Source organism: Phragmites australis, chromosome 12 (genome assembly GCF_958298935.1).
Source record: "Phragmites australis chromosome 12, lpPhrAust1.1, whole genome shotgun sequence".
Lineage (NCBI taxonomy): Eukaryota > Viridiplantae > Streptophyta > Magnoliopsida > Poales > Poaceae > Phragmites > Phragmites australis.
Genome location: NC_084932.1, coordinates 2,042,118 through 2,112,680, shown reverse-complemented (window position 1 = coordinate 2,112,680; position 70,563 = coordinate 2,042,118). Strand labels below are relative to the sequence as shown.

At 41.8% G+C, this 70,563-nt stretch overlaps 3 protein-coding genes, 1 non-coding gene and 2 pseudogenes across 7 annotated transcripts; 3 read left to right on the top strand and 3 right to left on the bottom strand.

The window, feature by feature from the left end:
• Positions 1-12,412: 12,412 nt before the first annotated feature.
• On the bottom strand, positions 12,413-12,551 carry LOC133887583 (small nucleolar RNA Z247). The gene has a single exon (XR_009903619.1). It is a non-coding gene; the product is annotated as a small nucleolar RNA Z247 (small nucleolar RNA).
• A 6,634-nt stretch (positions 12,552-19,185) lies between these two features.
• Positions 19,186-21,138, bottom strand: LOC133887263 (sialyltransferase-like protein 2; annotated as a pseudogene).
• A 1,482-nt stretch (positions 21,139-22,620) lies between these two features.
• Positions 22,621-26,140, bottom strand: LOC133886887 (probable purple acid phosphatase 20). Of its 2 annotated transcripts, XM_062326792.1 has the most exons (3): positions 25,821-26,140; positions 23,928-24,219; positions 22,621-23,843 (listed from the first exon to the last, which is right to left on the bottom strand). In XM_062326792.1, exons 1-3 carry the CDS (start codon positions 25,992-25,994, stop codon positions 22,978-22,980), a joined length of 1,332 nt encoding a protein of 443 aa, XP_062182776.1. In that variant the 5' UTR covers positions 25,995-26,140; the 3' UTR covers positions 22,621-22,977. The 2 variants fall into 2 exon arrangements, with proteins under 2 accessions (XP_062182776.1, XP_062182775.1); XM_062326791.1 differs by having other exon boundaries at positions 22,621-24,219.
• A 3,035-nt stretch (positions 26,141-29,175) lies between these two features.
• LOC133887115 (uncharacterized) lies at positions 29,176-32,341 on the top strand. 3 transcript variants are annotated; one of them, XM_062327036.1, is made up of 4 exons: positions 29,176-30,070; positions 30,145-30,257; positions 30,787-30,905; positions 32,161-32,341. In XM_062327036.1, the coding sequence occupies exons 1-4, from the start codon at positions 29,854-29,856 to the stop codon at positions 32,168-32,170; spliced, it is 459 nt and encodes a 152-aa protein (XP_062183020.1). In that variant the 5' UTR covers positions 29,176-29,853; the 3' UTR covers positions 32,171-32,341. The 3 variants fall into 3 exon arrangements, with proteins under 3 accessions (XP_062183020.1, XP_062183019.1, XP_062183021.1); XM_062327035.1 differs by having other exon boundaries at positions 30,783-30,905; positions 32,133-32,341; XM_062327037.1 differs by lacking the exon at positions 32,161-32,341 and adding an exon at positions 32,117-32,157.
• On the top strand, positions 32,190-34,148 carry LOC133887261 (uncharacterized; annotated as a pseudogene).
• Positions 34,149-47,895: 13,747 nt separating this feature from the next.
• LOC133887450 (cytochrome P450 94C1-like) lies at positions 47,896-49,607 on the top strand. The gene has a single exon (XM_062327406.1). It carries the CDS (start codon positions 47,994-47,996, stop codon positions 49,518-49,520), a length of 1,527 nt encoding a protein of 508 aa, XP_062183390.1. The 5' UTR covers positions 47,896-47,993; the 3' UTR covers positions 49,521-49,607.
• The last annotated feature ends 20,956 nt before the right edge of the window (positions 49,608-70,563 follow it).

The following is a 70,563-nucleotide window of genomic DNA, read 5'->3' as shown; positions in this document are numbered from 1 at the left end:
CGTTGAAACTCCACAAAAGATATACTCTCAGTCACCAAGTCTCTTCCGATCATACCTCTTGAGCTACCAATTCACCAAGATAAGGTCTAAAGCATGATAACCCATCAAAAAAATATCTCACCACTAGCCTCTCTTCCGACCACTTGACGTCGTAATTACTTCAAAACTTGAGCAACCAAGACAAGGGTCTTCACGTCCCCGTACACGTGTTTTGTCATCGTTCCACACCAAGTCGAAGGGTCAATAAGCTTAAGCAACCAAGGCTCAAGATGTTGGTGAGTCACCAAGACTCTAAGGTGCCGATGTAATATTCGGTACAATCTAGGATCACCCGTTTATCACTTCTTCAAACTGCAGCACTTAGGTACAACTCATTCTAGGCCTATAAGCACTAAACAATCTCTAATCTTATACTTAATCTCATTGGATGATCACTTTAAGCACTTTGGTAGCTTGGATGTCTTCTCAAGTATATATGAACTTTCTCTAAACTCTAGCAGCATGTCACACCTTTAAATGACTGAGTGGAGGGGTATTTATAGCCTCAAACCCACCAACTAGCTATTTTCCAACAGCTGAGAAAAGTTGTTAACACCAGATGATCCAATGAGAATAGTAGTACTGACACCAGATCACCTGGTGAGTACAAACTCAAAAACTAGTTGTTGAAACTCCACTCAAAACCTATATGGACACCGAACATTCCAATGTGTCTTAAAATCCATCACCGAACCTTCTGGTGAGTTATCTTGAGTCATCCGAGCCGTCTCACTGTATAAAATACTCCGGTGCATTCATTCGGTGTTCATTCCATTCACACAGGACCATCCAGTGAATTAAACTTCTCTTCTTTTCCCTAGAAATGCTCTGGTGCAACTATCTCTGTGATCACCAGATTATCCGGTGAGTTGATCTTCATTTTTTAGCACTTCCAGTCACCTCTACAAGAAATGCTCCGGTGCCATACTCCGGTGTGCACAAACCAAGCACCGGACCTTCCGGTGGGTTGATCTTCAGTCTTTTGCACTCGCATTCTTCTCTGGAAGAAATGCTCCAGTGTTACCCTGTTCAGATCACTGGACTATTCGGTGAGGTCCTCAGCCTTCTCCCCTTTATCAAGAATACTCCAGTTAGTTCAACACACAGAGCACCAGACTATCCGGTGAGGTTATCAGCCTCTGTGCATAATGCTCCGATGAGTGTAAACTCCTCTGCACCGAAACTTCCGATGAGGTCAATTCTCCTAGGACTTCTCCAATTCAATCAAACTTTGTCCCGACCGTGGTGGCTTCTTGATTTATTGCATCCATGAGACCTACTAATATATATTCTTGACAAACATGTTAGTCACAATGATTATGTTATCATTAATCATCAAAATCGTAATCATGATCTAATAGGGTCATTTTTGCTATAATCTCCTCATTTTTGTTGATGTATGACAACACAACCAAATCAAGTGGCAAATAATAAATAATACTAATCATAAAGAGCACAAAATCTTACCACATTGTTTGGATGCATTTTCTTACCATTTAGTCCCCTTTATTGTGGTTCCCCATTTCTCTATTGCCACTATCTTCTTTGATCGATCTATGCAAGAAGTTCTCCCCCTTTGTCAACCTGTGTCTCATGTTGCTTTTTATATATTCATCTTCTCCTCCTTTATCAACTTTGATATTCCTAAATATCTTATAATTTTGCTTCTTACTTTGGTCATCAAACTTCTACTATTTTGTCAACAATCTCAAAAAAAACTACAAACATATGTTAAATTCGAGAAAAAACGTTATAGCATATGGGAGAGAGTTTCATAAATAATAATCCAATTAAATGATACCAATTAAAAAGATAGACCAATTGTAAGGATATAAGACATTGATATCAATTGAAAAAGACAAACATGGGTCATAATTCCTGAAATTCACATGATATAATCTAAACTCTCCTTTTATATGTTCATACATATAATGAAATTCACTTGTGAATACCACTTGTAAGAATGTAGCAATATATACACATCTAGATAATAAGTAGAGGTAAGAAGTTTAAGTCATATCATGCATTGAGATAATTTAAATATCATATGCATTAGTGAGAGAATAAATATGATTAAATACATCAATATTTAAAGATGATAAAAGGATACTATTCTCCAATGCATCTAATTGACTCTACTTACTGGTGATGTGAGGTCTCATCCATTCCTCGGTGTCTCTCCAAACATTTAGACCTTTAACTTGTAAATAATAAGATATTGGAATTTTCTAACGGGGAAAATTTATAACATTGTGAGGAATGGTGACGTCCTAAGAAAAGGGTGAATTAGAACACTTAGAAACCTAAAATAAATTGGCTCTAAAAACTTCACAAGATACATCTATATCAATTTCCATCTAAATGTGATATAGGTTTATCTAGTGTGTCTACTCTACTGCTGAAGATGATTGCAACCTACTCTATTAAGGTAAATTACAAGTATATAAATGCGAAACGTAAATAAGGTAGAGAGATAAACTTGGCAAAAAAAAATTTGTCCCGTGATATCGATGACATGAATTGTCCTCTAGTCCATGTTAGAGCTCTACAAAGGATATGCTCCTGGTCACCAAGTCTCTTCCGGTCACGGCTCTTGAGCTACCCAGTCATCAAGATAAGGTCTCAAAAACGATGAGCCCTCAAGCCACCAAGGCAAAGTCTCACCACTAACATCTCTTCCGGTCACTAACCGTCGTGATCACTTCAGAGCTTAAGCCACCAAGAAAAGAGTCTTCGTGTCCCTGTACACATGTCTTGTCGTCGCTCCACACCAAGTCAGAGGGTCAACAAGCTTGGGCCTGGGTCAACAAGCTTGAGCCACCAATGCCCAAGATACTGACGAGTCACCAAGACTCTAAGGTGCCGACATACCACTCGGTACAAATTAGGATCACTTCTTGATCTCTTCTTCAAATTACAGCACTTAGCTACAACTCACTCTAGGCCTATAAGTAGTAAACACTCTCTAATCTTATGCTTAATTGCCTTGGATGATCACTTTATACACTTTGGTGGCTTGGATATTTTCTCAAGTGTATATGAGATTCTTCTATACTCCAGCAGCATACCATACATTCGAATGACCGAGTAAAGAGGTATTTATAGTCTCAAATCCGCCAACTAACCATTTTTTCAATTGCTCAGAAAAGCTATTAACACTGGATGATCCAATAAAAATAATAGTACTAACACCGGATCATTCGGTGAGTACAAACTCAGAAACTAGCCGTAGGACTCCACTCAAAGCCTCTGTGGACACTTAACATTCTGATGTGCCTTCAAATCCATCACCAGACATTTCGGTGAGTTATCTTGAATCATCCAAGTATTTGTAACATCTCTGTGTAAAATATTCCGGTGCATTCATTTGGTGTTCATTATATTCACACCGGACCATCTGGTGAGTTAAACATTCTCTTCTTTTCCCTCGAAATGCTCTGATGCAACTATCTGATGAGTTGATCTTTATTCTTCAGCACTTGCAATTGCCTCTGCAAGAAATAGAATAAAATGTCCTTAGTGGTAGATAAGAGTGTACTAAAAGAGAGGGGTATTTTGGTAATAATCTAGAAAATTTAGGGGTCAAGTTTCCTAACCTTATGAATAGAGGGGTAGGGCTATGAGAGAGTTAAAACTAGTCACTTAAGCCACTTGTGCCACCCATTTGACAGCCTAGTGCTAGGGTTTTAGATGAGAGGAATGATGAGTGCTTAGTTTATGTAATAGGTGTGAGTTTTGAGAGAGAAAATCTTTGTAATTTATCTAAAATAGGACTGACCTCTTTGAGTAATGACGTTTATGTTTTTACATATGCTTGAATTGCTCTCCTTCTAGTTTTCCTCTATTGGTTTTTTTATTTTTATTTTTGCAAGTTTTCAATCTCAGATGCAATTTTTGTTTTCGTGCTTGAGCTGAATTTTTGTGCCTATCTCGGTCCTACAATTGGCTCTCATCAAGGAGAAGATTGAGAAACCAAATTGAAATGTACCTTGGTTTATACGTGATGAGTGATTGACAAAGTTATCGATTTGGTTTGTCAAGTTTTGGATTGCTTGAGCTTGGTTTGAGCATTTTGATTAAATAATATTTATAGAAATAAAAACAGAGCTAAAAACATATTAAAACATTTATCTAAATTATTTTATATTTTTAGATTTTTATCTAAACATAAAACCTATTTTTCGAAATAATATATTTTCATGAATTATTTTTCTAAAGAAAAATCGAATTACTACGCAACGCTGATGTCGGCACGCTGACTGGACACGCTGACTAGGACTGCCACGTGGTGAAACCGCCACCACGTCATCAAAACCATCCAGAAAAACCACTTCGGGGGTAAAATGGACGGTATTGATAGTTTGGGGGAGTAAAATAGACGATTTAAAAGTTCAGGGGTTATCCGGATAAACGTGATAATTTGAAGGAGTAAAATGGACTTATTCCTTATATAAACTAGACTTTTTAATCACCAGAGTAATGTCCACCAAAAAACCCACATAAGCTAAAACTAATTCAAACCTACTCTCATGAGGAAATCTCCTAACCCTAAGCCAAGCTATTTGTAGAGACATAATCCCTCCCTTCTTGCCCCCCCCCCCCCAAATTGTTTTGGCCAACCATAACCACCGGGGCTACGGATCTCTGGTGTGGTAGAGAAAAGGCGACAACTTGGGAGAACGATATCGTATCCCCTGTCACCGATCAACATCAACTTGAGATCTTAAGGTTTGGGGAAGAAGAAGCTTTGAGTGGTAAAAGATGGTGAAGCCACCGTCGTAAGGTGAGACTAGGAGTGAGAGGTGCAATAGGAATAGGGTAAAGGATCGGGAAAGGTTGAGGTGAAATAGGTAGAGAGGCATCCAAACCACCATGGTGAAAACCCAAAATTATCCTCTTGCGAAAACCCATTCTCACCCTCGAGAACCTCTAAGGCACTGGTCCCTCTCCAAGCCATGGTGCGATTCGATCTCGCCCCATCGCGTAAGCCAACCCGACAACGCACGACCAAAGATGCCCTGGGAGACTTGTACATTCACCCAGACAATGCCACACGTTGAGGCCACAAGAACCAATGCGAGAGAAAGGAGGGACCAAGCCTCTTGAGGGATGAGGATCTAACAAGCAGATTCCTCACGTCGCGCCGCCGCAGTAGGGACAAGCGTCGGCTCAACAGTTTTCAGCACATGAGGTGCTGAATATGGTACTATGCACCGTATTTGGCACCTCATATACCAAAAATAGACTGCATTCAGCATGTGGGCTGTATTTGGCACCTGCGACGGCGGCAGCCAGTAAGAAGGAACTTAGCAAGCCAATTAGTACGTATGTGTTTATGTTTTTATTTAATTCTTGATTTTATTTGGGAGTACACAAGCAGTTATAAATTCTAAATATTTTTATGAGCAAACTAGAGTTCACTAGCAACCTATTTTAATTGGTTTGATAAAAAAAACCTAAGCCAATATTTAATTAAAATTCTCTAAATAAGCATATTTTTATCAATTCTAGGAATTTTTAATACCTCAAATAAATTCCCAAAAATTTAGAAAAATTCACTAATATTCTTCTCATGTGATGTACTAATTTATAAAAGTATTTTTAACCCTATGTTATTTGGTGAAAAATAAGTCCCTTTATAATACTCTATTTATATGTATTTGTATCATTTCATGTGATATTCTCTTTTTAATTTATTTTGAATAAAAATAAATTATTCACTTATGCACTTTTCGAACCAAACTCACCTTTATGCACTTTTCCAGCCTTATGTATTTTTGTTTGAAGAGTTTGAAACTATGCTAGCTTAAAATCTGTAAATATAATGTATGCTTGTCTCTTGATCACCATGAATTATTGCTGTTTTGTAGGCAAATTCTTGAATTTTATGCTTAAATTGAACCATGCATGCATGATAAGTTGACAACTACTACTAAGATGGTAAAGCCAGACACTTAAGAAGTATAGAACCCAGGAATTGCGAATATATATTTACATTCATCTTTTCAAAGCAGGTAGTGATACGATAGGTTTTAATATTTATAAATTAAATATGGAAAAATGATATATCCAAAATTTAAATAACCAGATAACAAGCATACAAATGTGGATGCCATCTCTCGGAGTAGGAAGAGAGAACCAAGAAAGAAATGAAACACAGAGAACAGCAAGAAAAGGATTAATATTAATCTGAGAGTTTCAAGAACTATATTATCATCGGCAGGCAACGACAAAGAAACATAACCAATTAATTAAACAGCATAATAATTGAGCTTCTTGTCATGCATCTATTAAGCCTCTCATTATATATTATGTACTTGTTTTGTGTATGCAATGACGATGTTGAGTTGGTTATGATGATTTTTTGGTGAACCTACCCTTTGATTGTAGGTTTTGTGTATGTTTGAATTTATTTTTATTCAAATTGAATTAAAAGGAGAATATCACATAAAATGATAAAAAAAAATGATATAAATAAAGCATTACAAAGGAACTTACCTTTTCACCAAATAACCTAAGGTTGAAAGTATTTTTATAAATTAGTACATCACATGAAAAGAATATTAGTGATTTTTTCTAGATTTTTGGGAATTTATTTGTGGCATTAAAAATTACTAGAATTGATAAAAATAGGCTTATTTAGAGAATTTTAATTAAATATTCGCTCAGCCTTTTAGATTAAACCAATTAAAACAGGTTGCTAGTGAACTCTAGTTTGCTCATAAAAATATTGTCTATTTTTAAATTTTTGTTGAAGATCTGTCAAAACTTTGTACTCTGTGTGCACTAGATAAATATATATGAGTTTTCAGGGAAAAAACTTAGCATGAACCAGGCCTTGCCGGAAAATGGCTGCCGAGGTTTCTAGCAGTAGCACGCATCTCAAAGTAGATCTGAATATAAATGGGACTGTTTTGTGCCAAAAAAATCTGTTTAGGGCACGCACCAATCTGTTGAAGATTTATCTATGTGATCAGGGATGAGAAATTCCATGAAATACTACTCGAAAGAGTAGTGATTCCGGAAATATCATTTTAACCGTTGCAATTCATGAATACTATCCCATCCATTAGCATGTCTACCAAATATTATTTTCTCTCATTTTCTTGGTTTTTTCTACTTTTTCTTCTTTTCTCTATTTTTCACTACTGAATGGACGGTTATATCCCTGTCTACCCAGTCCTAGAAGATGTGTTTATTCTGCTATGGGTATAATGTTTAGGTTGTATGTAATGTGATGCCCTTTGAAGACATCTTAAGTAATTTTGGGATGCTATGTTGCATCCGTTGTGATATAATTTAAAGACTGCTCTTTTGTTTACTTATGTGATGCCATGTATTATGCAAACATCTTAATTTATGTTAGCTACAAAATTATGTAATGTAATGCTTTGAATTACTTGTCAATGATCATATATGTGTTTAATTATGTGGTGTGGTTTTATGTAACATGAATATATGGCTATGTTATGCACGAAATGGCTCATGTTGAAGGCGGTAGCATGTCTGGCTCAAGCAGGGGCAAAACCATCCATTCAGGTAATAAAAAAATAAAGAAAAGAAGAAAAAGAGAAGGAAAACCTGAAAAATGAAAAATGGCATTTAGTAGACATTCTAATTGTTAGGATGGTATTTTATAAATTGCAACGGATAAGATTTTATTCTCTGAAGTACCACTCTTTTAAATGATATTTTTTGAAATTTTCTAATGATTAGGTAACTCCTATTGATGCTAGTTGACTATTTGGATTTTGTTTACACGACACAGGCTTAAAGATGGCAACAGGTAAAATACCTGCGGATAGAAGCTACCTAAACCCATACCCGCGAGCTTATACCCGCGCCCGCACCCATACCCGTTACCCGCCACGGGTAAGAAATGCTACCCGCTCCCGCTACCCGCGGGCATCTTATACCCGGGCGCGTCCATATACCCACCCAAAGCACGGGTTTGCAGGTAATTAGGATAAATTTATATACATAAGCTCCTATATTATATAACTAGTGGTGATTTAGACCCATATGTAACGTGATTGGAGCGGCTTTACGGTTTCACGGGCACGGGTATGCCTTTTTCTTATCCGCAACCTTTTGCCTATCAGATTTAAGATCAAACCCACACCCATACCCGCGGGCAAACATTGAAACACAAACCCGCACACGTTATGTTTCTTACTCGTGGGCACGCGGGTAATCTCTATCCGTTGCCATCTTTACATAAGCTTGTGAAATGACAAGTAAATGTAATCATTGTTGTGTTTGCATACTTATAGAGCGGCTTCATGGTTATCTTTAGCTACTATATCTTATTTCTCTCAGCACAGTATTTTTAATTTTTTATACATCATGATACTAACTATCTCTTATTTTCTTTTATTTTAAAGGTAACTTTTTAAAAAAATTCACAACATCAGTTTCATCTCTTCCCGTCTACTTCTCTTCTCCTCTCTTTGTGCTACAGTAATAAAACTAGGTGCTATCTTGCCCTAAAGATTGCTCCAATGGTTCGCTAGCTGTAACTATCGGAGCGATCGATGGACTGGGTTAATAATATGGGGATACGATCCGGGAGATGGGATGGGAATCAGTGGCGGAGCCACGTTATAGAGTATGCGTGCACATGCACCCCTTTCTATCTAAAAGTATTAGTAAAATTAGCTTTGATGAACAGTAAATTACTGTAACTTCGATAAACAGTAAAAACCTTGCACCCCTCTCCAACGCTAGCTTCGCCCCTGACGGGGATGGATCGGACTCGGGCTCACTCAAGCGCTGCTGCGGATGACGTCGCCTCCTGCAGCTGCAGATAGAGCTCTCGCGCATGCATGGTCAACCGCGGGCGCCCCGAGTCATGGGTTAATCGATTGCGCTTCATTATTTCGATCTATATCTTGTTCTTCTCCCCTGAATGAATTTCGGTTTATATTAGCTACGGTTGCAGTGAATTTCTGTCGATCTATGGAATTTGCTAGTGTTTTACTGTGTAATTAACATTTCTGGATCCTCATGTAAAATGGTGAACAGTAATCTACGAGGCGCGTCACAGTAACTTATAGTCGGATACCATTCACACAGCGCCCGTGCTCATAGAAACACTGTTGCGGTTTTCGTCTATCTATTTGAGATGAGATCAAACAGCTCACTAAGTTTTGAAGTCCATTAAACACTGTTAATTTCGCAAAGGAGGCACTTGAATAATGAACGAGAAGTATGAACTAGGATATCGTCATGTTAATTAGACATCCATCAGACCATCACAAAACATTGCAGGAACAGCGGCACCAAAACATCGACTATAGCATGCACCACAAAACACTGCTAACTTAGCCCAAAATCATCGATCACTTCCTACCTAGCTTCCTGCTACCAGCACAAGTTATCTTCCTGCATGCATGGTACGAGATACAGAAGACAAGTACGGCCGGCCTCCACGTCATCTTCACTTGGGCTGCTTGCCGGCCGCCCTGAGGTTGGTCGCGGTGGCCGAGTTGGCACCGCCGCCGGAAGGGGCGCCCTGCTGCTGGGACGCCGAGGCCTGCTGCTGCTGCTGCTGCTTGCGCTTGAGCTGGGCGAGGAGGGCCTTGTTCTCCTGGTCCAGCAGCTGCGCCTTCCTCCGCAGCCGTTCGTTCTCCCGAATGATGCACAGGTTCTCCAGGTACAGGTTCGAGTTCACCCGCTCCATCCCGTCCCTCTCGCCTGCAGGCCTTCGCTTCGCAGACGAGCCGCGATCGAGCTGCCTGCATGCATCGGAAAACCATTGGCTCTTGGTTAGCACTCAGATCAGAGAAAAAGAGAACACATATGACAAAATCACTCGGTTTATTTTGCTACCTAGCTAGCTTCAATAATCAATAGGAAAAATGAGTGCAGGAACGGTTCTGAAAATGCAACAGAGGCATGCATGAGAAACAGTTTTTGACAAAAGAAACAAGAGCTCACGAATGCCTTTCGACCTCAAAGTTTGAGGCGTGATCCAAAGATGAGCATAAGTTCAACTCGAAACAAGAAATGAAGGCTAGCCTTAAGGCAACAAGAGAACAAGATAAGAGAATACTAGTATCTGCAATGCTCTGCATTTCTATCACCTCTCTCTGAAGCGGTTGGCCTTCAAAGGCAGCTGCAGATGGTGTACGAGTGGAAGAAAGCTAGGCTTGAGGAGCTCTGTTTTGCTGTGTTGCGCTGGAGCATGCTTGGGCGCCTATTTATAGCCGTGAAGCTCTAGGAGCAACGGGTGTGTGTTCATGTAGGAGTAGTACTAATCTGCTGCTGCGCGTCATCATCCTCTGCAGCAGCAGCAGCAGCAGACACGAGGTGGTAGCTAGATGTCAAGGAAAGGTTATAATGGTGATGAATTGATGACGCAGTTCCAATCGGGTCCAAAGATCCGCGATCATTCTCCTTCCTCCTCGGTCTTCGTCTTTCCTTGCGCCTCTTCAATTCTGCCCATCCTCTCTCTCTGTCTGTCTCTCTCTCCCAACAATGGCGTAAGATGCACAATATTGGACATTTTAGTAAACTTAATCGTTTATATCCTCGTCCGCAGATTCTACACCTTCATTAGCAAATTATACCACTTCTTTACAAGTTGACCTCACGATGATCAATTTACAGCTAACAAGTCGCAGCTGGACTACTCTACAAGCAGACGAAAACAACTGATGGAGATGCAGGTACAATCTTGCATTTCACAGTCAAATAGCGAGCGCCGTCAAACGACGAAAAGAGAGAGCTTCCACAGGCCACAGCACGGAGGCAAAAGTCAAGGGTACTCGATCATGCCTACTAGCAAGTAGACTGCAGCATGCGTCCAGTGCTGTAAGTCTTGCTGTCAACTCAAATGTTCTCGCTGATCTTTAACAGATCTCGGTTACAGTCCCGAGACGTGAAGGAGAATGATGACCAACATTCTGAAAATGTTTGCCGTAAGGATCCTGCCGATACCTTCGTATTTATATAGAATCATGACATTACATGATAGTTGTATTTAAATAGGGTTAAATCAGATTACAAATAATCCAAAGAGATATTGTCGGACAGCTATAGTACCCGGTTCAAATACAATTCCTACTGATCAGCTGAATATAAATCTTACAGATACACTAAATCAAAACCAATTGTATACCAAACTAATCTATCACAAACCAAACTAACCTATCGGTTTAACACCCTCCCTCAATTTGGACGTAGTGCAGCGAGATTCAGATTGCTTCTACTCCAAACGAAAGGTTGAGTTGGTAGCGGTTTTGTTAATGAATCAGCTAGCTGATCTTTTGATGATATGAACCTAATCTCCAGAGCTTCGCGTGTAACTTGCCCAGGACAAAATGATAGTCCATCTCAATATATTTTGTTATTGTATAAAACACAAGATTAGCTGTTAAGTAGATAGAGCCTAAATTATCGAACCAACGACATGGAAGTCTAGATAGTGATATACCAAGCTCTTCTAGCAATGCTTGTACCCATATTACTTATGCAGTTGTATTTGCCACAGACTTATACTCTGCTTCAGTGCTCGATCGAGAGACAGTTGGATGTTTCTGTGAACTACAGGCGACAAGATTGCATCCAAGAAACACTGCATAACCACTAGTAATTCTTCTGTCATCAGAGCACCCAGCATAATCTGCATCAGAAAATGCACTAACTAAGCAGGAAGATGATCGTCTAATTGCTAGACCAAGTTTTGCAGTATCTTTGAGGTATTGCAAAATCCTTTTTTATAGCAATCCAGTGAACATCAGTTGTATGAAATATCAGGACGAGACAAGGTCAAGTATTGCAGTGCCCTACCATGCTTCTATATTTTGTTGCATCCTCTTCTTTTAAAGCAGTACCAACACCTTTAGATAGTTTCTCCGAAACACCAATTGGAGTGCTAGCAGGTTTCGTCAAAGTCATATTGGTCTTTCTTAACAGATCCTGAATATATTTGTGTTGTGATAGGATAACACCATCATCCACTTGATTTACCTCAATGCCAAGAAAATAATTAAGAGAGCCAAGATCTTTGACACGAAAGTCTTTTTCTAACTGATGCAGAAGCATGTCTGTTGCTTGAGATGAAGAGCTGATAATAATTATATCATCAACATATATTAATATATACATGGTAATACCTCCTTTGTTGAAGAAAAAAAAGGATACATCAACTTTGGATGGAGTGAACCCAATATCTTGTGATTTGGAGCTGATTCGAGCAAACCATGCTATAGGTGCCTATTTCAATCCATAAAGTGATTTATCAAGTATGCACCGTGCCCACGACCACGGCCCCGTCCACCAGAGCTACGACCTTGATGGGCGCGACTAGTGAAGTTGGCCGAGCTATTGAAGTTGACTTGCGCTTCTGAATTGTTGTGTTCCAAGCGAAGTTCGTAGCTCATGAGCTGAGCATAAACTTCATCAAGAGTGATGTCACTGGTGTTGGCAGTGATAGTTGTCACAAGAGAGTAGTAGTCGGGTCTAAGTCCTGCAAGAATATATGAGATGATCTCGTCATCACGTAACGGCATATTGATGGTAGATAGGGTGTCTGCCAAGTTCTTCATCTTTCTGAAGTAGTCGGCTGCAGAGAGCTCCTTCTTCTTCAGATTAGCAAGCTGCATGCGTATTTGAACAATACGCGCTTGTGATCGAGAGGCAAACATCGTCTCAAGTATTTCTTAGGCATGTCGTGCGTTCGTCACATTCACGATGTGCGACAGATTATCCTACGTCAATGAAGTGAAGATGCCACTAAGCACGATCTGATCGTGATTGAACCAAGACTTGTAGTTTGGATTCGCGACCTGACTTGCACCTTCATCTGTAGTTTGGCTGATCGTCCTTGGTGGTGACACGGCCGAGCCATCAATGTGATCGATGAGAATCATAGCTCCTCAAATATGCGAGGAATTGGGCACGCCACAGCATGAAATTGTCGTGCCCAAGTTTAATGGTGACAGTATGATTCATGGCAACAGGTGTGAGAGAATCAGATGAGAGAGAGAGGCAGATGTGTTTGGGGAGTCGTGGTAGATAAAGGGTCGACATTGTCTGGCTCTGGTACCATGTCGTAAGGATCCCTGCTGATCCCTTCATGTTTATACAGAATTAACATATTATATAGTAGTTGTATTTGAATCGGGTTAAACTAGATTACAGATGATCCTAACCGATTTGTCGGACAGCTATAGTACCCGATTCAAATACAATTCCTATTAATCGGTTGAATACAAATCTTACCGATACACCTAAATCAAAACCAATCACATACCAAACTAATCTATCACAAACCAAGCTAACATCTCTGTTTAACACATTCAAGTGCATGTCGTGTTCAGTTCGATCTCCATGGACTGCCTCCAATTACTACGAGGAAGAGAGAGGGCATCTACCACCACCTCCTTGAATCCTCCGAGATGGAACCGCATATATCACTTCGATCACAACAAAGATTGGATGTGAACAATACATCGTGTTCTTATCTTACTCTTTTTAAAAATTGTGAAATACCACAATTTCTATTGTGAATCAGTCTGAAAGCTTGATTTTTCTAAATTATATTCCGAGTGAAAATTTGGCATTCCTAGGCCAAAAAATTTCAAAATCTCCTGATGCTACCAACTTATTTACAGTACTACGTAAGAAATCCCTGTTCTTTCTTGGCTCTCAATCTCATGAATCTTGGCCTCATTTTGAAAAGGAAAAAAAAAACACTCGCAGCAGACACCTGCAGCATAAATGAAAAATATTGGGTCCAAGATTTGGATTCTTTGCCTGATTTGACATGTTGACCTCAGAAGCTGAGCTGCATCTGAATCTGCTGCAGCGGAGCAGCCATGATGACCGAGCGAACTGCAGTTGCTGTCAGGCAGCTTATCCTTCCAGCTTATCCAAATGCATTCGTTTGGTAAAAAGGGTCGCAATAATGTTTGGTAAAAAGAGGCTTTAATAAATTGTAATATTAAAAAATAACGTCCGCAATATTAAAATGGTTGTTTACAATATTAAAAAGTATGCATCAAAATAGCACATAGATCCGGATAAAAACTTATTTATTTGAGTTATTTTCTATATTTTCGTATCTCCAATTTTTATATATTCAAATATAATGTTTCATACGTACGTTGCACCTGGCGTCAGTCGGTTAGTCCAACGACTCATTGATTCGGACCAGAAAAAAATTATCCATTTTAGTTAATTTCTATATTTTCGCATCTTCAATATTTTAAATGCTCAAATTTAACATTTCAGACATTATAAAAAAATATTGATATAGTTATTTTCGTATGTTGCATCCAGCATCGGTAAGTTTAGCGTCCCCGATTAATCCAAATCTGAAAAAAATATCCATTTAAGTTATTTTCTATATTTTCGTATCTTCAATATTTTAAATATAGATGTTACGAAAATATGTTACTATAATTTTTTTTTATTACATCTAGCATTTTGTCGGTCAATCCTACGTCCGATTTTTTGTTTAGGCTCCAGACGTTTGGAGCAGAGCATTATCGATAATGTTTTGGTTTGGCCGAATAGCTAAATCCGTTCCTCAACTTTCACTCAGGCTTACTTTCGTCCCTAAAATATCGTACCAGTCACTCTAGTCCTTCAACCTTTTCTTTTAAGCCAAACTAGTCGGTCCATCTTCAACAACTACTTAAAATTTTATACCTTATAATACTATTACAATATTCATTATCACTATTACAGTACTTCCTTTTCTAACCATCTTCAATAAATACTTATAAATCAATCCCTATCTTCTCTCCTATATTAAATTAATTTTTCTTTAACCGTTTTGTTCACTCCGCACCTCTTGGTTCACTCCGCCAGTACGCCAGTACTCCACCGCGCCCCTACCTCCTTCCGTCGTGCGCCGCCCCCTCCCTCCCTCCCTCTGCCAGTACACCACCGCGCCCCCTCCCTCCCTCCCTCTACCAGTATGCTGACAGAAGAGGCGAGGAGGAGCGCGTCGGGGGCCAAAGTTCGGACCCACCGCGCCCCCTCCCTCCGGCGACAGCAGATCCAGGCGGGCCCAGCTTCTGCAGTCGCCACCCGAGCCGTCCGGCGACAGCAGATCCAGGCGCGCTCGACGGCGTCAGCTGGGCTAGGAGCAGCATGTGCGGCGCCGAGGGGAAGTACGGCAGCGAAGGCGGCAGCTGCTGCTGGCGGGGACACCGATCGCTCCTCGTCGTACTCCAAGCCATCCGAGTCGGAGTCGTCCCCGTCAATGACCCTTGGAGCCTATCCTCTGGTGTCTCCTCGCCGCGGTGCGGCTGGCCATGGAGGACACCGCGCCCCGCGCAGCCTTCCCCGTCCGAAAGTGGGTCACCATCTGCATCTCACTCCTCGCCACTCCTCGCCACCGGTCCGACGCGCCCCTCCTTCCCTCCGCCGCACTCCCTCCCTCCACCCGATTCCGCGAGCTCGCGGGAGCACCGAGCCGTTGCCGAGTGGGCCCCCGCACAGTGTTGTGGCCTGGCCTCGCCTTCGGCAAATATGCCGCTCCTCTCTTCTCCCCGAGCCGTCGCCGCATCCCTGTAGATGTCGAAGCTGACTCTGTTGGAGGGTAGATACGGGGTGAGCAACACCCGTATTCGACGTGGATGCGGATGCCGCTCCGGATACAGTGCCTGTTGGAGTTGACATCAGAATTGACCGATTTTTCCACTTATTCTTTTCAATTCATGTGAGTTCTATTGAATTTGGTAGCTAGACCATAGAGACTGGAGAGAGTATCACGCACCGCAACCCTTCTCGCATCGCTCACTGCTGACTAGACATGCCAACTGACACTCCATGTCAGCTTAGAGACTAGTTTAACCCAAGACAGAAACTTCAAGGACTAAAGTTACCGGTTTAATATCTGAGAGGAAAGTGAGCCTCTAAAAAAAAGTTGAGGAACGAATTTTGCTATTTTGCCTTTTGATTCCAAAATCCCGTTAATTTATTTGATGGAGAAGACTGTAGTAGGAGCTGCACATAAGATAAAGGTGTAATTGGTTGTCCGTGTGGATAGATGCTGACTCGATATATATGTATAATTTTTAAGGAGATACGTGTTTGGTTATATGTATATATTATTTCAATTTGATTTGGTAGATATAAATATACATCTGCAGCCTAGCTTGAGAGGTTCCAACTTCCCTTCACACTCTAACCTAACATATATAGACTTCTGAGTCTATTCACACAGGTGGACTCACTTATCAATACCATAAAATTATTTTTATACAAATAAACAATCACAATCTTAATTCTTGTATCTGCTCATATAACTTCATATTTACCAACCAAACAGAAACTCAGCTAAACCTATCTAAATATTTTTTAAAAAAGTATAATTTCTTTAATCTGATTCTCCTTAGTCGATACGGTCGTACAAATAAAATTCCTACGGCAACCCATCACAGCATGACTGTAGCGGATAGGTCTTGGTATTTGTTGTGCATATCTCTGACTGCACAGTGTGCAAGTAGTAGTAGTACTACTGGTACTGGCATGTGTGCAAGGAGCAGTGTGAGACTGAACTGGGGCAGTTAGGATGTCAAATTTTGACCATTGTTAGGGATGAGAACACTGGTAGCAGGGAATATGAGCTCAGCAGCACTGCCTCACGGCCTGCATATACAGTACTGTGATCTAGTCATGTTACAGGAAGAGCAGAGTGAAAAAAAAGAAAAGTGTGAAATGGAGAAACTAGGTTGTTAGAGGATGTTTGGTTGGAGAGTTTTTTAAATAATATTAGTTTAATAGAAAATTATAAAAATATTATGTATTTTCAGAAAGTTACTAAAATATGGCAATAGGAAACCATTGGCAATTGATTTGCTGACAGATGGTGAGCACTGGTGGAGAGACACCTGTCTACAGGTTACTTGCCGATAGGTCACTTATCCACAATTGATTTATTGATAGAGTATTCTTTTTTTACTTTTCTATTAATTAATATTATTTAAAAAAATCTTTGGTTGGATGGGTCAACATTAGCATCTTAGCTTTCTAGATTGTATAATCTGACATTCTTTTACACAACAATATCTGTGTTTCTACATAAGGTTGGGGTGGTATTGGTTTTCGATGTCTTCTTGGGGTGCGGGGGACGTGAAGTTTGTGACAACAATTGCAAGATAAATGCAGCAAAGCGCATTTATTAGAAGATAGAGATAAACTTGTACGAAATTTGACTGCAAGTGGCTAACTCCTAGTGAAATCCTTTTGTTTAGCCTTGAAAACAAATCAAATATAGTTTTCATATAAGTTATTATGAAAAACTAAACTGCCTCTTAAGGTAAAATAAATTATTTGGTTGATGCTAAAGAACAGCATTCTAACTAAATTGCCTCTTAATACATTTTTTCCATATCAGAAGAGAATAGAAGGGGGAATCAACAACGTCGTTTTTGTGGGAGTAATGAATCAGTCGATCATCTATTTTTTTTTCCAATGGCTAAGTTCATATAGTTTGTTATGCAATGTGCCTTTGGCTTTTCTAGCACCCCTGATTCTTTGTACCAGCTTTTAGATGACTGGTTGAAGAATTTTACAAAGGAATATAAGATGCTTGTGATTGTTGGATGTGTAACCATTTTTTGTTCTATATGGAAAGCTGTAATACGCAAATTTCTTCATGATTCAACTGATGTTATCTTTTCTATCTGATACTGGATTGAGTTTTGGTCATCATTGCAGAAGCCGAATCTATGTGAATGTGTTACAAGACTCAGACGTGTGGTGACAGAGATAACCAAAGTGAAAGTAGGATGGAATTAGAGGAGAAGGGCACGAACAGCAAGTTAGAGAATGAGTAAACACAAAGGAATATACGACAAACAGGAAGTTTCTCTTTTGGTGATGATGTTGGTTGCTGTGTGATCAAACCCAATCTAAAGAAAAGTTTGGCATGACTAACATGTGGCTACCAACCATACACCTATCAAAGTTAGTCAAATTGGACTAACCTTTTATCTTTTGGTTTTTCGCTTAGTTCCCCTTTTTTGAACTTGCTGTAATAACACATCTAGTTTTCTGTTGGTTTCGTTAATTGAAATCGGATTTCATCCCGGTTTCTATAAAAAGTCATGTGGCAGGCGAGAATCAGTATTGCAGTGTCCTCTTTCGTGAATGGGCTTAAGGTGCAGGGTTTATGGTGAGCAGACCTGCTAGATTTCGCACAAGGTTGGTTAGAGTTCATGTCAAGAGCAAGGCTGGTGTAAGAGTCATTCTAGAAAAGAGATGCCGCAAATTTATGTTAGATTCTGCGTGATGATACTATCGACTTCAATGTTAATGCTACTGTAATCTGTGAAATTAATAACTTATTGTATTTTTATTTTGAGACTTATGAAGTGATGTATTGTAAGAGAGATTGTAAAGCACAAGAACTAGCCAAGTATGATGTTAATTTGGAATCCTCTGCCTGTAATCTGGACAGAGGAGTTCCCATCTTTTATTTGTAACTTGGCCTGATTTAGCTGGTTACCATATATAAGTATGGTCCTTTTTTAGTTTTTTTAAAAAGAGCAAGGGCACAAGTCAGTCAAGGGAGAGCATTTAATCTTTGAACTCGGTGTTAGTTTTACTGATATCCCAACAGATAGATCTCTTACTGTCCCAAGGAAGGTATGAACTCCTGATGAGCAGCATTAAGTGCACGCCTTCTGCTCTTCACCGCTTCCAAGTTTCAGCTGCCCTAGCCCCTATGCATCAGTCATCTTCACTCCTCAGAATTGTAACGGGGCTGGGTTGAGACAAAGGTCTAGAACACCACGATCTCTCCATTGTTTGGGGTTGAAAATTTTTCTTCCTTTCTTGCCTCCAAGAAATAAGACTCTTGGGGCGATCAGTCATTCCTTCTCCAGCTTTTAGATACTAGTATCCAAGATCTCTAAGTGGTCCACAGGTTGTTGGAAGATGTCATTAGAGGTTTGGGGGTTGGAGGTTGAAAAAAGGAAAAATATTTGCTTGAAGACGAAAAGTTCGAGAATACAAGCACAAGAATGCAGATAACGCTAGAATTCTCTTCTATTTATAAGGGAGAATGGTACAGGTAAGATGCCGCTAACGTTGTCTCAGTTAACAACGTCCCAGACATTTCAAATTTTGAAGTTATCTTTACAGAGGATATGACTGCTTCAGCTCTGTTAAGAAGTCGTGCACCCATGTGATATTCTCTAAGGAAAAAGAAAAGAAATAAGGTAATATTTAGGCTTCTACAGTCGAAGATAATTCTCGAATAGTAAGGTCTCTCGAATTAGTTAGAGAAAGTTTTCAACTAGAAAAGTTTCATTTAGTCGGAGATGATTCTCGGCCAGAAAGAATACTTTTTGGTCAAGAATTATTCTCGACTAGGTGAGTTCTAATACGTCGTGCCTCCTGGCCCATTTGCTCGCCGGCTCCCCCGTGCTAGTCATGAACCGCCGCAACGAGTAGTACTTGGTGATATGCAAGCACAGCGCATCGATGCATGCGTCGGTGATGAGGAGCGGGAACAGGGAGGCTAGCGGGGCGGTGGCATTGAAGATGTTGGCGTAGAGGAGGGCGGGCTGGTAGACGTACATGGCCATGGTTGAGACGGCGGAGCACGCAGCGCAGAGGTGGAGGATGTTGGAGTTGATGAAGGAAAGCGAGGTCGTGGCGCCGACGTCAACGGCGAAGCCTGCGACACGGGCGTTGTTGAGGCGGATGACGAGGTTGTGCGCGTATATCTGCGGTCCTCAGTCGGAGCCGAGGTGTATGCCGTTGTTGCCGACGACGACACAGGTGGCGAAGCGGTGCCGGCCGAGGAGACCCGCGAGGTAGTTTGTCACGCTGGCGACGTTTCCTTGACGTCGGTGGCGAGCGAGGAGGTAGGAGCGGAGTGAGGCGCGGAAGGCGGCGAAGAGGGAATCATCCGAGGCGAGCTTCTCGGAGGGGAGATGGAGACGGGACACGGGAGACGGTTCTTGACCGTGGGCTGGAGGTTACGGCCCTGTAGTAGGGGAGGCGGAGGTAGAGGAGCCGGTGGCGGTTAAAAGGCTTGGGAAGGAAGATATCGAGAAAGCAAAAATTTATGGAACTCGGTTATAAAAAGACTCTCTAACGTGAGGATACGTGTTCATTTTTTTTTCTTTTTCAACACAGTTATTAGATTACGAGATTAATAATATAAATAAAATTTAATAAAAATCTTTCTGAACATAAATCTATAAAATTTATTTTCAGATATTTGGCGAAAAGCGCGGCTACCTGGAACAAGACGAAAGTTTGGTTGTGATGCACTCTTGACTGTTCCAAAAGTAGTCGAGGCTCGACTCGAGAGACGTGCGAATGGCGATTAACACTAGAACCGGCCAATCGAGGCGGCATAGTAGAGGGGGAAAAGAGCAATCGAAAAGAATACTTATTATTTTGTTGAGTGAAAGATAAGTTTTTATGTACGTCGTTGAAACAAGGGGAACAGTGGGACTAGTCACGGACAACTACTCACTTCAATCACAAAAAGTGCTATTTTCAACATCACATGGTCACCGAAAAACTAATTTGATCACTAGCTATTACTCCTGTCATTTTTTTATAAGGTGCGCAAGCATTTCAAGATTCATAATTTATAATCTTTAATTAACACACTAGAAGAAAAATAGATAAATGAAAATAAAATTAGTAATGAGTCGTCGAGACCCGTCATAAAAAAATATTTAGTGACAGATCCTATCATAATATGTCACTTACGTAGCTTCGAATAAAGATAAAACTATAACCAGTTACAGATCATAACATTATTCGTCACAGAATAACCATGAACGATCATCAGTGACGGATCGTACACTATGACCAGACGAATCCAAACTTTTAATTGATTCTGATTTTCTGTTGCTGTATCCCATCCGTTCTTTTACAAGGTGTTTTCTCTCTTATCTCTTTTCTCTTCTCTCTCTTGTTTCCCTCTTATCTCTCTCTTCCACACCGGCATTCGAGCAGTCATGTCTGCTCCTTAGCCTCACGCCATCACCAAACCTTCTCCGCCCTGCGCTCCCCTGCACGGATATCTTCCACCGGAGCGAAGCATGTCACCCCACAACGAAGAATTTCATCTTTCCTCTACAACTTCGCCACCGCCAACGATACCGTCATCCCTGCCGTCCTCGAGTTCCAGCCTGCCGTACTGGCTTCGGGTCCCCATCCACTTCCTCAAGTTGTCGCTCGCAGGCCTGAAAGCTCGCAAGTGTAGTCCATGGAGGCGTTGGCCGGATCCATGAAGATCAGGGCTAGATCCATAGACGCCTAGACTTAGCCTCCTCGCCGCCGACCGCCTTCCTCGATCTTCGCCTCTACCACTGGCTTTCCCCTCAGCGAGCAACCCATGTACCTCCCCAGCAGTGGTGGGATCCAGGTAAGGCTAGAAACACGACATTTTTCCCCTCTTTCTCTCTCGCCGGCTACTGTTTCTAACTATTGTGCTACACTGATCAACAATTTGAATAACTTGTCTGACATTGTGAGTATATGCTTTAAGTACTATGAAGATTTTTCTACAGCAGTTACTCTGTATAAATCTTAGATGGCATTGTTTCTCTGTTGTTCCTCATCTGTACAAAATGGATCCATATAGCGAGCACTGGTTGCACATAAAATGGCGAGCTAGTTGTTTCATCTCCTTCCTTGACTTACCGAATGATCTAACACTGACCAACCAAAGCAAAGTAACTCTGCCTGCTAGTCTCGTACAGTAACATACTTCTTTAGAGACTGTATATGCTGGGACCTAATGTTTCTCTGTTGTTTTGTGCAAATCTTTTGGTTTCAAAAATTGCTACTATGACTCTCTTTGTTGTTGGTTAGTTTTTTAATTGCTCTTTTATATATTTTTTGTTTTTTAATTACTCATAAGTGATAGGTGTAGATCTAAATCTGTCACTGATGTGTGTTATTAGTGACGCGTGTGCGCTCCTCACTTATATGTAGTTATCAGTGACGCGTTTGAGGTGATTGGTTCTGCATCTATCACTAATGATAATTATAATCTGTCACTTTTGAGTTTTTTTCACGTAGTGATAATTAGTGTAGCAAAATATTAGTTTACTTTATTAAAAATGATACCATTAGATCAAAGTATTATTCTATGACTATAATTTTTGTTGCTACAAATAATATAATATATGAGAAGTTTATTATCAAATATTGATTTTAGAGACCGCACCGAATCAAATATGGCCTTTTCAAATAGAGGGAGCAGTATAACATGCTCTCTTGCAGTGACGGAGGATAGGCAGGCCAACTAGGCCGTGGCCTCTAGCCTTTTTACAAAAAATAAAAAAATTAACACCGGGTAGGTAGCCTAATTTTATTTATTACCTTCGTTTTTTTTAATATCGTTTTAGTCTTCAATAAATAAAATAAGATTATAATTAGTTCTTTTATACATAACATATTTAACTTTCTTAGATTTCTCTAATATTCAATTAATGACATATAAATCACCAATCCACCACACTAATTAAATTGAAACTCCACTTTCTAATAATTTTTAATATGGGTACTCTAGTAAAACACCACTAAAAATCTAAAACGATATATATTTAAGAATAAAATTAAATTCCTAAAACGATATATATTTGAAAACGGAGGTAATAGCTTAGAGCTTATTTGGCTAGCTACACGCTAGTTAAGAATAAACGCTGCTAGGTAGCTACTAGGTACATATAAGATGAAAAATGATTCTTTTATCAATAGCTTGCCAGTACATGCTACTTTTAATTTAGAGTTGTTTATAGGTATTACAATTTATAAATCTCACTTGAATATGTATTTTAAACCAAGTATAGCAAATATCAGTGTATTACTCTCTCATGGCTATAAATTGTGCCATATATTAGTTCACTAGTTTAGCACTTGAAATATTTTTAAATTTATTTTGTTATTTAGGCTCCCTTGAAATTTTGGTCAAGCTCCGTCACTGGTCTCTTGAGCTGGTTACATCTTCTTCTTGTTGTTGCATGCCGGGTTGGCGGCGAGGCTGGTGATCCACACCTGGTCGGCAACAACCGGCTCGTCGTCGTCATTCCGGTGCCACGTCCACAGCGCGTGCGTCGCGTTCACAACCTCGAGGCGCCCGTGCCCGAAGCTCGCCTCCCGGAACGCCGAGATCTTTGGTTGTGGGTCCACGTACTTCTCCGCCAGCCCCTCCCGGTTGCCGCCGTCGCCGATGGTCACGTATACTGGCCCGCACGGGTCCTCCCTCCCGGCGTACACGCGCGCGAACCTCTCGTACGCGTGCACGTGCCCCGCGAACACCGCGTCCACGCGTGCCCCGTACAGGAGGGGCTCCATGGCGCCGCGCATGGCGTCGCTCTCCCCCTGGTGCGCCTCGTTGCTGTTGTACCACGGCGCGTGCACCAGCGCCACCACGAACGCCGTCCTCCCGCGGTCGACCGCCGCGAGGTCGCGCCGCAGCCACCGGTGCTGCGCGCTGCCCGTGGCGTAGTCTGTGTACGAGCCCAGCATGATGACGTGCACTGCGCCGCCGGCCACGTCGAAGGAGTAGAAGAGGTTGTCGCCCGACGGCGAGGCGCCAGCGTCGTACGGCATGCGCCACCGCGCGTTGTAGGCCTTGAAGGGTGTCGGCTCGATGAGGGGAACCTTCTCGACCTCGTGGTTACCCTGCGTCACCATCCACGGCCGGGCGCTGGCCAGCGGCTCCACGAGGCGGCCGTACGAGTCCCACCGCGTCTGTATGAAGTCGGCGTACGACAGGTCACCGGGGAGGAGGAGCATGTCGTAGTCCGCGGCGGCGATGTGCTGCAGCGTAGACTCCGTCCATCCAGTTTGACCAAAGTCACCTGTCCATTTTAGCCATGGCTTAAGGCACGCCATGGGACACGAAAGTAACCAACTGATGCGGAAGTGGCAGCAAGGTGCGTTACCGACGACGACGAACTTGAATGGCAGGGTGGCCGGCGGCGTCCTGAAGGAGAACTCGCGCGACGGGCTGGAGCTGCACCGGTAGTAGTACGTCGTGCTGGGTCGCAATGGGCCGATGACGGCGTCGTGGATCTTCCCCGAGTGGTAGAGGATGTACCTGTAGGTCCTCGTGTTCCCGGTTGCTGAAAACGGGTATCGCCCTGACGTCGTGCCGTACTCCACGATCGCCGGCGCGTCGTCGCCGGTGACCCATGACACCCGCGTCTTGTCGAGGCCTACCATTGATATGTGCACCTGAAAGTTGCACCAAAAATGTGTCAGTACGAAGTAGCAAACGAAATAGGACATGACACGATTCTTCTTGGAACAAAGCGCGAACCAAACCCTAAATAAGTTAAGTACGCGTCGTAATTGGATTTGTAATGTTCTAGTGGCCAGATGTTTCGTGCAAGTTCCTTGTGATGTTAGAAGGAGCCGAACAAAGAGATGCTCAAATTTGTGACAGCAGCTTGTGGCCTAACTTTGTTTAGCTACTCTTTCAAAGTAGAGTACTAGGCATGCAGTATCCATGTGACAGTGTGACACTGGTAATGACAAAACATGGCAGCTCATGCAGATACAGGGGCTATAGGAAAATTTTGAAACACAACTTCCTAGGAGGAAGACATTCAAAGCAAATTTGTGTTTTCGGCTAGATATGCCCTTAAGATTTATGGCTGGAATAAGCATGATGGAAGGCAACGTTATGACTAACATAACATTCTCAGTAAGATTGCTTGCTAATATCTGATTTTTACAGTTACTGCATCCAATGTATACCTGAATTTCGTTGCTTTTGCTTCTCCATTCTTTTAGTGCTTTTAATTTTCCTTTCTTGTTTTTGATAAATACTTTCTTGTTGACAACCAGAAATCTCATAAACTGTGCATGGCTTATCTCTCTCCCTGGTGTAAAAAACTAGTAGTTTTTAACGCAAGTGTGAACATTTCAGGAATAGTTTCAGGCTGTGCCATGATCTGCCCATGCCAGTACAGTAGCAGTACCACGTTTGCAATGATGGTTTCCATTTTCCACACAGGGCATATCAAAATTTGCCATATGTCTGCAGATGATACAGAAAGACTCCTACATCACCTATTTGGTCTTCTTTTTGTTTGCAAACGAGAAAAAGAAAGGCAAAGATGAAGAGTGGCTCAAGGTTGTCATGACTGCAGCATTACCTCTGGCGATTAATTGCACCATCAGCAACACTAACCTAAAGCTACTTTCCATGGCTCATGATTAAACACAAAGAAACACGAAAGCACCAAGGCCAAACGGCATGCCGACATCGTCAGAAAGAAGAATGGGGGTGAATGGGAATGCAAGAAACCCAGAATCAGCGTCTTGTTCCTTCTCTGTTGTCACACTCTCGCCGTGAAACCGAACAAATGCAGATTAATACTACGATTTTTCTAATCAATCGTTGTTGCTCGGCGTAAGAATCCAGCCATATTGAATTGTTCATCGTCCTAGGTACTCCAACCGGTATCCTTTAAGGCATAATTCCTTCCTACCCATCACTTTCCTAGTACTTTGTTTAATCCATGATCATCAGAAATGCCACGCTGACCAGGTTGCTGCTGGGGCAGGATTTCTAGCCGGCTGTCTGCACTTGGCTTGAAAGTTGCAACAGACCATTTCTTCTACAGATTTAACATATTTAACATGCTAAAAGATTGTAAGAAATCGCTGCATGATCAGATTTTGTGGTAGCATGGATTTTTTCTTTGAGACCATGGTATGTTTTGGAACAGACGACAGAGGATTTGTACGTCAAAATGCGAAGGCCACCATAACTGAAACAGATCTTTGGAAACAAGGTGGGCATAGCAAGCACAGAGTGAAGGGTGTACCTGCTGCGGTGTCTGTCCGTCGGCGTCGTCATCCTGGAGGAGCAGGGACAGCGTCGCCCTCGGCGCCGGCCGCACGTACGGCGAAGTCACCGCGAGGGACCCCGGGAGCATGGACAGCGCGGAGGCGGCGATGGCGAGGAGCGCCAGCGCCATGATGCTTGGTCCCATTGCCATGGTGACAACACGGCACCTGCTTCTGCCTGAATCGGAACACAACTAGTCTAGCATGCAAGGTGAAAATCAATGGAAGTGGAGTAGAGATGAACGGCTGGGTTCACGGGTATTTATTAACAAAAAACTGTGAAGAGAGAGGCGGCCAACTCGACCGATATCGCAAAGTAATGGGCTACGACTGAGACGAACGGATCCAACGTTGGAGTATTTCAGGTAGGAATATGACTTTAGGATATGCTGACTTTGGGTGACTTGTTTGTTTTGGCTAATGTTTTGATGATATCTGAACAAGAAACAGAGACCTGTTGAGTGCAGGGATGGAAGTGGGGGAGGGAGGTGGGGTGGAGATGCCGTGTTCTTGGGTGGGCGGCGATTTTTGTTCCGGCCGGGCCGACCCGGAAGCCGGTGATGTCAGTCACGTTGTGTTTGGCGGGAGATCGGTGAGCCACGGCACGGCAGCTTGACCCAGTACTATGTGTCCATCTCCATCCAAATATATTCCAGTTTGACATAACGATGACTTGCTTTTCTTTTAAGATATCCATGACCTTTTCTTTTTTAGAGGGTTTTTATGGTCTTACCTGGCTGGCTACTTAATAATTATGCATCACCTATTACTCGCTATATATATTTGGTACTCTCAAGAGTATATACTTCTATATACGTATCTCATTATGTAGGGAGTATCTTATGTGATAAATGGTATGTATATGGAGCATGTGAGTATATAAGATCATCCAAGTGGTATGTATAGTTTTATAGTGGTTTGCACATTTTTTTTAGTGTATTATATTTTATATACAAATACAAAGGTATTATCAAAATTTAATAAAATTGATAATTTTTTTTTCTATTTTTTTCATATAGTTCACATTGGAGTATCTTAGAATGAGTATATAAGTATACTCATAGTGATAAAGAAATATATCTAGTTTATTTATATGGTATATGATAGTAGTGTGTATATATTCTGGGAGTACAGACTTGCCATTTGGCATCGATCTACTGGTTACCTATTGTATTATTTTGTATGTATCAAGATTGAATGTCATGTACTGTTGTAATTGGTCATGATAAGCTTCACCGGGATTAGCTGGAGGATTCCGGATATCACTTCCGTTAACTATAATCCGTCACTTCCTCCGTCGGGAATAAGTATCGTTTTAAGTTGTGTGTAGTCTATCGTTTTCAACTTTGGTTACAAATCATATACTTTTTATGTATTTAATTTTAATGTTTAAAAATGATACGGGCATATTTGTCGAAAAGTATTTTCTAATAATATACTTTCGTTATATTATATTAAAGAATATATTGATATCTAAAACGTCACTCATCGTGACGGGAGGAAGTAACTTGCAGGCCTCCCTCTGTGAAGGTGCAACTCTTTCAGCATGCAGAATGTGCACGACAATGGTTAGCTCACCCGGAACGCAAAAAGACTTCGCCAGTCTCTGCAATCCTGCATGAGTTCCACCATGCCAAACTAATTGCCATATTTGGATCTGTCTTAAATGTTATCTTGTTGTAGACAAAACGTAACGAGAAATTTGAAACAGGTGAGGTTGTACCTGAATGTCACATTGCAGTTTCTGGGTAATCTTTTGACATCCGACATCATTTATGGACAGCATGCACTTGCCTGTTTATGGAAGCAAGCTGTTGTTAGCTGCAGGCACCATGTTTCCTACGTGCCACAGCTCACAACTGATAGCCATTTGTGCACTTGTATCCCAATGTGTTAGGCCAATGCTAACATCAAGAGCAGCCAATTTTTCTGCCGGCCGGATCATGCCACAAAATTTGCAACTGAAGCTTGGAAACGGGGTGGTGTTCTCTTTAGTTGCATTGGAGCATGGCAACAGCAGTCTACGGTGGGAAAAGCTTCATAAGAACATGCAAATACGGGCATGCGCGCAATGTTGTCGCCTATATAGGGGTATGTAAGCAAAATATTGTCCGTTTCTCACAGTGAACTTGACTCCAACTTGTACAACATATCGACCTTCGGCTCCGTTACAGCCCGACAAATTGTCAAGGTACTCGTATCCACGTTATATATATTGCTTGTCAAAATCAATCCTGTATTAAACTCATTCGTAAAGAGAATCTTATATTGAACTTAAAACAGTCAATATTGCATCCTTCTGGGCTTGGGCCACATAGGTGTCACGTGCATGAGTCCACAGCTAGGTCGGGCCGGGCCGTCTGTAATGGCACGGAAAAACTATCGTTGTGTCTACCTCTCTCCAAATTCTTGTGTTGCATCTAAATGCTCCACTGGAAATTTTCCTACATTTTGAATTCTTGTAAGTGACAGGCAATTCCAATCATACAATTTTCTTATCACTACATTTTGAGAATCCTACATTTCAAAGAGCCTCTAAATATGTGGCACTTGAGCGCCATCTGTTGGGACATGTTTGCACTTTATGTCTATGCTTATTTATGTCAGTAAAGTATTACAATGTTTTTTTTAAAAGGACGGTATGAGCTCTGCCAATCTTTATATTAGAAGAAGAGAATTAATCCAGTTTATGAGAGAAATCGAACCCGAAAATCTTACAACTGAGTGATTAAAGGGAGGAAAAACCGCTACAAAACCCCTAACAACAAGACGATGAAGGCAACTAAATGGTTCGCCCATCATACAAACACAACTCAAGAAAAACCCACCGTAACATATCATTATCAAGCTCACTCTCAGTGCAGTAGCTCCAACTTTCCACAGTGGACCTCGACCGCTACCTCGCTATCGTCACGCTGGTACTCACAGCCACCACTGACGCAACTATAAAAGGCCATGCCTTATGCCATCGTTACCGAGCTCTGTTGGACCCCATCGACACGGCGGCTCCAGTTCCACTTAGCACGCCCCTTCCAAGGGTGTCAGCTGACCAGCCGAGCACAAAATGAGAGAAATGACCCAACGCTGGACCCAAGTCGTCGGCTATCCAAACACGCGGAAGGATCTCCAAGATAGCGCCTCCAAGGAGGATGCGACATCGAAGACACCGTCGTCACCCGTCTAGAATTTCGGACCTAGGTTTTCACTAAAAAATTTACTGGGTAGAAGGGAGGCACCATAATAACGTCTGAAGGGAGAAAAGCGGCGTCAATGGCATCACCGTCGTTAGCACCAGTAGGAAGCTAGGCTAGGATTTTGCTCGGAGCCCCAGAACCTGACCCACCACGCAATCGAGCCACGCCATCATCGCCTCGCCTGTGTCGCCCGTTGGGCCACCACCAGCCGCTAAGCTCCTCACGCGCTGGATCGGGGGAAGAGGATAGATCAGCTAAGGGGAGGAGCCCTTGGCAAACGGTAGCCACATCAACATCACCGGGACAGAACAGCCGCAGCGACGGGGCAAACGGCAACCAAGCAACACTGGGCACCAGCAGAAGACCGACGACGAGCATCAGCAGACAGTGGCGGTGAGCAACAGCAGCCGTCACCAACAGCACAAGCACACCAGCAGCAGGACAACATCGGCGGCCACAGAACATCAACACGGCTATCGAACTGGACGTGGCGGTCGAACTGGTCAAGGCGGCGAGCACCAACGCCGCTCGCCTGAGCGAGAGTCGAGTCTAGGAATTCGTCCCAGCCGACGTGCTCCTGGAAGGGCATTGACTGCACCGGTGGCCGCGTCACGGAGATCCACCGCCCGGGGGACGGACTCCGGGAAATGCTCCCCGTCGGTGCCCTGGGTGGCCTCAGCCGGCGGCATGGGTGGTGGCTAGGGCAGCAACCAGGCGCTGGAAGGACCCGTCGCCGCCCCGGCCAGCCACCAACGGAGCCAACCACGCCGCCAGAACCGCCTACGCCGACGCCGGATCCACGCCGTTGACGCCAGATATGCCCACCGGAATCACGGGTCGGCGCTCAAAAGGGGAGAGAAAGGGAAGGAGAGGGGAATCTCATGACGGACGCCGCTTGGCACCGCCACCGGCCGCCGCCATCGCTGGCCGGCAGTGGCCGCACAAGCTCACAGAGGGGAGGGTTCCTGGCGGCGGCGGTGTGTCGCCCGCCATGTCGCCTCTCGGGAGAGCGACACGGGGGTCTTTTTTCTCAAGTATTACAATGTCAATGAGCATTTTGCACATCACAGCATTTGCACTGGATACTAATTGTTGTTCATGCTTGCAGCTGTGCTTGCATGGAACAATTCAAGGACTGCTGTGTATGTCTACCTTATTCTACTTACTTTTTCATTCATGATTGGCCAAGGAACCATATTCTGCCTCTCAATTGCATACACGGTGAGAATAATTTCAGTGTTCTCATCTTTGTAGATAAATTTGCATATCATTAGCTGAACTAATGCTCACGTATTCTGAGGCAAACTCTTCTTTTATCCATCAATTCCTAAGTATTTGCCAGCCATTTCTCCAAGCGTACCAACAATTTGCCAATTTTGCAATGAATTTTTGCCATGCCTAGTTTGTGTGACTAGCTAGAACCTGAGTTAATTTGTGTTGCCAATATCTATCATCACAAATATACCCACAACAATTCAGCATTTGTGTTGCCAATATTATCATCGTAAAAATAATTATATGTTTAGTTACATTTTAATAAACAAAAAACAACATTCAAATTTATCATTTTCTTGCTTGGAAATAGTAAGACAATACCGACGTTATAGGATTCTTCAAGTGTCATTGTTTCATGTAATTTGAAAAATACTGATATAATCAATTGGAGGGTTATGAGGGTATATTTGTTTGATGGTTTGTGAGTAAACAGATAGTGGTTCAACAGTTATAATTTTTTTGCTAAATTAGGCAGATGTGGTTGAACCGTCGAAGAGGACAGCTGCATTTGGCTTCATGTCAGGAATTCTCTCTGCGTCACACACTTTGGGGAATATCTTTTCAAAGTTTCTGCCTGAGCAGTGGATTTTTCAGGTATCACTAGCTTAGACTATTTGTACACTCGCATCAGAATAGTTAATATTTAATTTCTTTGCTAAGTTTCAGTCATACAAGTGTTGTACTTTTGTTTCTTAACTCTCAGTTTTCTTGTTGATCTGTTCTGTCCTCTACATGAAAATATATCTGGTCGAGACAGTTCAAAGAGGTCCTTTTGCACCTTGTCAGCATGTGACGTTGTCATCTTTGGTTGTCAAGTTACCACGACAACGTTGAGAATCTATCAAGGTGAACATTAGCATAGTCAAAAACGGGTAAAGCTTATATATACAGCGCACAAACTCATTATTGGTTCAAAGTTAAATAATCACAGAATTCATGTAAATCCTAAAGCGAGACAACATGGCTAAGCCTGAAGCTCACGCTACTTCCTCCAAGAAGAGAAGAAAAGGGGAAGGGAGTTGCAAAAGCTCCATGGAAAGGAAAAACTCAAAAAGCTGAACACTTCAAGAAGGGACAATGGAGAAACAGTGTTACCTGGACACCCGTGGCTAATTTTTTTTGCCGAATCAGACACTCCGAATCCGAGTCAGATTCCGATACCCGTGCCGGATTCCGAGTTGTATCTTGCGTGTCCAAATTTTCTTTGCCGAATCAGACACCCGAATTCGAGTCAGATTCCGACACTCGTGTCCGTGTCTAGGTAATACTGTGGAGAAATATTAATAATACTTTGTGTTTGTACTTATACCAACTTGAAAAAATGTTGTGCTTCACTAAAAATGTGCAACACTATTTTTCTAATGTAGTAGCATTCGACAATAACTTGAGAATGTTCTTTTCCAAAAAAATACAATAAGCTGACAATGTATAAAGTTTCATATGAGTTCAGAAATATCAATATTAACAGTTTTTCTGTCAGAACTGAAGTGAAGCTTCTTCTTTCATTCATGAAGGGATTAAAGGAATAAACAGGATAACTGATAGATTGCATCAGAAAGGAGTTAAGAGACACTCCTGCTATTACACATTAGGAAACTTTGATACAATGAGCATTAACTAGTTTTCAAGTCAGCAAGAATTTGCAACTGCTAATGTAAATTTTTTATTTATTTCTATCTTTCTGTGTTTATAGTGAAACACTTAAGCGAATCTCCTATGTTGCCTTCTTCTATAAGTTGGGCATGATTGGCATTAGCGATGTACTAATGGTAATAATTTGTCTCACTTCTGATTTTATGATATAGTGTTTGAAAATTATAGGGCACCTCATTTTGCCTTTCTTTCCCAGTATTACCTGAAGTCAGGATCCGGCTTTGACAAGGATCAGTTCTCAGAAATTCTAATGGTGGTAGGCATTGGTTCAATCTTTTCTCTGGTGCTCCTTTCAAATTTGATTGGTACCAATTTAAGCGCCATATGTTGCAAGGCCTATTGTCAAATTAATTAACTGTGGTTTTCTGATCATTTTTTTTAAACTGCAGATTTTGGTCCTCCCCCTTCTTATAGCCATATAATTGGCGAAAAAGGAGTCTTATGCATTTCAATACTAGCCTCCATTGCTTATGTAAGTTATTGCACTGGGGTCTTTCACTATCATTTTACTAATCTCAGATAAACTAATTTAATATATTGATTTTCTGACAAAAAAATTAGGCTATGCTCTATGGTGTTTCATGGGCTTCGTGGGTATGTATTTAACCAGACTTACAGCAAGTCCTCAACTGATTGTTTTTTTTTTTCTGGATAACCACAACTGATTGCTATTCTAAGAGGAAGTATTGCATATTTGGTACAATTACAAAAGTTTGTTTCCTTTACCTTGCATCTATCCTGCAGGTTCCTTATTTTAGCTCTTCTTGGGTGTCATCTATGTTCTGGCCAAACCTGCTGTAAGTCAATCCTATATATTTATCTCTATGCAATATGACCTCACATTTTCATGGTTCAGAAGTTACTCTAAATCAAGGCAGTGTCTGATACTTTTCCCGCACCGTATTCATCCACTATATTTTTGGAGCATTCCAATGATATTTGTAAATTTACTCGTGTGAACAATATGCAAATATGCAGATATATGCAATCATCTCTGGGCAAGTACTCTCAACTGACCAGGTATATATACAAACGCGACCTCTTGGCTTCACTTGCTAATTCAAGTCTGAAAACTGTTATCCTAATCTTCTATGCCATCGACTCGTTGTTTTTACTCTCACACGATTACAAAAAATCAATTTTATGGGCGAAAGGCGGGGGAAAGGCGTAAGGTTTCGTTGCAACCGTGGAATCCGTAGGTTTATTGTTGGCACCTCTATTTATGAGCCCACTGACCTGTAAGCAATCGGTTTTCTTGCATCAAATTGACGAATTCCATATATTGCCTGTGAACTCTGCCCATTTTTTCTGTATTCTGATCTCATCCTTTTCTGCACCTCTGTTTCAGCTTACTTCATTTCACAGGAAGCCCCTTTCAATTGCAAAGATTTTTGAGGAAATAGTAGGATGTCCCCTACTGCTTATATATTAAAAAATAAAACAAGAGGTACACGGGGGGATTACAAACCAAAAATAGACCGAAACAAGTTATTCTAAAGAGACAATAGAATTAGCCAATGGCTTCAGTTTCATTCTGGCTGGATTTTTCTTGGTTAGTCCTTATCTTCCTCTTAATGTCATATAAAATGAAAAGAAAGGGATACGGTTTGTAACTGGAATCTGAACTGAGAGATTTTCTCCAATGCTAAATATTTTATTTTTACAGGCAATCTCCTTATGCTTTTTTTGGACGCTGAACCCAGAAAGCAAGGACAAATGCAGGAAAGCTGCAGTTTCAGACAAGCCTGATAAGGAAGCATTGTTTTCAAGCACCGCTATTGGTTCAAAGGCCTAAGCCATGAATATGTGAAATTGAACCAAAAAAAAACTCAAGCAGATCGAAATCGGAAATGCCTTTATTTGCTCCATCTTGTAATTATACCGCCAACTCCAGCGTAGTGTTCATATAATAGTTTCTGTACATACACCAGAAGGCAACTGGAAACCTGGAGCGAGTCACTTGCCTGACTCCGTGTTTCTGCACACATTAGCTCCAGATCAGTACCGACAAGTGGAAGTGCATGTTGATAGTAGCATGGCAGCATGTGAAACTGTGTTTGCAGTTGTAATGTTGCATAGCTGACTATGGTGAGAGCGATTGCTTCACTTTTAACTCGTCAAAAGTGCATGTAACACTTTCAATAGTACTCGATAATGCGTATCCTATCAGATGATGCTAAAATTTGGAATTGGTGTGAAGTTCCTTCATCAGTTTGCTATATGTTTCTCCTTATCTGGTTTGTAGAATAGTCGTATATCAAAAGAAGAATTCAGTTAGCATTTTTTCGGTTGGGTGTGCAAAGCAAAGGCCTTAAAGGCGCTGAAGAAAAAGGATTTCCAGTTCCAAATGTTTTAGTACATACAGTGTTTTAATCCTCTCTAAAGTCTACATGTCCATTTTCTCCATTTCACCATCAACTGCGGGTGTCTTGTTCCAAACCTTCTTGTGCCAATCAGCAGTGAACACATCGCGTTGCTTTCATAGCTTGCATTGGCAAGTTAAAAACTGACCTGTTCTGAAAATACGGCTGAGGTGACTAGTTCTCAGTTTAACAGCTTGTACTCTGTCTGCTGCGTCACTAACAGCTCAGTCATCGCGTACGTGAGCTTGATGTTTTGCACTAGTGGCTGGCATCTTTCTCCGACATGATAAGTCACTGATGGAATTAGAGAGACACGTCAAAGATGGGGCAGGACGTCAGTAATTAACACTTGTGTCTGCTCCTATCTGTTACAATACTACCAATTGGCAACTTGTCAGATTTGCAACGTGCATAGTATCATCTTTGATATTGCCAACACGGAAAGAACCAAGATGAAATTCGTGGCCACATTGTGGTCACAGAGTCCATAAAAATACTGATAATAAGATATCAAGCCAGTTGCTCCAGAAGATATGTCCAATGAAAGTGACATGGATACACTTTGCAGCATGGCATGCGTGCTTGCTATGGCATTGCATATTTGCATTAGCAACTTGCTCCGGCCGGATCATTTTGTGTCCAGTCATTTGAGAAAACACAGAAAAGATGCTAGCTCCTCTACTAGCTATACTGTGATTTCGGTGGTTGGCTACTTGTTCGCAACTCTTTCAGGCAAGGAAAAGTCATCTTTTCAAACAACGGTTAATTTGGAAGTTGAATGCTTGAAGCAGAACTGTTTTGCTCTTTTCAACCATTTGAACCAATAATAGGCTCTCATTTCTGCCGTCCAAATGAGCCGGCTGTGGCAATACAACTTTCTCATCTCCTCAGCATATATAGAGATCGATGGATCGCCATTGAAGCATGCATGCGTCCTCTTTATGTATTGCACGCGATGCTTTTCTGCCGTTTCATATAGGTCAACTTGGAGAGATTAATTTGCTCGATCCCTGTAGTGATGAGCCGGGACCAGCCAGACTTGTCGATCCCATCTTGGGGGTGTTAAATTTTCACAACAGATAAGAAAGTAATTGGGCTAGCTCTGCTCTGAACAAGCTATCCAAATCCATTGCACATTGGGAAATCTTAGTCGTAACCTACAATGGCGGATCCAGTGTAATTAAATATGAGAGTTTTTCTTTTTTTTTTCTTCCTCCTTCTTTTCTTCTCTTCTTTCACTTTCATACCTAAAAATTAATGAGATACTTTGAAGGATTCCAGGTGCGTCCGGTCCCGCCCTTTATATAGTGTTTTTTTATATAAACAACGTGCTTATAGATATAGTGGTTGCTGGAGGGGAAAACTGCAAACCCCCCCCCCCCCCCCCCAAAAGTCACTTGGATTTTGACTTTCCCCCCTTCCCAAAAAGTTGTTTTGTTGCAAAAAAACCCCCCCAAAGTTTGACTTTGTTGCAAAAAAACCCCTAAAAATTCAAAAAAATAAAAAAATCACAACAAATTCTAAAAAAAACTAGAGACAATTCTAAGACCTTCTGTGAATTTTTTTTTCAAAAATAATATCCTTTGCATCATATTTCATGGAGAGGAAGTTGGGAAAAAAAAAGAAAAATGTGCAGCTCATTTATTAACTCATGTTATTTTAACTTTTTCATGTCTACCATTATTTTTTCTACACAAATAATTGTTTAAGTAAACTAATAAAAGTGGTTTCACTAATTTTGGGGGTGTTATGGATTAGTTATGAATTAATCTATTTGCAACATATTTACTCAATCATGCACGTTACAATAACTATTTCAAGATTTCATGTATTTTTACAAGATAGAGGATCATGTAAGAAGACTAAATTTTTTTTTCATGATTTTTGGATTAGTAAATAATTAACTATGCATTTAACTCGAATTAATAAATGAGTTGCACGTTTTTCTTTTGTTTCAAACTTACTCTCCATGAAATATGATGCAAAGGATATTATTTTTGAAAACAAATTTCACAAAAGGTCTTATAATTGTCTCTAGTTTTTTTTAGAATTTTTTGTGATTTTTTTAATTTTTTTTTGAATTTTTAGGGGTGTTTTTCAACAAAATCAAATCTTTGGAGGGGGTTTTGCAACAAAATAACTTTTAGGGGAAGTCAAAATTCAAGTGACTTTTGGGGGGTTTTGCATTTATCCCTTGCTGGAGTGGTCTCGGTCACGCGATGGCAGCTTTAAGATGCGTAATTCTTCTTGGAAAGTGTTCTTTTTTTTAGTATAGTAGTCCTAGGAAAGCTGGAACAGGATGGCAGCCTGTAGGGAAGCACTGTAGAAAGGTATATCCTTTCCCATGCCAGCACACATTCAACATACATGTTGGTCGGCACACGGCACAGCTGCACGGAGAAACACAAGATAATCCAAAAGATAAAAAGATGTGCACGAGATTACAATAGTTAGTATTATTCTACGTGCATGTCGGGTTTGTTCTGCATGCGGCGGCGCAAGCCGCACGGGGAGCAAGTGACGCGTCTGCCGATCCCTCGCGCGAGTGTCCATCTATTATTTATTTTTGAAACAAAGAAACCTCCAAGTTTAATCTCACGTTAATCATTGTAAAAAGGAAAATATACTCCATCATTAATTTAGTTGGCCTAGATTAAACGGCTACTAGATCTTAACTAAGTTTCTATCCTATCCTATGGGTATGACACGTAGAAGATAGAGGATCGGAAGCTTTAAGGAGGTGTTTGGCGGAGCTGCAGACCTAGGATTCATGTCCTGTCAAATGAAGTGATTTCATGATTTTGTGGAGCATCTCGATCTACGAATGGATCTCTCCACTTCCTTACGCAATTATGTTGTACCAATCCACCTAGTAGATGAGATATTACCTGATTTTGCTATTCGTCCACCAATGGATCTGCTCTACTGTAGAGCTATCACTACTATAGAATCTTTCATTATTGCTGGTTTAAAAATTATTTTACTGTATTTTTTAAATCGATAGTGATTAAGCGATAATAATAATCACAAATTACCACTGTCGGCTCGAAAACTGATAGCGATAGTAAGTTTTATTGTCAGTTTATTATACAAACTGATAGTGATAACCCAATTATCATTGTTGTTTCTTGCCTTGATATGCCGTTGAAGCTTTTGTACCGGTAATGTACGTGAGTTATTTTTAAACCAGCAGTGAAAATAGGGCAGTGATGACTCATTCTGTAGTAGTATGTGAAGCAAATCTAAAGCTAGAGCACTATCTAGCAATCCTTAAGGCTTTGTTTAGTAGGGCCCCAGTTTTTAGCTCCACTTCAGAAATTGAGTTTGTAAGCTAAGATGAGCTGATTTAAGTCTCTATTTTTATACTAAAATAAAAATAAAATAGCTCACCCAAATACTCTCAGTATACCTATAGATTCAACTATACAAAATTTTTAAACTAGAAATAGCTAGCTCCCAAAATTCTTAGATCTAAAGCTCTACTAAAGAGGTCCTAAAGGTTACACGATGTAGAAGGATTTTGCGTAAGAGAGATTCCTATGCATACACTACTATAGAAATAGACTTATATGTCGGTCCATTACTGCCGGTTTCTTACGAGCCGACAGTGATGAAATATTACTATTGGTTCGTATCAAGGGCTGGCACAAAAAGACTATTTGAAAAGAACCGATAGTGAAAATCCACTATCACTGTCGACTCTAGCCACAAGCCGATAGTAATAGTGGATGACAGTTTATTTTAAAAAATTCATAATTTTTTCATACGAAGTTGAATATAGACAAACTTCATATCAAAACTGTAGCCATCGACGAGATCTACAACTTTGTAGTTGAAAACTTTTTTATTTAATATCATTTAGATATCCAAATAATAGTTTGAAGTTTCAGACAGAAGATATCAAAAGGATTTCATATATTAATGTTATCACTAGTACTTCTGTGTTAGAATGGTAAGGATGTATTACGCGAGTTGAGAGGTTCCGAGTTTAAGTACCTCGAACCACATACATACGAAAAATCACGTGACTTACTACTTGCGACGACACGGACACGGAGATTGCTCGAGAGTGAAGATGTTTTTTTAAGTAGTGATACTATACTAGAGCTTACGTGAGCGAAGGATCTTACGAGATTCATATGCGTACCTGACGTGAGAGAGATTGAGATCCATCTCCAAAATTATTACGTGAGTTAGAATCCCGGGTACGTATATCTCTAAATCTAATTAAGCTAGGTAAAAAATCTTATACTACAGTTTTGCATCTTCATCACGTGTGAATCCATGAATATAGTTTAGAAAAAAAAGCCGATCATGTATAGAACGGACGGCTACATGACCGCGCGGAGGCACCGGGCCGAATTTACGGAGTATAGGCACACATCTTACCGTAGAAAACACGTGTTTAATTACTCTAACCAAGAGAGTAATTAACAAGCTCGTTCCCACCATCAGGTTATTGGCTCATCCTGGAAAAAGTTCTCAATTGTATCTGCCAGCACGTTGTACATGTATATTACATATGATTGGAGTATTTTTAATCCAGTACAGGAAAATATTGGTGAGCCTTACAGTACTTTTGAACCGGTACTGTATGTGAGTTATTTTTAAACTAGCAATGAAAATAGAGTATTGATAACTTATTCTATAGTAGTGTGTGAAACAAATCTAAAGCTAGAGCCCTATTAAGCAATCCTTAAGGTTTTAATCGGTACGACTCTAGTTTTCAGCTCCACATCAGATCTTGAGTTGGTAAGCTAAGATAAATTAATTTTTATTTTTATTTTTAAATTAAAATAAAAATAAAAAAGTTCACCCAAACACTATCGATATACCTGTAGTTTCAGTTCTGAGAATAGTCAGATCCCTAAATTTTTAGATCCGAAGCTTTACTAAAGAGGTCATAAAACTTACACGAGGTAGAAGGATTTTGCGTAAGAGAGAATCCTATGCATACTATACTAGAGCTTACGTGAGAGAAGGATTTTACAAGATTCGTATGCGTACCTGACGTGAGAAAGATTGATTCGGATCCATATCCAAAATAATTAGGTGAGTTAGAATCCCGGGTACGTATACCTCTAAATTTAATTAAGCTAGGTAAAAAATCTTATACTATAGTTTTGCATTTTCATCACGTGTGAATCCATATATATACACTAGTAGAAAAATAATTTATACAGACAGTTTTGAAATTCCGCGCGTGATATTTTTTTAGCCGTCTGTGGAAAAGAGTATGTACAAATTAGATTTATACGGATAATTTTTGAACTGTCTATACAAATTATTTGGGCAGACAGTTTGTTATTAAAACCGTCTATACTAAGTTTTCTGAAGCTAAAAAATCTTAAAAAATATTTTTTCTACCCACACCAACCTCCTATATTATTATATAGGCGCGATCGCAAGTCACATGATTTTTCATGTGAAATACCACGAGTTCGTTTTCTAGAGTTAAACTAGTAATCTCTAACCTCACGCGAACCTTCTTTACCATCTCACGTATCGTTTATTAATAATTATTGTATAAAAATAATCTATATAAGATATACACTCAAAACAAGTAGGACACTAATAGTATAGACGGTTACACATCTTACCATAGAAAACACATGTTTAATTACTCTAACCAAGAGAGTAATTAACAAGCTCCTTCCCACCATCAGGCTATTGACTCATCCTGGAAAAAGTTCTCAATTATATCTGCCAGCACGTTGTACATGTATATTACATATGATTGGAGTATTTTTAATCCAGTCAAGAAAATATTGGTGCACCTTACAGTACTTTTGAATTTTGATTCTTTTTAAGTGCAGCCTTGCTTGACCTTTATTCACAAATAAATAAATTGTCCCTGGACTGTATAACCATCCCCAGAAACCTGGCGACATGCAGTACCACACAGCCCTTGATTCTTTATTTGGTTGGTGATGCCATCGTCATGACACAACTGATGATAAGAAATTAAACGTGCTCAGTTGTCGCCGTCACGATGCAATCGTCGTACAGATTTCAGAGAGCACGTACACGCATGGTGAGTGGCCTCGGATCCTTGGCAAATAGGAGTGCTATACCCTGGCCGCTGAAACGTGCAGAAATCTTGCCGCTGATTAGCAGACACGGCGTGTGGCACGGAATAGCTAGCTACAGACGGGAAGGGACCCTCGCCGCCGCACGCTAGCTAGTCAGCTACGAGAAGGACAGCCAGTCGGCCACGAGAAGGATAGGTGTGCTGCTATTTCACGCGCGCGCTAGAAGTCTATTACCGTGCGTTTTCCTTCACGGCCCAAATTTTTGTCCTAAAAGTATTTTCTTTCTCTTTACCACCCTAACAGTTTTTTTTTATAATTCTCATCACGAAATTTTTTTAAAGATTATTCTCTACATGACGGAATTCTCTCTCATTTCACTTCGCGATTCCCCTCGAAGGAAAGTTATTAGAGATGAGAAAAAAAAAATGGAAACAAGAAAGTGAATCGAGAAAGGAACTAAATAAAAAAAATATAGTTGGAGATGATCTAACTAGCAACTTTCCAGACAGTTCTATTTGCTTTCTGTTTTTTGAAAAAAAAAATCCTCTCACGTCTTTTCCTTTTTGGAAAATTTTTCTGAAAATGTTTTTAAAAAATTAACAATAAAAGTTTTAGGAAAAATTAATGAGAAAAGTTTACTCGGAAAAGTATTAAGGAAAAATTTTATTTTCTTTTTCCAAAATTAGAAAGTGGGTGGGGTTGTCCGGAAGGCGCGTGCTGATCAGAAATTCTGTAAGGATAGGCAGGCGTGGAAATAGGAGTGTTTTCTCTTTTGTATGCATATATGTGCAAAAAAAATATAAATATTGAACATAGTAATATTAATTATAAATTCAAATTATGAAGATACGAATATGTTATGGGAGCACTGCTAAACAAATACGTCAAGAGCGATACCGTAATTTGATTTTAGATGGAATCCGAAAAAGGAGGAAGATGTTATCCGCTAATTTCCTTCATATTTTTTATTTATTTTTATTAGTAAAATAAGTCACATATCTATAGACGGTAATAAGATAGAGGGTCGGAGAATGAGGATGAATGGTAAAATTAAGTAAATTATTTGATTTTTAAGGGTTTTTAATTAAGAAAAAAGATGACGCGAGAACTAACTCATAATTTATATAATAGAGATTAGATGTGTTTGATGTTGTTGTGTTTATGGTTTGATAGTCTGTAGTTTCTTATCTGTTCGTTTTGAGCAAGAGATAGTGTTTTATTGTAAAACTCTTTTACTCTTTAATAAATAAGAGAGTTCCTGCCCTCTTTTTTTTTAAAAAAAAAAAGGACAGTCGGGCAGCTCAGCTGCAAGCTGAAGATCGAGTCGACCGTCCCAATCAACTGGCGTTGCAATATTATTCAAACACATGCGCCACGACGGAGTGGACACAACTAAGGTAGGTGGTGCACTGCACTGGAGGCAGACGCATCTCCAATCCCCAAGGCCCCAGCTCCTTCCCACCAGCTTCTCTTCTTCCCATCTCAGACTCAGTTTGATTGCAAGAAACGTTTTAGATTCTCTGTTGATTCTCTAGAATTCCTGTTAAACGCACCAAAACGTGAAACGTTTCACCTTGAATCACCTGAAACGTTTCTCATTTTTAACACTACGAGGAGAATCACCCAAAATGGTGTTTCACCAGTTTCGAGAATCACTCAGGTCATTTTTCTTCAAGAATCCGAATCCAGAATCCCTGCCAAATATTTTCAGAAAATTAAAGGTGATTCACCAGAGAAACGTTTCCAAGGAGAATCTAAAACCGAAACGTTTCTGAGAGAATCGGGAGCCCTGCCAAACGAGTCCTAAATCTTGAGTTTTTCGGCGTTCTTGCCTCCCACCGAGCCTTTGGTGGATCTCCCAAATTTCTTGAGATCTGATGGTGCTTCTTGTTGGAATCGGTTCTCCATACCTAGATTTACTTGTGGTTAAAATTTCGTGTGGTTTGGAGTTCGTTTGATTATGTTTCCCTTATTTTTGTTCAAGTTTTGATTATGCTTTGCCTTGTTCATCTTGATGTTTTGAAACTTTCCTAAAGTGTGTGATCCTGACCAGCATGCTCTTAATTGTATCTGCAGGCACATTATGCATGTACAATTTGATATGATTGCAGTATTTTCATTAAGTTGGAGAAAACATTGGTGAATCTTATAGGACACTTCATTTGATTTTTGAGTGCAACCTTGCTTGACTTTTGTTCACAAATAAACTAAATAATGACAAAAGTCAGTATATCAATTGCAATCGCTCTCACAAACCTGGCAACATGCTAGGTACATACCACACAACCCTTTTTATATTTATTTGGTCGGTGATGCCATTGTCAAGGAAAAGAAATATAATATGATAATAAAATTATTAAACATACTTTTATGGCTGCTGGCTCAAACATGAAAAGTTGGCATTGCTTTTTTTAAGAGGTACATCGATAATGTATATTACACACGCACCCTTCAGTCACATCAAAAATTGGCATTGCTTTTTTTAAAGAGGTATATCAATAACAAATATTACACATGCACCCTTCACTCATATCGTAAGCATGCGTCATCCACATATTAGGATGAGAGGCAGAAGGTCTCTAGTACGCGAAACTCACACATGTGTATGGACCTCTGGTGCATGAGAACACGTATGTATATATATCCTAATATAATCCGAACTAATGCTAGACCTAGTGAAAAAAAAAACACCCTATGAATACCCACACCTAGCGATTCTCGAACGCACTCCAGCACTCTGCCATCCGAGCAAGAGCTCGGTCTCAAAGTTATCAATGCCTTAGTCGCCGGCATGATGCAATTGTCGTACGTCCAGATTACAGAAAGCACGCATGGCGCTGCCGGTGAAACGATTAAAGACTTCGTAGCCTCAAAATCGTTGGCACATAATAACACTCTGGTCTCGCACCTATTATTCCAACCGAGCTAGCTGAGCAACAATCCTAGGGTGCCGGCCGGCGCTTGGTGGCCATGGAGTCGGCAGGGATGGATGACAACATAGAATGGAAGAGGTATAGGCTGGCATGAGCGGTGCGCCGTGCTCTGGTGGATCCCTGAAACGTTCAGAAAATTTGCCGCCGATCAGCAGAAGGGCCGGGAGAATGGGACAGACAGTATTCAAACACATGTGCGCCTCAGCGTAGTGGACAGCACCGGAAGCAGAGCGCGACCGCCTCTCCGTTTCCCGACGATAGGATGCTTGCTGCGCTCGCCTTCCACGTGGATCCCCTCTTGACCACATCCAATTCAAGTGATAACACTGCGCAACACGCATGCATGCACATCTATATTCCTATAAAATAAGTTATAACAGATTTTATATAATTAAATGATTTACAATTAAAGTTAATGTCACATCTCACCCCTCTCTATAATATAAAAAGTCATAATCAATTAGCCGATTAATAATTAATCTACTTCACACACGTCATCCTTATCATCATTCTTGATTACAGTATGCTATCTTTCCTTCTGTCACTCTATTTTCAAAACATAAATCAATATAAATGATTATCACATAATGGAAGGCCAAGACTAATTAGCGGTGTTTCAATTTCTTCTCTTTCAAAACTACGACAAGATCTGTAACGATTGTACTCTCTTTTTATCTCTTAGTCTATCTTTAAAATCCAGATAGGGTCTCTGGTCCCTATTACCGTATACACAGATCGATAGGCAACAACCTCAACTCCAGTCACACGACGATTACCTTCGTGGATTGGCGTCGGCTACCTCTGCTCATCAGTTGTAGCCCCCATATGAGGAATGGTGACGATGTCCTAAGAGGGATGTGAATTAGGACACATAGAAATCTAAAACAAATTAGCTTCAAAAACTTCACAAGATAAACATATCTTAATTTCTATCTAAATATGCTATAGGTTTATCTAATGTTTCTACTCTACCGCTCAAGAGGATGACAATCTACTCTAGCAAGGTAAATTACAAGTATGTAAATACTGAAACATAAATAAGGTAGAGAGAAAAACTCGGCACAAGAGATTTTTATTCTGTGGTATTGATGATATAAATGCCATCTTTAATCTACGTTAGAGCTCCACAAAGGATATGCTCTTGATCGCCAAGTCTCTTCCGGTCACAGCTCTTGAGCTACCAAATCACCACGACGAGGTCTCAAGCACGATGAGCTACCAAGCTACCAAGACAAGCTCTCACCACTAGCATATCTTCCAATCACTTACCGCTGTGATCGCTTCGGAGCTTGAGCCACCAAGTCAAGGGTCTCCGCGTCCTCGTACACGTATCTTGCCGCCACTCCACACCAAGTCAAAGGGTCAACAAGCTTGAGCCACTAAGGTCCAAGATGCCGACGAGTCATCACTCGGTATAAGATAGGATCACTCTTTGATCCCTTCTTCAAGCTGCAGCACCTAGCTACAACTCATTCTAGGACTATAAGTAATAAACACTCTCTAATCTTGTGCTTAATTGCCTTGAATGATCACTTTAAGCACTTTAGTGGTTTGAATGTCTTCTCAAGTGTATATGAGCTTCCTCTAGACTCCAGCAGCATACCACACTTTCAAATGACTAAGTGGAGAGGTATTTATAGCCTTAAACATGCCAATTAGCTGTTTTCCTAACAGCTCAGAAAATCTGTTAATACCGGATAATCCGGTAAGAACAATAGTACTAACATCAAATCATCTGATGAATACAACCTCGGAAACTAGTCGTTGAAACTCCACTCAATGCCTATGTGAATACCATACAATCTGGTGTGCCTTCAAATCCATCACCGGATATTCCGGTGAGTTATCTTGAGCCATCCGAGCTTTTGCAGGCTCTTTGTGTAAAATACTCCGATGCATTCATCCGGTGTTCACTTCATCCACACAGAACCATCCGGTGAGTTGAACCTTCTCTTCTTTTCCTGGAAATGCTCTGGTATAACTATTTCTGTGATCACCGGACTATCCCGTGAGTTGATCTTCATTCTTCAGCACTTGCAGCCATCTCTGCCAGAAATGATCCGGTGTGCACAAAATAAGCATTGGACCTTCCGGTGGATTGATCTTCAATCTTTTGCACTTGTATTTTTCTCTGCAAGAAATGCTCCAATACCCAGTGCAGATCACCGGACTATCCAGTGAGGTCCTCAGCCCTCTCCCCTGTTATCAGAAATACTCCGGTGAGTTCAACACACAGAGCACCAGACTATCCGGTGAGGCTATCAGCCTTTGTGCACAATGCTTTGGTGAGTGCAAACTCCTCTGCATCAGACCTTCCGTTGAGGTCAATTCTCCTGAAACTTTTCAAATTTAATCAAACTTTGTCTCAGCTGCGATGGCTTGTTCATGTATTGCATCCATAAGACCTGTTAACATATATTTTTAACAAACATGTTAGTCTCAATGACTACATTATCATTAATCACCAAAATTAAAATTATGACCTAATAGGACCATTTTTGCTATACCCCCTCATCAACGCTGGCCACCCCCGTTAATCGATGATAGTCATCTCCTCAACACCATCCATCTCCGCGCCACATGGTCACTGGATTCGATCATCGTGTATGCAAATCTTTCTTTTATTATGCTATATTCTATTACTTCTTCATATTGTTATATATTAGATTGATTCCACATGTGTGAAACAAGTATGCAGTTTCTAGTGCTAACAAAAGCCATGTGGTAAGTGATCGGTATCATACCATATTACATTACCCCTTTGATTGATACCGATTGTAAGTCGTTTAGGATGTTGACACGGTTTTGATTGTCAATATATTTCCATTAAAATATCATTGTAAATAGAAAAATATACATTACAAAAACATTTTTAATGATAATCCTTTTTTAATATAAATCGAACACACACATGTACTCATGCACGCACACCATATGCACCAGTGTTGCTACATTCTAGCACATGCGTTTTTAATAATGATTCTAGTAACATCAATCCTCTAGGTTCTAGGCTCGTCATCAATCCTATCACGACTGGTTTTTAATAAGTACTTTATAAGTACTCTCTCCAATCCAAAATAAAAGTCTCTCTAGCTCTTCTTAAGAAACACCAAATATAAGTTTATCAACAACATCAAATCAACTTTATATCTTTACTTTTCTATTTTGCCCCTATATAAATTCACCTAATCATTTGAGTAAACAAGCCAACCACACTAACAATGCTATGATTGAAGGGCAAAATAGAGTACATCACCTACCTTAATTGGTGTGTAAGTCTAAATAGACTTATTTTTGAAATCTTAGGGAGTATTAATTAACATAGGGCTTTAGTCATTTCTCAATCGTGTGTAAGTCTAAATAAACTTACATTTGAGTATTAATTATCAGGCAACTTCAGTCATTTCTTAGACTCTTTTGAATGTCAAAAACACATGTGCATATACATATATCTCTATCTATGACTGGACAAGCCGATAGGTTGACTGGATCAGATGAGACTAGAGACTTTGTAGAGCATCCACGCGCCTCTGTGCTGTGCAGCGCCTCACCACACGGGTCGTTTTCCGGAGCTCAGTATCACAAGCTACGAGACATGAGCACAAGGAACACTCCTACTTCACAGGCATGGGCGTGGTGGTAGAAGAACAGCAACCAACAACGATGTGATCCGGCACGCGCCATCGGGTTAGATGGACAAGCGGAGTTGATGGAAGCGACAGGTGACGTGGTCGCCGTGAGCCCCCACCGGCGCGGCGGGAACCGATCGCGTGCCTGCGAGTGTGTGCGCATCGCCATGGATGGTATGGATCAGGCAGGTGTCAGCAGAACAACGCTGTGGGGCTGTGGGAGCAATGACATGACGTTGGAGGCGCCAGCAACCTCCGCTCTTGGGCGGCAACGGCATCCTTCTCTCCTTGGTCTTCTTCTCGATCGTTTCCTCCGTATACTGTTGCTCAGCGACGGGGACATTAGCTGTGCGCGCTAAAAAGTAAGGATCGTACTGTTTATGAGATGTCTGAAAAATATGATATCTTTAAACTATGATTTTCAACTATTACATTTTAAAAAGAAGTCATCTTTCTTTCATCTTTCTTTCTCGTATAGTAACACTCTTCTTTCTCTTACCGTGTCAATGTCACATCTCGCTCCTCCATCCCACCCCTTGTGGCATCGTCTCCAGTGGCATTCCACTGTTAGATTCACGTTCACAGCTTGCAACATGCTAACCTCTTTATTTTAGAACTCCGTCGTCTCGACTGATCATTCGGTAATCCTCCATCGCTCATACCTCAGGTCAACGATGCCCTTATTGCCTCGTCGCTCCATTCTTACACCTACTTCCTCCATCAAATCGGTCTTCTCTTAATAGCTCTTCTAAACCCGGACGGAAACATCTCTTCTCTCCAAAATCAACCCGCCTAACCCCACCGTCTCTCACTGTTATTCGTCGCCTGAGACATGGATACCGCTATCGACGCTTTGATCGTGTGAAAAGGTAAAGGCCAAAACAAGCGTTGTTTACACTATAACGCACGTGGCGCATGTGCTTTTAGCTTCCCCGTCTACCCACGTTGTATTATATATAGACAAGCCTCCTGAGTCTTCCGCACAAACTCATATTTTTCTCCGATCCCCATCTCCCGCTCCAACCTGCTCCATCTTCCCCTTGCTAGTTCTCGAGGTCAAGAAGAGCCAGCCATGGAGTTGTCATGGGCCGCACGGTGCTTGGGCATGGCGTTCTTCGGCTTCTCCCTTTGCTTGGCGGCGCTCGGCGTGGTGCTCCAGCTCTTGCGCCGGTGGCCGTGGTGCAGCTGCCATGTGTGCCGGGCGTACCTCACGGGGTCGTGGGCGAGGGACTTCACCAACCTCGGCGACTGGTACGCGCACCTGCTCCGCGAGTCACCCACCGGCACCGTCCACGTCCACCTCCTCGGCTGCACCATCACCGCCAACCCGGCCAACGTCGAGTACATGCTCAAGACCAACTTCGACAACTTCCCCAAGGGCAAGCCCTTCGCCGCGCTCCTCGGCGACCTCCTCGGCGGCGGCATTTTCAACGTCGACGGCCACGCGTGGCGCCACCAGCGCAAGATGGCCAGCCTCGAGCTCGGCAGCGTCGCCGTGCGCTCCTACGCGTACAAGATCATTGCCCAGGAGGTGGAGGCCCGCCTCATGCCGGTCCTGGGCGACGCCGCCGACAAGGGCACGGTGGTCGACCTGCAGGACGTGTTCCGGCGCTTCGCCTTCGACACCATCTGCAAGATCTCGTTCGAGCTCGACCCGGGCTGCCTCGAGCGAGAAATGCCCATGTCTAAGTTTGCCGACGCGTTCGACACCGCGTCGCGGCTCTGCGCCATGCGGGGCGCGGCGGCGTCGCCGTTAGTTTGGAAGATGAAGCGGCTGCTTAACATCGGGTCCGAGAGGGAGCTCAAGAAGGCCATCAAGCTCATCGATGAGCTCGCGGCGGCGATGATCCGGGAGCGCCGGAAGCTGGGCGTCGCCAACAGCCACGACCTCCTGTCCCGGTTCATGGCCTCGGTCGGAGATGCGCACGCCGTGGACGACAAGTACCTCCGCGACATCGTGGTCAGCTTCCTCCTCGCCGGGCGCGACACGGTGTCCTCCGCGCTCACCACGCTCTTCATGCTCCTGTCCAAGAACCCGGCGGTGTTGTCCGCCATGCGCGCAGAGACCGGAGGCGAGACGACGCCGGTCACCTACGAGCACCTCAAGGACCTGCACTACACCCACGCGGTCCTGTACGAGAATATGCGGCTGTTCCCGCCCGTGCAGTTCGACTCCAAGTTCTGCGCCGGCGCCGACGTGCTCCCAGACGGCACCTACGTGTCCGGCGGCGCTCGCGTGATGTACCACCCCTACGCCATGGGCCGCATGCCGCGCATCTGGGGCGCCGACCACGACGCGTTCCGGCCGGAGCGGTGGCTCACGGGCCCCGGCCGGTCCTTCGTCCCGGAGAACCTGTACAAGTACCCGGTGTTCCAGGCCGGCCTCCGCGTGTGCCTCGGCAAGGAGCTCGCGGTCACCGAGATGAAGGCGGTCGGCGTGGCCGTGGTGAGAGCGTTCGACGTCGAGGTGGTCGGGGAGAGTGGCAGGGGCGCCTGCGCGCCAAAGTTCGTGTCAGGGCTCACCGCGTCCATCAGCGGCGGACTCCCAGTGAGGATTAGGAGAGTCAGAAATCAGACAGTTGAAAACGTTGTTTCATGAACAAAGTGAAGAAGAAATTCAGTGTACATAGAGTAGGCAAAGAAGAGGGAAATAGCAAGTTGATTCGAAAGTTCCATTCATAAATTCCATCCATTTGATGTGCTCTTCGTTACTCTTTTGATGTTGCAGCATAAAGCTAACTGTGAAATCCGTACAGTTATAACCGCTGTTTTGTGAGCCCACTGACCTGTATGCTAACAGTTCTTTTCATCTTCAGAATGTTGCATATGGACCTCGCATACTCCATTCTTTATTTCAACTTCCTACTTCTTTTCTGCACCTCTGTTTCAGCTTACTGTATTTCAAAAGAAGCCCACTTCAACTGCAGAGATTTTCAGTCTTCATGCTGAAGAGTAGCAGATTCAGACCATCCTGAATTCCTGATGAGAAATCAGTGCAATAGCCACAGTTGGCTCAACAGGATTCATCGTGTGACCGAGGAAACTGTACATAAACAGCAGCAAAATGGTCCCTCTGCTAATTCTTTTCGCGATCTCTGCTAATTTTATTGCCAGATCCAACGTAGGATCCACACAGCAGTTTCTGTTTGTACACTAGAAGCAACTGGGAACCTGCAGTGACTGGTGTTGACTGTCTATTTCAGCACACAGATACCGATTTATCTCCAGTGCACTGACCAGTGAAATGCACGTAGAAGGTATCATCACGGTATTGCAGTTGCAAAGAGATGATGTGGTGAAAACAACGTTCCTGCATTTGTTGCTATCGTGTAATGCTTGACGGTTCTCATCAGATGTTGCTGAAATTTCAGTTTATTTCAAGTGAGCTCTTACTGTCATAGACCTTCTACCGTGTCTTTCTCATTGTCGAGTTGAAGAATAGTCATATATGAAAAGAAGAGCTCAGTGGTTCTGTTGGATAAGCAAAGAAAATACCTTTAACGTGCCCAAAAAATGGCATCCAACTTCAAAGATGATGTATGCTGTAGATGCCTGCATTTCTGTCGCCCCTTCTTTTCAGCGTCGTTTGCAGTTGTCTTGTTTCTAGGCTCTAGCCCATTTTTCACTATCAAACTTCCGAAGTCTTTGCAAATCTTCAAACAATTCTGTTGAGGAGATAATTGAAAGCAGAGAAGATTTTTCTCGAACACACATGAGGGCTGCGTATATTGCATTAAGAAAGGGGTAAAATAAGCTGATTACAGCACGACAGAGAGAAGAACGCGACACCCGCGTTTATAGTGGAGTTGCCGGCAACAGATCGGCTATAGTGCGTCCCAACAATGGCAAGCTTAAAAGGAAACGAAGGCTAAATTAATCGCTATCGGGGATAATTGTTTTGCGTGCCGCCAACCAAAGGGAGATCTTTGACTTCATACTTTTGATAATGTCCGACATCGTGAACATAGAACCGGTGAAGACCTTAGAATTACGGTGCTTCCAAATAATCCAGGATACCAGAAGGACCAGAGTATTGAATCCCTTGCAATGATCCTTCGGCAGCTGAGATCCATTCTTAATCCACCAATCTACAAGCCAACAGGGCGCTTGAGGCATGGCAGATGGGAAATGAAACCAACTTAGAACCACCCATCATACCTGCTTGGTGACCGAGCAACTCAGAAGCAAATGATCTACTATTTCTGGCTCTTGGCAACAAAGACTGCATGCATTGTCTTGCTGGAGGCCATGCCTATAGCGTCGGTCGACTGTCTAGGTGTGTTGGTGGACAGTGAGCTACATGAAGAATTTCACTTCAGTCGGCGCCCAAGACTTCCACACTTTAATCACGCCAGCAAGGCCAGAACTGTTGGTAAGTAGCTTTAGCAAGGTAAACACTTCCAGGAGACCACCGCCATACCAGCTGATCAGGCACCCCTCTTGTAGGCCGAAACTTTGAATTTTTGTCCACAATAACATATATTGGTAGATTGCTTGCACTCTCTTCTCGCGTGCAAGCCTTCTGCTTCCTCTCTCCTTCCCAGCCGAGTAGAGCAGAATAGCACAACCACACCGTTGAGCCTAAATCTACCGTGCCCGCAATGAGGTATCTCGAGCCTGAGCCATGTGAAGTATCTAGGAAGGTCAGCCAACGATGTCCCCGATCCACCTATTGTCTAGGAGGGTGTCCCAGACTGTTTGGGTTTTAATCACACGCTGAGGAACAACTACCATAAGATCTGGGGCAATGGATGCTATAACAGAGCCATCCAGCCAGCAACCACTCCAGAAAAGAGTTCGCTGACCATTCCCAACCATAGTGTAGACTAAGATGTCACACATTGCAGCTGCTTTTGAATCTGACACAATTGGCAAGTCTATCCACGCCGTCTCGACACCGAATTTCTTCAATCACAACTATCTCATGCGCAAGGCCAATACTGCAATCTAGAGGTTGATGACTCCCAAGCCACCGAATTCGAACGATCTACAGACCATGTCCCAGACCACCATACATTTGCCTTTTGCGGAGACTAGTTCACCTGCCCAGAAGAAATTCATAAGAATTTGATCAATGGCCTTTAAGATAGCCTTGGGGGCGTCAATTGGGATGAGGATATAGATCGGCATAGCTAACAGTACTGCCTTCATGAGGGTCAGCCTCCCGGGCTTGGAAAGCAGCGTAGCACTCTAGGATGCAAGGTGGTTAACCACTTTGTTGACAAGAGACTAAAGCTGAGATTTCTCAAGTTTGCAAATTGTCAAAGGTTGTCCCAAATAGGGGATGGGGAAATCCTTCATCTGGCAAGGGAGAAGCTAGCTGGCAAAGTTCAAGATGTCCTCGGAGCACCCAATAGGGACAACGGTGCATTTGGAAAGGTTGGTTTTGAGACCAGTTGGAGATCCAAAAAGTTCCTGGATAGCTAAAGAAGCATGAATATCTTTCGCGGTATGAGAGATAAATATCACCGCATCATCAACATATAGGGAGCAACGATGTTTAATTTTTGGTTTACCCAAAGGAAGCAGAACACCCTGCTCCCCGGCTTTGAGGATTAACCAATCAAGGGCGTTCATCACAAGGATAAACAACATCGGAGATAGAGGATCGCCTTGCCTTAAGCAGCCGGCATGGTAGATGGGTTGTCTGAGATGCCCATTTAGCATAATCTTTATAGAGGATGTGGTCAGGATTGCCGTAATCCAATCGCACCACCTGGTATCGAAGCCCCTATGGCGAAGGAGCTGCGTAAGGAAAGGCCATAACACATTATCAAAGGCCTTTGCTATATCTAGTTTCATGAGCAGCTTAGGATTACGTGAACGGGTGAACACATGGCAGTGGCTTGTACCAACTTGAAATTATCTTGGATGTATTGGCCTTTAACGAAGGACTCTGGTTGAGGCCTACCAAATTCTTTAATTCTGGCGCCAAACGGCAAGCAAGAAGCTTCGAAAACAATTTGGTAGCACTGTGAATCAAACTGATTGGCCTGAAATCAGATGGTGTTGAGGCTTCGGCTTTTTGGGGCAACAAGGACATGTAGGCATTGTTGATTCTGTGGAGAGATTGGTGGTTTGTTAGGAATAAAGCGTTGAAAGCTTGCACCAGTACATCTACCTTGATGACTAACCAAGCCATTTTGTAGAATTCCATGACGAAGCCATCTAGACCAGGGGCCTTTTTGGATGGGAGCGACTTGATGGCATCCCATATCTCCTCCTTAGAGAAAGGTGAACTCAAATGGTGTAGATCAACTGTTTCCACTCCCAGAGCCTCTAGGTTAATGGAGTAATCTCGGTCACAATCGGAACCGAGAATACCAGAGAAGTGCTGGTAGAGAATATCTTCCATTTCAGGATGTGAGGTCAAGACCTCGAACCAGTCGACAATTGACTGATGGTTCTTTTTTCAACAGTTTGCGAAGAGGCGAAAAACGTTGTGTTCGTTTCTCCCTCCCTAAGCCAAGTGAGCCACGATCTCGAACAAGCAATAGTGCGCTCCAAGGACGCTAGGACAAGACAACACATCTTCAGGTCTTTCCAGAGCCACACTTCGATCGTAGACAAGTTTCGATGATCTTGTGCTACGTCAAGCTTGAGGATCAACTCAAGGGCTGCTAGAAGATATGTTCGAATAGAGCCGAACCATTTTTGGTTCCAGTGTTTCAGTTCTTTAGTCGTGTTACGAAGAAGCTGATCCAAGTGCTTGGAAGATTCTTCCTAGGACGGGCAATACCATCCACGTTGTACTGCCTCAAGGAAGTCTGGAGCTATGGTCCAGAAAGCTTCGAAATGGAATCTCATGCGACCGGCCAGTGAAGCGTTGGAGGACAACAAGAGAGGGCAATGGTCTGAGAAATCGAAAGAGAGACCTTGGAGAAAACAAGCAAGGAACATATCCTCCCAATCAGCCGACATGAGCACATGATCAAGCCTAACAAGAGTCGGCTTCGCCCTCTTGTTACTCCATGTGAATAATGACCGTGTAGGTGAAGGTCACAAAGCCCAGTAGAGTTGACAAAAGTAGAGAAGATTCATCGATCTATCTATCGACCCCAACCAATAAGACACGCATGGGTGGTAGAAAGATTGAAAGAAGCATGAGGGCAATTAGCAAATTGCATGTGTTTTACGTCTTGGTTCTTATTGTGGCGCTACAGGGACGGGCAACATCATAAATCTAGATGAAAAGGCTAGCAAGATCGACGCGATATCTGCACCATGGATGCACCATTGTGCCAAACACGACGAGATTGATTTTTCTTGGTGTTGTCAAATTCGTGGCGTTCTGACTGCAACCCATATGCATGCAATAGTTTATAAAAGGGTCATTTGCAAATTTGCCACTAATTTTTTATTTTTTGCAGGAAAGCCACTAGAATGAAAATTCTGATGGTATTTTTGTAATTTTCTAGTGGCAATAACGGTTCAAAACAATGGCAAATTTGCAATTGCCCCCATATAAATGGAGGATGGATGCTCCGCTCCAGCCGATGTGCCGCGCCGGCCGTGCCCGGTGATGACCTATTGACTATGCATCACATAGCAGCACGTGCGAGCACGAAGCAAGCATGAACGGACTTGGGGCATGCTGCACATGCCTGAGCACCTGACGGTGGCATCGCCGACACTGAGCGTGCGCAACTTCATGCCGTTGCAATGAATTCCATTCACGTCCGCTGTTGTGGGCTTCCAGAGGCAGCGAAGTGATAGGAAAAGAGGGCCACACGGTATTTCGAATACCGTCCACCCGCTAACAACGTATTCATTTTTTTCTCAATCAAATTATGACTATAAAATTTGGAAAAAAAAATTCATACCTAAATTTTGTAGGATCAAGATAGGCGATTAGAGAAGGGGTGAATAGACGTCTTAATAAATTTCTTTCGAAATTGATGACCTTCTCCTATTCTTGAACCCAACACACCTCAAAATCGCATGCGAAAGCAAGAGAAACAAGAACAAATACAAAACTTCCAAAACCAACGCTTATCTTAGATGAATGTGAATATTAGATTCCGATTAAGACCATATTAAGAGTCACAGCGTAAGAAAATAAACAACTTGACGAAAAACTTCTAAACATAAGAGAACTAGCTGCTGGAAGAAAGGATTCTTCAAGTTGGAGGATCTAGCGGGTTGGCATGGTTCAATCAACTCATTTGAGATGATTAACCCTCTAACAATAAGAAGAACATCCCTTACATGATCCAAAACAAGCAGCTCTCTAGAAAAACGAAAATATCAAAAACTTGCACGAAAACAAGAGATACAAAAGCAGAAGACTAGAAGGAGATGGACTCAAGCAAATATAAAAATACACGCTTCATTAAGCTCAGAGAAACGCCATCTTTTGGCAGATTACAAAGTGTTTTTCTCACAAAAGCTCTCACCTAAACATAGGCTAAGCACCCATCTCTCCCTCTCCACATAACACAAGTGGAAGGCTCTCAAAACTCTCAAAGGCTCTTGTGTTGTCACCAACAATATCCCTCTATTTATAGGCCAAGGGGCTTTCTTAACCATTAAATAATCATGTCCACAAACTTTCCTTCACTTACGATGCACTCCCACCTACCACGGGGGTAGTTTCGTCTAAATTTTTCTCCATCCATCGGATGATGTGGCGCCTTCATGACTTAGCCTCGCCTCGATGCAAGATTCGCGATGATACCACGTGCACTACATCCTTCCGTGGTTTTTGCGGCCAAACTGGAAAACCGTCTTGCACGTTTCTCAAAGCATGACTCACAACCACTTGCATACACCTTATGCAAGCATTCTGATAATGACACGTGTACTCCGTCTTGTGATCTTGACTGCTGAAAAGTTTCTCCCGCTCCTAATCCCTCAGACTGCTTTGTCACTTGCACCAGCATCCCCATTCATTTGACTTTGCTAACATGCCATCTTCATCCTCCATCTCATACTTTTCTTGACCTCCACATGTACTGCTAGGATCACCCTTAACTCCGGCCGGCTCCCTCCATCGTTTGGCACTAAGCTCCCCACTTAGCTTCGATCTTCCTACCATCAACCGTCAAGTTGCATTCATCATCTACACACCATAACACAAGCAAACATGTACTTTCAACACCATTTAATTCCATCACAAGTTAATCGAAATCAAAATCCTTACAAAAATGAAACATCTCTGAAAAATTGTAAACACCGGATGATCCGATGTTCACTCCTCTTGAAATCTTTTATGCAAGAAATAGACTAGGCTGTCTGAAATCTTCTATGCAAGAAATAGTCCGGCGTGTATTCATGCCCATCGTCAGACCATCCGATGTATCCATTCTTGCCAAAACCTATTTTGCACCCTCTCTGGACAAATTACTCCGACGAAGCATCTAGCGTACATATATCCCAGCGCCAGACTATCTGACGTATACAAGTCCGCCAGAGCTAATTTGCAACCTCTCTGCAAGAAAAGCTCTGACGTTCACTGATGCACAACGTCAGACTATCGGTGTGTACTTCATTTTTTGCTTCTTCGTTGAAATGCTCTGGCATGTACTGTATGTGAACGTCGGATCATCCGGTGAGTTCATTTTCTTCAGTGCTGGATCATCCGACGAGTTCATTTTCTTCAGTGTCGGATCATCCGGCGTGTACAATATTCTTGGACTTCAAGACAAATATGCCAACTCTATTTTTCTGCAACTTTAGTTAATTATGATCATAATTGCAGTATATAAACATACCCATACAATCTTAAAATTATTAAACTAAATCAACACCATTATCAATAAGCCTTCAAGCCGTGTTATTTCCAAACCAAATTGCGATGATAAAATCTGAGAAAAATTTGTGGGTGATACGATGAGAAGCACCGTATAAAGTTTCAAACTCAAATTCTAGCTGCGTAGTGAGAACTAAAAAGAAGAAAATTCGGACTTGGGGTGGTCGGTGTTTTGAATACCGACCACCCCTGAGCTCGTTTTTCTCTTCGTTCCTCCAACCAAATTGTTGACATAGAATTTGAGAAAAATCAAAGAGGTGGTTGATACAATGTGGAAATAAATTATAAATCTTCATACTCAAACACGAGCTGTGGAGGGGGAGCTAAAAAGTAGAAAATGTGGACAGATAGTGGAGTACTGATTATGCTCGATCGGAGTTTCAGATATCGAGACCACCATGTACACTTCTTTTATGTTCAGTCATTTGAGGAAAAAGATAAAGCACTGGCTCCTCTGTTGGTGATGCAATTGGAGGGTATGTGATTTGGCATGTTGGCTTCTTGTTCACAAGCCATTCAGGCAACGGCGCTATCTTTTAAAAGTTCGAGGCTCCTTTGGAATTGAACATAGGAACTTCACAGAAATTGTACAAGAATTTTACAGAAATCAGTTCAATTTCATAGAAAAAACATATGTTTTGGGAAAAAAAAATCCCGTGTTCCAAAGAGACCTGAATGGTTACAAAGTTGAAGCATACATGCTCAGTCGGTGACATTTGTTTTAATCTTTCCATCCATTGCCCATCCCTGCAGTCTCATTCTCACATGCTCCCTTTTATCATAACTGGATAGAATGGGTGTTGTTGTCGGACGCGACCTGCAACATGTGCTTGTTTTGTAACTCGAATGCGGCACCGGACAACCTAAAGCTCATGTTCAGTTCACCTGTTGCTTGTCACCTTGCACTGTTAAATAGTAGTACTTGCTTGTACAATATATACGTACTTAAAAATTCATTTGTACACTACTTACAACTAATTATACTTAAATTGTCTATAGGTTGTTATCAATCGAATACCCAATGAATAGTCTCTCTCATCTACACTACTTACAAGTGAAATAATTATGAATCCTTTCTCACAATTGGAGTGAGTAACTGGAGTGCTTTGATGGTTTTACTAATCGTGATGCCCGCGGTTGATCCCCAACAATCCCTATTTGAACCTGTTTCTTTTCGTCACCTGCTAAAAAATTAGAATGAGGCCATCGATCACCAATTCTCCATCTGCTAAAAAATTGGAGTGAGTAATTCTCCATCTTTGGTGGTTTTAGGTCTTTCGGCCCCTGGGCCTCGGGTGGCCTGTCAGAAGGCGGCGCGGCGGCCGCGACGGCCGCGACGGTGAGCAGGAGGACGACGGCCGCGAAGGCCAGGGGAAGCAGTGCTCGCAGCCTGGCCATCTGGACTGCACGTTGTCACGGGCTGCTGTGTGCAGTGGTGTTCTATGAATGAGATGGTCTCATGCGATTGCTAGGAAATTTATAGGCGATCGAGCTGCTATCTGGCGACCTTCTACCCTTGAATATGGGATCTTGCCGACCTTCCCTGGTACATGCGTATATGCCGAACATTATACCACCTAATCACATGTTGTATGCTCATGCTTTTATTATTTGATCTTCTATAGTTTTTTATTCTCTTCGTTTTGAGAAAGGGGTGTGCTTTATTGTAAAAACTCTTTTTTTTTCTTTAATAAATGACAGAGCTCATCCTTCCCTCTTTTCGAAAAAAGAATAATCACCTGGATGCATGCATGTTCGTAGTACTGGCCTTTCCAGTTCTTTCAAGATTCCTTCGTCGTCTATATATATAAATGCTTTTGATTTGCTAGCTGCATAAGCATAAATTCAAGTGTAAGTCTCGTTTCTAAATTATCACAGGACGGCGACGTTCTTTCCATTCCTTCAAGAAAACAATCTATGCATGTGCTTAACAGCATACTCAATGAAGCAATCTGCATGTGCTTAACACTATCTCGCGTACACTTCTTGTCCTATTCATTTCGCTATGGTTCAGGTCAAATGCATGATTACATGTGAAGAAAATATGCAGGGGATCGAGTGGTATTGAATCCCGCAATCTTATTCTAGTCTTGGCACGATCGTACGTGCATTCAGGAATAAGTGTACGTACATTTGTTAGCTTCATACGCCCGAAACAATAATTTAACACTTATTGGGCGGCCCGGCCTGGCCCGGTTTGAGCCTGTTTCCATGCATCTAGAGATATAAGTTTTGTGTTTTTACGTTAAGTGGTTGATTCAAAACTTAAAAATAAATAAATTAAAGATTCACTTACCCTTAGCTAAATTAAGAAAAAACTAAGTAGTAATCAGAACTACTTATTAGATACATATTTATATCCTACGTACATTTGGTGAATAATTCACTTTTGGCTCCAATGATTAATTTGGGGAATAATCGTCTGTTATGCTGCAGATACACGCGACCAATGAAAGTTTTCGTTGCTTCGTGCAGCTCGTGCCAAGATAGAATAAAGCGGAGAGTTGCACGGTACTGCTTCTAGATCAGTGCCATAAACTATCGAAAGATGGAGGTTCCAAACGGAAGAAAATGTATATTCTGATCTTGTCCCACTACTTAAAAAAATAATTTAATAGAGCACTTTTTTTCAAACGGTGCTATCGAGTCGTCTATATATACAAATATTATCACATAAGAACAGTTTGTAATGATGACGAGACGTGCTCAAAGTGAATGCACGTTTTTAGTATAGACGGTTCTTGTCACACCTGGTTTTCAAGGAAATAAACCAGATGTATTTCACATGTATGCCAGGATCAAGTTTTCATACATGTAGTGACATCATCAGTGATAACATAAATTGTGTCATTAATAACGAAAATATTCCTTACAAAATGACCCACAGATCTAAAAAAAACACTAAAAGATCTTCAAGCGGCAGCAGGACTCCCATCTATTCACAAGTGTTGTCCGGGGGAACACCAACCTATGACATGGTCTTCAGAGCGACGCCTTCCTCCTTCTTGAATTCAGCACCATAGTCCGAAAAGTCTTCGAAAGCTTCACCTTCTGAGCAGCATCCGAAAGTTTGGGAGAAGGCAAGCGTGAGTATACAGAGTACTCAACAAGTGAGGAAAATAGTATGACATGCAGGCTTATGACAAGAAAAAGCTTGACTCGGGATAACTGTGACTAAGCCCAACTAAACAAGACACAAATGACTTAGCAACCTAATTACTAGATTATAACTCCAACAAATAAAAAACACAGCTCATCGAATTCCATCCGACTACCAGACTCACCAGATATCCCATATCCGGCTACAGACTCATCGGGAGTTCCACCACCCGACTACCCAAACCAACCCTTCAGAATCCTCACTAATTATGAAGAAGTCCAAGCCTGTTCTTAACCATGAGCACGGCTGATCGATTAGTTTTATCACTCTGCAGAGTTTGCACACTTTACCCACGAGTCGTGATTCCCGTTTTGCTTTACACTTCTGGGGTGTAGAGCTGGGGTCTCACTACAAGGCCGTTACAAAGTGCCTCCAAATCTATAAGCACCCACTAAAGTTTCACCGCTAACAGGGATTACATCCACTGCAGAGACCCCCTCTTATGCCACTTAATCGACCATTCGTGCGTACAGAATATGAAGGGCACTAATTACTTGCCCATGTCGTACCCATATAGGCCTCATGGCTGTGCTGTTATGCCGAGTAACAGGCTTCACAAACCGGTCCTTAGGATCCCACATAGGAACATACACAATCCCTGGTGTGTAGCTCTACCTCATTCTAGCCATCCAGTTGGGATTCCTATTCCAAGTTACTACAAGATTACCATACCCCAAATTCTTGTTACATAGACATTAGTCAAGATTAATATTTACTCCAACCCTGACTGCGCTAGCATAGCTACCCATTTCATTTCCCATGACCCACAAAGGCTACAAGGAATTGTCACACAAATTCTAGTAAAACCCTACTCATGGGGTTCTATATTAAGCAAGTATGCATTTAAGGAAAGTAAAACCTACAATGGTATCAAAGTGGTCAAGAACACCTGCCTTCAAATGCAGGTTGCTCGAAGTCTTCGAATGCTTGGTCTTGAAGGCTGACTCGCTACTTGTCTCCTAAAGCCATTGCGCACACCGGAAAGCAAACAAACATAACAGCTAAGTACAACACACAAAACAGGGTCAAATAACTCTAAAAAGGCTACTAAAGGACAGTACACGTTGCTACGATCTCGGGAGCGCGAAAATCACCTAAATCGGAGCTCGTATGAAAAAGTTATGCTAGTTTTACTCTACAGGGGCTTTTCTGAAAGATTATACGGACTAATTTGTAAAAACAAAAGGCTCTAGGGACTTATATGCAAAGTTTAGGGACCTATTTACAATTATTCAAAAGTCCAGGGCCCTAAAAGCATAAAACAGAACTAACCAGGGGTATTTTTGTGAAAACAAAAAAGTCTAGGGGCCTAAATGTAAGATTACCTATTTCCTGGGAATTAAGGAATTATTTTTATACTGGAAAATCCATTTAATGCGTCAGCAGGCTGACTGGGCTCGGAGGGCTGATGTGGCTGACACGCGGGTGACACGTGGCGCTGACGTGGACCACTTAATCCGACTGGGCTAAAGAGGACACGTGGCAACTTCCTATTGGTTTGCGAAAGGGTACGAGGCATTCTAATCTGGGCCATTCACCAACGATCGGACGGCCGAGAATGGTTGGGGAGGATCGGTGGCCGACAGCGACTGAAGGTTGACGGCGCCGCCTCGGGCTTCGCCAGAACTTCGCTGGAGACGTGCTAAACCGCGCTACGGGCCACTAGAATCTACGGCGAGCGACGAAAATCTAAGAGGGGCACACGGGGAGTCTCACCGAGAGCTTATCAACGGCCGGGGAGGTCCTGACGGTGGTCGGCGACGGCGAAACGCAACGGCGGAGGTCGGAGCTCGATGAATTCAGGACTGCGGCGATGTAGAGTTGAAATCGACGGTCGCAAAGGATCCTGGGAAGCACGCAGTGCCGGAGAAATGGTCAATTGACTGAATAAGGCTCCGGACAATGCTGACGACGGCGAGGAGGCGGCGGTGCTTACCGGCGTTCGGCGAAAGCTCAGTTCCGACGGCGGGGAGGCTTCGGCGAGTGGAGAAATGGGCTCCATGGGCTTCGGCGAAACCGGCACTGGGCTCAGACGCAGAGGGAAAGGCTCGGGCGCGGTAGATTTGCTCGGCGAGCTTGGCGACGACGGCAATGGAGTTCGGGTTTTCGGCGACTTGAGGCAGATGGGATGGCGGCGTGCAGCAGAGCCATTTTATAGGAGAGGGGAGGATGCCGTTGCGCGGGCGTGGGCGCGTGGGGCGGGGCATGTCGGCGAATTCGGGCGAGGTGGGCGGCAGTTGTGGGAGCGGGCATGCGGGCGTAGGCGCGGGCGCGGTGTAGAGACGAACGCGCTAACAGGTGGGGTCCGGCTGTCAGCGGGAGCGAGGGGAGGAGCGGGCTGGGTTGCGCTGCGTTGGCTAGGCCGAAACCGATGAGGTGGGCTGGGCCGCGCGAATTGAATGGGTGTCACAGTTCTTATTTAGAATCGTCTGTAATATTAACAGAGACGGCTCGTATTTGAAGCCATCTGTGATAAAGCAAATATCACATATGGCTCCAAAAAGGAACGGTGTGAGAAAATTGCCAGGGAGGTGGGTTACTTTACATTAGTATATATAGTTGTCTGTTCCTTCGCTCCTGATTGGCCCGTTGCGTCCTCCCATGGATCATGCCCCTTACATCACGAACGGTCATCAAATCGAATGGCTGTCCTCCCACGGCTGCGTCCTCCCACTACTTAGCATCAAATCAAATGGCCACCTCTCCACATCATGCGGATTGCTCCCCTGGAACCCCTATGAATGAACCCATCCAAATCACATCGCATAAAGCAAAAAATTGATCCTCCTCCACCTCTAAATCCCCTTGGATCCCATGAGATGGATAGCGCCGGTGGCAAGTTGAAGAAGGCGAAGGTAGCGGGGAGGCGAGGGAGACGAACACATGCTTTTTCGTCGGCGAGGAGTACGTTGAGGTGATCTGCGAGTTGCTGATCGTTGGCATTGGGCCAGCGGGGCTGGCGGTGGCGGCGTGTCTAGCGGTGTGCAATGTGCCGTACCTGCTCCGGGAGCGGTACGACTGCATCACCTCGCTATGGCGCCACCGCATGTACTGCATGCTAAAGCTGCATTTGCCCAAGCGATTTTGCGAGCTACCGAGCATGCCCTTCCCATCCAACTTCCCCATGTACCCCACCAAGGAGCAATTTCTTGAGTACCTCGATGACTATGCGACCACGTATGACATCTGCCCAGTGTTCCATCAGGCCGTCGTTAGCGTGAGACGGTGAGTTCTGGTGGGTACGTAACAAGGAGGTCATCACGGCAGCAATCGATGGCGCGGAGGTCGTCCTCAGTAGCACCACCACGGAGTACCCCAAGAAGTAGCAAGCACTGATTTGATTTGATCTGATTAGTCATGTGGTGGTGGTGTTCTTGTCTTCTGTGTATCTAGTGTTGCGCTATGTATGGTAGTTGTTCGTGCTGGGATTTCCATGGTCTATGATTTAATGAGAAGAAGGCCAGGTGCCTTGCTTTCTTTCTTTGTTTCTGAATCTGATTTTGGTGTCTTCCTCTGGTTGTGCTGCTAGCTTATTCGTGAGGTTACTATATCTTGAATTGATTTGTGCTGTAAGACGTAGATCATCAAATAGGGTTGAATTTCATATGAGCTAAATTTTCATTTCAGACGGCTTAAGATAATGAGTCGTCTGTACTTATTACGCTAGTTCAGACGGCTCCAATATCGAGCCGTTTGTACTATTTCACTAGTACAGATAGCTTCAATAACGAGTCATCTGTACAAATTATTTATATAGATGGTTTAAAATCTGTCTGTATAAATCTGATTTTTATATATTTTTTATAGACAATTAAAAAAACGTTTCGTATAAGATTTCTGAATCGTCTACGTAAATATTTTCTCTAGCAGTATCCAGTTCAAAGCTTTGACTGATCGACCTATTCTGAATCTTCGGGGAGCATGTAGGACTTGGCTACTAGTGTCAAATTCCCAACTGAAATTGTATGGGTCGCCATGAATTAAAAACGTGTCGAAGCTGTTCTTTATTTGCCGTCGATACGTCAATACGTCATTAGGCGACTAGATTAGTTTACCTCGGTGAGTGCTCAATCAGGGTGCGGTCAACTGTATCGATCAGTCTTTGTTTCACCTACCCCAGTTGATTACGGTAACAGATCATATTCAGTCTCTAAGTGTGCATACCTATCGACATTTTTTAATCGTTACTCCTGCTGGTATTTTGCTGGTCAGAAATTATTTTCCCATGCAGTAGTAGGTATATATTGTGTCCATCGCTTCAGAGTTTATAATCTGTACATCAGTTACCTCACGACAAAACATATACTCCCTCTAGTAAATAATACATTTAATCATCAAGTCAGTATTTTTACATGACTATCGATATCCAGTCCCTGTACTTACATTTGGGACGTAGCGCGGTCTTCATGGATACATTTGATCATTATTTTCAATTAAAATATATTTATTTAATCTAATAAATTTATAACGATATAGAAATTTCATGAATAAAAATACACATATATAAGTTTCATATCTTAAAACTAAATATTTTTAACTAAAGTTTCAAAATTTTTACTTAGATCTTATCTAAAACATCATGTATTTATGATAAAAAAAAGTATTAAAGCTAATAAAAAAACACTCGAATCACATATCTGACCGGATGGGAGTGACGCTCCACAGATCATGTAAAAAAAATCTATACTAATATAAAAGACACGAGTTGCTTTTTTTTCTACTTCAACCATATTTATTATGTACAGATCAAAATAGCTTAGAACCCTCGGATGGTCTTGCTTTTCCCTGCTACCCACCAATTCACGCATGAGGATTTATTCCTCTATAAACTCATGTACTAAAGCCCACACGTCTCATGTAATCTGTTGGTCATTTGCCGTATTCTCCTCCCGCAATTTCCGATTCACTCCACCAAACTCTCCAGAACATATGTCAGGCGCCCTTATCATGGTCGCCCGTCGAGCAAATCTAGCCACACAAATTTTGATTTTTTTAATAACATTATTTTATTAAAAAATTAAAAATAATTGTTAAATTCATAAAATTATAAGAAATGATACACAGAATATCAACAAGAAACCTAATAGTACTTCGCATGTTGACTGTCAACATGACAGTAGTCATAGGGTCTATCAGCACGCATGTGATGCCAAAAAGACCTATTGGCACTATGTATATTGACACGTCCTAGGATAGACACCGACATGTTGTCGCGTAAGGTGATAGCCGACAGTGCTGACATGCCTGTTGACATTCTGTTTGCCGACAGGTAACCTCTTATTTATTTTTATTAATAATTTTTGTAATTTGGGAAGAAAAAATATTTGTTATGCAAATAGTTATCCAAACGGCATAACAGAGTGGTTCATTTTTTTCTTAATTTTGGCTCGATGTAATTTTGTTAATATTTCTTTATTTAATTGATATAAAATTGTGTTAGCATTTCTTTTAGTGAAGTAACGTTACGAGGATACAAAATCTAATTTTTTAAATAATAGTAGTTGTGAAGCACAATTATCATAGAATCCGATATGGAAGTTACATACACTGATAAACTTATATGGGACATGTGGATTTTTATCGCTGCACAAATGGATCCTAACCATAAAGAGATGACGACAACAAACGTTAGTATGTACGGTATGCCTAAAACTAACCTAATAGCGTGTCGCTGCTAAACCTAACACACCTTAAAAAATAAAAATCGATCGGGTTATAATATATGCTCTACTCAGTACACCTAGGATATTTTCCCTTTATGAGGGCATTGGAGCCTGCCACATTAGCGCGACATGTCCTCTCCAGCTTCATTTCCCTCTCAGCTTCGCATGCATCAACCACGATGCGCTCCTTCGCTGTCTTCCTTATGCGCTACTCCTCCTGATGCTTCAGCCATAGTTCCTTCTGCTGTTACTCGTACTTTCGGCGTTTGTAAGCTTACCTTCTTCACCGTATGCTCATGTCAACCCACCACTTCTGATCCTCAGTTTGCTCCATATCCAACCATACCATTAAGTCACGGATAGGTGGAGGAGGCAGGATAAATAAAACAAGAGGGAAGATTAGTAAGATGGTGCATGAAATCGTATAAAAACTATAAATAGATTCGCGTTCGACCAAAGGTATAACCTGGTTCTCACCATCTACCCCGATAGTGGTGAGTATCTGTCCCTTGTATTTGCCTGTGAGGAATATCCCGTCTACGAACATGACAGGCTGGCAATGTCGAAATGCCTCGATCATACAACTGAACGACCAGGACTCCCGCCGAAGAACTCGATATCCATCCTGATTGACAAAAACATGAGTATCAATGTAGGTTCCCAGATTCCTCCCTTGAATAACCTCTAGAAATAAATGTAGGTTGTGGTATAAGTCCTTATATGTGACAAACCTCTTCTCTAACACATTTTGTTTAACTCTCCATGTCATGTCATACGAAACCTTGTACTCAAATATACTGTTAATAGCATGCATAACTCCAAACGAGGACATATTAGTATTCTTCACAATCTCTGGTTACATCTCCTTTGTAACGAAATCAGCGATCATGTTCCTCAACACTTGTATTCTACATAACCATCAATATCACTGCTAACATACTCTTTCTGTTTACACTATAACATTCTAAATGTATTGCTGCCAAAAAATTACTCCTTTTCTATTCTAAATTTCCTACAACTATGAAATATTTTTACTATATATTCATAACAAATCAACTTCAAACTAGTCTAGATTGTCTAACTATTGAAAAAATCTGAACTATGTATGTTGTATGCTAAATTATTTATTCTACACGTCTCTAAATTTTCTTACTCTAAATTCTAAATGAATCACATTTCCCCCCTACCATTCTAAATACAATACTGCAAAAATCCACAACAATTCAAATATATAATTTCTACATCAATAAAAAATTTGTACGTCTAATAATATCAAATTTTCAAATAGAATTAAATAACCTATTTTAACTCTACATTACCAAAATATTTGAACTTTTCAAACAATTTTACATTTCCTAACTAATAATACTATATTTTATTCCTTAGGCTAATTTCTAAACCATACATACTCTATTCTAAATTTCATATTCTTATTTTTCTAAATTATCTACTCTACTCTACATTTCTCTAATATTCTCCAACTATTTTCCTACCGATTCTTAAAGTATGTATAATTTTTCTAACGATTCCTAATTTTTAACTATTTTCTACTGTTTTTCTAAGTATCCTATAGTTTCTCTATTTTTTCTAACTATGTTCTACTTTTTATCAACTGTTTTCCTAACTATTTCCTAATTTCATATCCTACTGTTTTTCCTAATTTCTATTTTTTCTAACTATCCCTAACCATTTATTCAAAAAAGATATGAAAAACTCACTGCCGCCCCACTGCTGCTCGTCCACGCGTTGCCGCCTGCTGCTGCATGCTGCCCGCTCGTCGCCGCCCGCCGCACCTCTCTGTTGTACGGTCACTTGTGGGAGAGGCGATCGTGGGATATATAACGACCTATCATCACGTAGCGTACCGACAGGCCTAACGGGACACCTATCGGCACTTTGAGTAACGACATGCTATGACGCGTCACCTGTCGGTACATAGAGTGCTAACATGCCACTCCGCACCACGAACATCCTACGTGGCACCTCCCTTTAGTCGGGCCCACCACCTGTCGGTATTCCGCGTGCTGATAGGTACCTAGGCCCACTGCAACGTAAGAAGTCGGCACACGGAGAGCCGACAGGTTCCTATTCAGCTCTCTGCGTACCGACAGGTATCTATTCTTGCAATTTTATAAATTTGACTATTATTTTTATAATTTTTAATAAGTAATATTATTAAAAAATCTACAAATTTGTGCGGGCACCTTGCGAGTAGTTGACATAAGGACCCCTTGACCATGTTCTTCGTTGTATCATATCCATAGCTAACTAGTATGTTGCTAGGGCCTAAGTGCTATTATAAGACTATCCTCGACTGATTCCCGTCAGGGCCCAGATTCCTTTACGAAGGGATTTTCATTCCTTTCAGCGGTACAACGGTTTTCCTTCATGGTTTCCATCACGGGATTTTCTCTCCTTTCCTTTCACGAATACCTTCAAAAGGAAGTTATTGGAGATGAGAGAAAATAAAGAGAATGGGAACGGTGAGGGGAATCGGGAAGGAAACGAAATGAAGATAATATGGTTGGAGATGGTCTAAGAATCTTTATTTTAACTGGAACTCATGGATTTCATTGACCACGATGCACAGTAAGATCATCGACAACCGCATACCAACATCAGCTACAAAAGTTAGGAAACAATCATGCCACGCTCACCATGCATACCAACATCAGCTAACACATGCGTTGTATTATTACATAATCTAGGGAAAAAATAAACTCGATAAGGGACAAATGACATATGGAGTAAGCTCTTGATTTCCCTGAATGTTGCACCATCTGAAGTTGAATCATACTCATTGCTTGTAACTATACATTGTAGACAATACAAAGAGTCTCAAAGACAACTCTTGCCATCCCTAGACATATAGTTACTCTCACTGCATGAACGAGAGCTTTTCCTTCTGTATGTAAAGCATTCACAATATATGGGATATGGCCTGCAGCTGCTACTAGAATGTCACGAAAACTATCTCGTACGATGAAGCCCCATCCACCATGCTTTTGAGTGCTAACAAAAGCATCATCTTTTTTTTTTGAAAAACAGATAAACATCTGGCTTTTTGCATCCTTAGATACATACAATCTACATTTGATTATTACAATATCCGGTATAAGTAGCCAACATCACATAGTGAGGAAACGAAATAAAATTATGAAGTCATGAAGCTTGCAATCTGTAACTACATGACTAATCATGCTTGACGAAGAGCTCCATTGACACCACCTTCAGGATATTACAAACCGACAGAAACTCTTCACTCTAATCCTCCCTATGAAGCAGCCTTTAGAACCTTAGCTAGTAAGTTCCTCCGAAAAGCGCCTGCATAGCCGATATCCCAACTAAGATTCTTATTTTTTCTTAGCTCCTATCTCCCGTAACCAAGTACCGATCACATGTGACATGTTCCTCGGTTTGTTAATCCCTAAGGCTATTCTGATTATATATCAGATAGTCTTAGATAAAGAACTTCAAATAAGAGATGTTGGATAGATTCATTATGATTACAAAAGGTGCACTTAAGGCTTCCCTTCTAATTTCTTTTGGCCAAGTTATCTTTAGTCAAAATCACCCCACGACCTATGTACCATAAGAAATTTTTTATTTTTAACGGGAGCTTAGATGTCAAAGCCACTTGTTTGGGATACTGATGGGTTGGTTTAGCATTTGTGTGTACACCGATTGGATAGTAAATTGTCCTTTCCTATTTAAATCCCAATTGTAAATGTCTCTATCATTAGAGAGCTGGATATGAACAAGTTACGACGTCAATTGTTGCCATTCAATCAGTTTGTTCCCAGTGATCGGTCGACGGAATGATAAATTAAGAGGTATGCTTCTCATTACTTCCACTACTATGGCATGTATATGTCTCACTATCTAAGTATAGCAAGGGATAAAGTTGGCTTAGCGAGCATTTACCCAGACAAATATCATTTCAGAAGCGAGTTTGCTTCCCATTTTGTACTTGAAGACCCCCATTTGAGGAATTCATCTTTAATTTTCATAAGATCAGTCCAGAAATGTGATGTCCTTGGACTTGTGTGAGCGCTTTGGAGCCAAGATACTTATTCCTAAGCAGTTGTTGCCAAACTCCATCCTCATTAAGTAGCTTAAAAAACTATTTGCTTAGGAGGTAGATATTCTTGACCGAAAGGTTGGTAATTTCCAAACCCCCTTGGTCCTTGGGTTGGTAAAAAATATCCCAACGTGCTAGTCTATATTTTTTCTTGTGATTGTCTCATTGCCACAAAAACCTAGATAGTAGATAATCCAACCTTTTAAGGACCCCCCGTGGGATCTCAAAGAAAGTCATCATGAAAATTGGAAGACTACTGAGTACTGAATTAAGAAGCACTAATTAACCTCCAACTGACATCATCTTCCCTTTCTAACTGCTCAACTTCTGTTCGAATCTATTTTCAACCACCTTCCAATCACTGTTTCTTAATTTTCGGTGATGCATTGAAATGCTAAGGTATTTAAAAGGGTATGTATTAGTATTACACCCAAATAAATGTGTATATTGGTCTTCGCAATCCCTTGCCTCACCTTAGCAGAACAACTCACTTTTGTAAAAGTTTGTTTTCAACTTCAAGACCTACTCAAACACACATAGGACGAGTTTTATATTGTTAGCCTGTTCCAAATTATGATCCATGAAAATGATGGTGTCATCCGCATATTACAGCATAGACAAACCATCATTCATAAAATGTGGAACCAAACATGTTATTTGCCTATCCCTTTTGGCCCTTGATATTAATATTGCAAGCATATTTGCTACAGTATTAAAAAGGATGAGTGATAGGGATCACCCTACCTTAAACCTTTGTGCGTTTGAAAATAGGGGCTACACTCATCATTGACCTTAATTCCTACGTGTCCTCCCAACACAAAATTTTGGATTCACTCACATCATTGTGTGGAGAATCCTTTCATTCATAGAGTTTATTGAAGAAAAGGTCATTTCACTTTATCATAGGCCTTCTCAAAATCAAGTTTCAATATCACACCACTATGTTTTTTTCCTATGTAATTCATGGATGACTTCATGCAAGATTAT

Excerpts from the sequence above, each read along its gene's own strand:
- LOC133887115 (XM_062327035.1), top strand. The coding sequence starts at position 29,854 with ATGCCCACCGGAATCACGGGTCGGCGCTCAAAAGGGGAGAGAAAGGGA. Across the intron at positions 30,258-30,782 it reads GCCTCTCAATTGCATACACG|GCAGATGTGGTTGAACCGTC; the intron begins GTGAGAATAATT and ends TTGCTAAATTAG. Across the intron at positions 30,906-32,132 it reads CTGAGCAGTGGATTTTTCAG|GGCACCTCATTTTGCCTTTC; the intron begins GTATCACTAGCT and ends TGAAAATTATAG.
- LOC133887450 (XM_062327406.1), top strand. The coding sequence starts at position 47,994 with ATGGAGTTGTCATGGGCCGCACGGTGCTTGGGCATGGCGTTCTTCGGC.
- LOC133886887 (XM_062326791.1), bottom strand. The coding sequence starts at position 25,994 with ATGGCAATGGGACCAAGCATCATGGCGCTGGCGCTCCTCGCCATCGCC. Across the intron at positions 24,220-25,820 it reads ACGGACAGACACCGCAGCAG|GTGCACATATCAATGGTAGG; the intron begins GTACACCCTTCA and ends TGCAACTTTCAG.